The following is a 72,089-nucleotide window of genomic DNA, read 5'->3' as shown; positions in this document are numbered from 1 at the left end:
GCATTTTTTTGACCCAGAACTTTATTAGGATCCTGGTTCCTGCGGTGGAAATACACCGAGGACCAGCCCAAAGTCCCTAGTTCCTGGGTAAAGTTCCAGCGGTGGAAACGCGGCTTATGTGACCATGTGCAAGTTTCTCAGGTCACTTTTAGGACATTGGTGTGTTCAGGTGAAACTCTGTTATCCTAAAGCAAGTGTGGAGGCATACATACAGAATATAGATCCGCTTGTGTTGTTGTGACCCTGATGCCCCCCTAGAGATTTACTTCAAGCTAGGAAGCTGTGAGGCTCCTGGGATAAGGTGCTCTCCTATTTCCTTTGAAATGACAGAGGGTGGAAACACACCCTGTATGTTCAACAGTCTTGCAGGGAATTTGGTGATAGAGCTTTTTTCCAGCACAAGGATTAGTCTTTTGATGAGCGTTCTGTCGCAGCGTTCTGATTGCCCTTCACATGCTGTTCCTGTCTAATCCTGGAGGACTCTACTTACTTACTTACTTACTTATCATTACAAAGAAAATAGCTGTCTGATCTTCAAAACGTTTTGCTGCATTTTTGCCACAAAATTGCATTGGTGTTTACTGGAACTTATATAGAACAGAATGTGCACATTTGAAATATGCAGCACAAACTATTATCAGTTATCAGTTACTTCAAACAGTTCTTAAGAAAATTGAACGTAAATGTCCCTCTAAAGCAAATGCAACAAGTGCTCTTCATTAAGAGGACCAATTAAGAGGGAATACAACCCTGCGTCTCAATGTGCCTACTTATACTACTTCCTTAAAGTATGTACTCTTTTGGTGAAGAAAAAGTACACACTTTTGAGTCTGTAGTAGACGAGTAGGCAAGCTTTGGGACATACTATCACAAAGCGCAATGGATTGTGGGCAATTTTAGGCATTAGAGTGTGCATGGATCCACACTTCAAAAATCAACCTGAAATAGTAGTCCATTCTGGGACTTTTGGCATACTCTTTTCAACACATACTCTCACATACTATTTAGGATGGATAGTATGAACATTGAGATGCAGGGCATGACACTATCTGGGTTGATTTTATGCATGAAATCAGGCTCTTCAATTGACCTATTGGTAAGCCCCTCCCCTTGAACGCAGATGAGCCAATGGCAGTCGAGTGTCAGTTGCACAGGGAGTGGACCTCGGACATCTTTAGGTTTCAGTACTCTGTATACTCTGCAGTATATGAGTGGTGTTGATCCGGGATGTTGTCATTGCGATCTTGACGACTGTAACATAATTATACTCATGACAATACTATAGCCACATTTTTTTTTATTTCATAAAATAATACAGCAAAAACTGTATTAATGTGAAATATTATTAGAATTTAAAATAACTTTTCTATTTGAATATACTTTATGATGCCATTTATTCCTAGGATTAAAAACCTGAATTTTCAGCAGTCACTACTTCAGTCTTAAGTGTCACAGGATCATTCAAAAATTATTATCAGTTTTAAAAACAATTGTGCTCCTTAAAATTTTCTGGAAACTTATTACATTTTTATCAAGATTATTTGTTAAATAAACTGTAAAAAAAAAAAAAAAAAAAATATATAATAAAAAATATATATATATATATATATATATATATATATATATATATATATATATATATATATATATATATATATATATTAGCAATTATTATCATCAATTTTAATAAAAAAAAAAAAAATCATACTGACTCTAGTGTACTTAATATACTGGCCGTTACTCAGACTGAATTTACAAATAAATTGACTAGTTTTTAAAATTACTTATTTTTTTTAGTTATACTTTTTAATTTTACCTTACCTTTTTTGTGGGTGTGTGTGGGTGTCTTTTTCTTCCATATTGTGAATGTGACATTGGCAAAACACATTTTGTAATACAGCAAATGGTGGAGCATCCTGAAGGTGTTGTAAGTTCATGGCTGTAGGTTCAAACAGTAGAAGGCAATCCATTGTGTCCTTGAGCAAGACACTTAACCTCAGGATACTCCAGGGGGATTTGTCCCTGTAATAAGGCTACCACAAGTCACTTTGGATGAAAGTGTCAGCTGAATGACAAATTACTAATTAAGAATAATCCATTTTAACCCTCCCAAAGAGAGGCATAAAGCAGAACAATTACAAATTTTATTAATTTAAATTACAGACATTTTTCTGAGAAGAAAAAAAAAAACATAAAACCTTGGCTAGTTATGGCAGAAGAACCAGCTGTTGGCAACCGTAATTTCTCCTCAACCTCGATCCGTCAAGATAAAAGACTGTCATAACCCATGGCCATGGCCCTCTGAACCTTTCAAGTTGAAAGATTGCAGAGCAATATTCATGAATGGTTGGGCACAAATCTATTGAGGCACTTCATGAAATGAGAGACCTGCTTTCTAGGTCAAGGAGAAACCCAAATTCATTCTCATCAAGGCTGCGCTACTAGAAAGTCATCAGTAGGTTTAAATGGCTGCTTTATAAAAATTTAATTGATCTATTTTTTTGCCATTACCCATTAACATTTCTAAATGTCTTCATGCCACTTGCTTCATGACAAATATTAATTTATCTATTGCGTCAAAACAATAATCTGTCAAAACTGAATAATGCATATAAATCGGTTTCCCTCTGGTGAACTGCATTGCCAAATGATGTGATGATGTTAATTAATTGATCTGTAACCAAAAAAACACACTCAGAGATTCAAATGAATGTTTCTGGTCTATCATTTCAACAGGATTTGACCAACTAGGGACATTACAAATCCTGCTGAAGGATCTTCGAATACAACCAACATCCCGGGCTGTGAAAGAGGTCTAGGACATACATGTCGGTGACTCTAATAAATCAAACTAAATTATTTAAGCCTATTAATCGAACTACATTATTTAAAAGCATTAATTTATCTCCAGTGCTTCAATGGGTTCTGCAAGGCAAGTTAATAGTTTTTATTTATTCATTTATTATTATTATTTTATAACAGGCATTTTAAATGACATTTGAAATATTAATTTATTTTGTTCAAATGTCAAGTTTTTAATCTGTTCTTTTTTATTTAATTAATTGTTTCTTTGATAGTTTGTTGTCTTCTATGTTTCTCACCTTTATATGTGTTTCCTATCATATAGTGTCATCACAGGATTCCATTCTTTACAAAAATGAGTTACACAAATCACTCAGACCTCTCTTCTGTGACTGTGTATAAAATGTGAATTCAGAAACAGAGGTTCATTTCAGAACTTCAGTTTTCATCTAAACTTTAAGTCATATACCAGCAGGGTGTTTCAGATCACCTTCACGCATGTGCAGTTTCTAAAATATAGATTTTTAATTAACTGACTAAATCATCTATTTTTATTTTTTTTTTTTTTTTTTTTTTTTCTTAGATGATCGACTTACCAAAATGACCGTGAACAACATTGGAGTTGTACTACAGGCAAAGATGCAGTAACCATGTTTCAAAGATATTTCATCATGCTCATGGCATTCTCACGTGGCAGCAGATGTTCCTGTGACCTTGGTAATATGTGGCATTGTTTGCACCCCATACAGAATTTCACCTCAAGATGGCACCAAGTAACTGCTGAACTCAGCATAAGAAGTCAAGGACACCTGAATCTGTCGTGTGTTAAAATGCAGGTCTAGTATTTAAATGCATTCCCGGAAAAGATCCAACGAAAATTTATGCAGATCAGTTTGGAGCTTGAAAATAATGTAAATGTAATATGTTCAGCAATCACGGTTTGTCTAGAGTTGGTGTGTTTTCTGACAATGTGCATAAAGGATCAAATTTCAACATTGGCAGTATTGCTACATAGAAGCGGTTTTGGTCTAGTATAGTTAAAATACAGAAAAAGTCTTGATTATTTAATAAATAAATATTATTTCATATAATTTCAGTAAAGAATTTCTATTAAGAATAAACTAATTATTTCTTATTAATGTAATATTTTATTACGTTAACAATAAATGTTTCTACATTTGTAAATAAATCATATAAAATATTGAGATTCAAATATTGGGTAACAGTCTGAGCCTTAAAATGAGCTTACATTTTGGTGAAATAATTACTTAATTTCTTATTTAATTTTTATAAAATATATATTATATATAATTAAAGTCAATAATGTATAGTGCAAAATTATTCTGTAATATAAATTAGTATTAAGTAATATTATTAAAAGTTAATAATGAATATTCATACATTTGTAAATTTACATTTACAATTACAAAATTACATAAAAATAAAGGTTTTCCACTTAAACCTTTCTTAATTACCTGAAATAAGTAAGAACTGCTAAATAATTAAGCATTTTTACTTTGTAATAAACTACAAAAAAGATCTAGTTGAAATACAGAACAAACAGAGCATTTGCCACTAGATGGTGCCATCTAATTAAAGGTGATTTCTCTTGTTCTTATTGGAAAAGGGGAAGATATTGTGATGCATGCGCCATTTACAGTCTGGACTCTACAGTGAACTTTACTACCAATGTTTTTTTTTAATTGTTATGTTTGCACAGTCTAAAAGCGATTTATTTAATCAGAAAGACATTTTCCAGCATGTTTCCTGTCTGTTCGCAAGGCATGACTCCAATTTCTATGTGTCTGTAAGGCTTTCATAACATTCATAAGTGTAGGGTCTAAAATACTTGTTTTATTCACAAGACACCTCTTGAAGATTGTGTAAGCGCTTTTACTTTGCTAAACCGTGTTGTTTAATTTATGAAGCTATCGCCTTAGAGTACAATCTGTCATTCATTCAACCCCGTAGAGGTGTGTCAAAATAAAAACAAACTGGGTAATCTCAAAGCTATTTACCTTCTGCTGTTCGTACCCTTGCGTTTGGGTAAGACACTAATGTAAGCCTTCAGTTTGGCAACTGAAACTGCAATTATCTAAATCAGCCCTCACCACTTCTCTCCTGCTCGTCTTCTCCTTCCTAAACCTCCCAAATTACACATCAACAGCACGGGAAGACCGTGCCATCAGCAATAAGCTGGAAATGACATGACTGGCATCTGCAGCTCCCATAATCATGGGAGATATGATGGATGCATATTACTGCCGCTCAAAAGAGGCGGGCAACCCGCATTCAAGAATGGCAATTACAGTTTCCCCCCAAGAAAATCACCCAGATGGATCCAAAATATGCAACAATTTATGCAACCATTTATGCTTCTCTGCTGAATTTTGTCTGAAACGGCCATTACAATATAGTGGGGCGTTCACCTTCGTTTTAAATGCTTCAGAGTCATTCCACAGCGCCGAATGAGGTCACGGCTGTCACTTAAAATGCTGTTTTGATGCTTATGTGGCTCATTCTTTGCCGATGTTTGTGTAATGAAGCTTGCCATGGCATTATAAGTGGTGTGTGTGAGCAAGACTAGCAGTAACCGAGAGAGGCCAAGGTTTGGGGGTGGGGGTTATGTTGTGCTCTTTCTAAGAGCTTGAAGAAGGCTCTCTCGTGTGTTATTTTAGATACGTGTAGTTTTCTTCCATACGGTAGATCGAGAAGTCCTCGAGTCAAGGTCCACGAGCCCTCGCAAATCTGCCAAAGTGCCAAATATAAAATCATTTTATGAGCTCAGACAGGTAAAGTATCAGGGCTTTTTCTCGTTGGCAAGCGGTTTTATGAAGATGCTGAGTGCTTTATCAGAATGCATTTTCACCCGCTCTCTGTAAGTGCCTTCTTGTGCGGAGTAATTGGCAAGTTCTCTGTAAATTAAATTTGTGGACTTTTATGGAGTAAATTACATTTAAAGACTGGCATTCAATAATGCCCATAATATGATACGGTTATATTGTGCCTCTCCTGCGACGATATGTCTTTAAGAAGATATATCACGTTTACTTTTATTTCGCAAGGCTTTGGGACGTATCACTTATGAGCCGACAACTCTTAGTGGTACCCACAACAAAACTGCTACTAAGTGCCTAGATGAAAAAAATATATATTGCAGTTATATATAAATATATAACCGTGAGACCTTCTGAGTGTCTGCAAATCCATCAAGCTGTTATTCCAAATTGGTTCAGAATCCCATAACACCATGCCATCTCCACAACCTCCAATGCCCCGCGCTGCTTGTTAGGCTGCTATCGTCATAGCCAAACACCTCTAGAGCCCCTACCTGACTATTACCCTCCAAATCTCTGGAGAGCTGGGCTGCTTTTTAAGATGGTTTTAAAAAGCGATGAGTACATCCTGTGGGACGTTTGGACCACATGACTCAAATGATTAATCGTACATCTGGGCGGTGTTCCACTCATCGTGCCCCCTTGAGCTCATGCTGGAGTACCTGTTTACTGCCTGTGGCACGACCCTGTAAAACTTCAGAGTCCTCTTCTTTAATCTTTCCCTCGCTATCGTTAAGCTAGCTTTTTTCCTCTCTGGTGTCTTATGAAGATACCCTGTTTTAACCTTTCTTGGCACATCAAACAAGACTTGCATTATTGATCAATAATCTGCCCTTTGCCTCCCTAGTCATTGTCCATCTATGTGTCTAATAAAAGTGTTGAAATACTTCATTCATATTTCTCCAAATGCATTCGACAGTTGTATTTGTTCTATAGAGCATTTGACAAGTGTTGCATCCAAGTAAAAAAAAAAAAAAACCCTGTAAGATGACCATAAAATATAAAAATATATACTGATACATATATTACTCTCTCTCTCTCTCTCTCTCTCTCTCTCTCTCTCTATAGTATACATATATATACATATACATATGCATACATATATATATATATATACAGTGCTTGCTTCTACTTCATTTTAAATGTGGTATTTTCAATCTAATATACATTTTTCACTGGTCATTTAGCCCAATTTTACCATACTTTAATGGTGCATTTATGTCTTTTTTGATTCTTTACAGCTCCAGTCCCTTAATAGTCACATGTAAAGGAATGACCTTCAAAAAATGATTTGTGAAAGAGTACCTTCTTCAGAATGGAATGCACTGGCTTGTTTTCCATGGAGACTGGAAGGCATACAGGTTAGGAACGTTATGAGGGTGAGTAACTAATTAAAACTAATAAGAAAAAGATTTTGAAATGTGTGATTTCTTTATGTAAGGTATGGAAAGCTCTGAAATTTCGGTGAAAAGTTAGATCATCGAGTAGTCAAATCCATTTTCCATAAGTGTACATTAAAATGTGATGCCTAAATTCACTTGTAGCATTTAAAACGATTTATTTTTATTTATTTATTTAGAATTTTAATATAAAAGTGGTGAATGAAATTATGATGTACATTTTTTGGTGATTACGGTTATAGTAATTCATCAAAAGATGGAGAAGAGCATCATAAGCAGACATATCCAGCAGTGATGTAGTGATGCTGTACCGTCCGAGTAAAGTATGCTGGATCACGGTTGGCCTCTGGCCTGATTTGCAGGTGTTTACTTGAATTCCTTTAGTGAATTGTCTGTGTAAATAAGAAACGCTTTTGTGTGCACAATTCATTCTTAGTGAATTCCCCATGAATAAAGCAGTATTTTTTTCCTTGGTTATTCTACTTTGTTTTCTTAGTATTTTTTTAATGAAATTAAGTAGATATGGTTGCAATCCATTTAGAGATTTTATTTTATTTATTTTTTTTAAAATTATAAAATACAGCAAACTATTCATCTAAAATCTATTCAAATACAAACACACTTTAAAACCACAAACCCCAGTCAGGAACAGGTTAGATTTGCTGATGCTGATGGATTGTCCTAGTAATTTTACATCACTGTGTAACTGCAGATATTTAATTGTCTACGCCTTTAATTAATTACTTTTATTTATTTATTTTTTTATTAATTTACCTTGCCTCTAGGTAAATTATTTTTTTCAAAACTTGCCTTTGTTTCCAGTAATAAGTCATATTTTATGCAAATCAAACTTTTTTATTATATATTGTTTTGGTTTTTATGTTCATTAGAGGGCTAAAGTGAACTGGTTTACTCAAAAATAGAAGTCATGTTGTTGCAAACCTTTATGATCAGCTGGATTCGTGATTGAATCATTACATTTTATTGAACCAACTCAACTGATTTATATAAAAGATTTGACTCAGAAGACTGAGTTGTTCACATATCAGACACTGCTGCTTCTATAATCAACTGATTGAGGAACATGAAATATTTTCAGTGAATATAATGCATTTGGACCAATGTTATGATGTTTTTATGAAGTTTTTATGCCCTTTTGATTCTTGACAGCTCCAGTTCCATTGTAATTGCATGGCAAAAAGATTCATAAAATATTATTGGTTTGTTTTCTACAGAGGAAGGAAGTCCTATGGGTTAGGAAACAATGACAAAATTGTCATTTTAAATTGACTGAACCGTTATAAAAAGCACTGAAAGTTCTGCGAGAAGTTAGGTCTCTCTAACTAAAGTGAAACAGTCACATTCAGCAGAATAATCACATTTAATGCAGCAAAGTCCAAAAAGAAAAGAACAAGATAGCAGAGCTGAGTCTCAAATCCTGAAGCCCCGAGAAGAAAACCAGCTGCGAATGTTAAACGCTGATGCAACTGTTTTAAAAACGCATGCAATATCAAAGAGATACATGACAATCAGTCTCTTTTTAGCCTGGTGGGTCACCGTCACACACCTGCTGTTTCACACGCGTTCATAGACATGACTTTGATAAGAAGGCTGACGCTATTGAATCGGGTAACAGCAGAGGGAAGGTGTTCACTTCACACATTGCTGTCCTTGCTGACTTAACAAGTTACAGTAGAACTCTAAAATGGCCTCCGGTAATAAGAAACCTACATCAAATCTAATCCTCCCATCAGTTTAAAGAGTTTGGAATCCGTGCTGTAATTGACAGATTATTGAAGACGGTTGATGCACTTCATGCAGTTAAAGGGATAGTTCACCTCCCAAAAATTAAATCATTTACTCACCCTCAAGTTGTTCCAAACCTGTATGAATTTCTTTCTTCTGCTGAACACAAAATAACAACAATTAAATATTTTCTTGACTATGCAAGTTCATGATGTCAGTTATAATCATCAAAATTAAAATAAATAAACATTTGAAATATATCAGTCTGTGTGTAATGAATGAATATAATATACAAGTTTCGCTTTTTAAATGGAATTAGTGAAATAAATCAACTTTTTGATGATATTCTAATTATATGTCCAGCACCTGTATATTGGTAGTTTAATTGTGCAAGACTATTCATTCATTCAACCTGGTCTCATGACGAAAACGTACTCTGGGAACTTTTTCACAAGACACGAAATACGTACCAGTAAGTACATATCACTGCAGTTTCCAGTGAACACTAGAGGCTGTAAAACATATATATATATATTTATTTATATAAATTTATTTTCGTACACAGTTATGGTTACAACTCCTTATGTTTCGCTTTTCGGTAGCTTGCTCGGTAGCTCAGCCAGCGCAGAATTGGACACAGAATCCTTGGGTACAAACACAAAATTAACTCATGATGAAAGAGCTAAAAAATGAAAAATGAAAAGCAAGCTAAAACGGCATGATTGCGTTTGCGTTTTTACATAACATTTGCTTTTGTTCACAAAAACAAACAGATACAAAATATCTTTCACAAACCATTATTAAATATTAATTGTAAAACTATACAAAATTTAAAATTATATTAAATCAAAAAATCCTAATTCAGTCAAAAAGGATAGTTCATCCAAAAATTTTAATTCTGTCATCATTTACTCACCCTCAAGTTGTTTCAAACCTGTATGATTTTCTCTCTTCTGCTGAACACAAAATAAGATATTTTGACGAATGTTGGTAACCAAACAGTCTTTGGTTTCCATTGACATCAGTAGTATATAAATATTTATTTCTTTTCTTCATACCATGGAAGTCAATGGAGATCAGCAACAGTGTGGTTACCAAAATTATATATATAAGAAAGTCATACAGGTTTAGAACAACTTGTGGGTGAATAAACAATGTCAAAATGTTAATTTTGAGGTGAACTTCATGTGTTATACTCTATGATGTGTGACTAGTTTACGATGCCACACGAGAAAAACAACAACATACGAGTGCACCAATGTCATCTTTCTGATCGCTTTCTATCATCTGAATGATTGATGTGTGTGAGCATTTTATGCTGCGTTGCCGCAGTAACCACGCTATGTCTCTCTGGACTGGAGGCGTTTCCCACAGTTCATTGCAGTCCATGGGTCATTGGTCTCTCCAAATAGCTCTCCGTATGATGCCCGGTCCCCTACTCTGTCTAAATACTGTGATTAAACTGTTTCCACCACAACAAGAAGTCAAGCCTCGTGTCAGGCTTCACCCCGTTGGTGGTGAATATGCAGAGAAATCAAGAAGTCGTGACTTTGACAGGCATTTTCATTCTTTAGCAACCTAATGGCAGAGTTGTGCCTAGCATTTTTCTCTTTTGATTGAAAAATTAATGACGGCACCACATGTGTTTTAGAGGCTTTTAATGTGACACTGTCTGCTGCTCAATATCATTAAGGCTCATTTGAAACGTTATCGAAGACAAATGATCTCAATTAGATCGAAAATTTACTATGGCAGAACTTTCCCTGTTGTCATTATGTTAAAATAGTCTCCGGTCTTATTCAGGCAGTACACTGTTTGATGATTAGAGCTTCATGAGAAATAGACACGGTCTACGTGAGCGGAGAGTAACATTCTTACATCCATTATAAGCACATTACCTCAGAGCGCTGCGGAAAATGCTCGCACCTCTTTGAAAGATAAGGGCACGAGGAGGAGGAGAGGATCTCGCTTGGTCATTTCAGATTTTAACAACATATTCCTGGTGGCTAGCTGCCCGATAGCTCAGGACCCTCTTAGATCATCAGACGGGGGTAATCTGCAGTGACAGCCCGTCTGGTCTCGCTTCACCTTGACCTCGAGTTTAATTTACAGATATAGTTCTAACAGGTCTCCGCATGCCCTTTTACCGGCGCAAAATGCACAGCCGGGCGCACTAACAAACCCTCCAGGTGCAACAGTCCTTCTGTGACTCATTGGTCATATTCAAATGTCATGCGAGGGTCACGCATGCTGTGTTTTTTAATTCAGATGTATGGCTGCTTCTGCAGTATCAAATTACTTCCTCATTAAAAAGCTCTACGTTTCTCGGCATTAAAATGCTGAAATACTTTGCGGGCAAATTAAATCTGTATTGAAATTAGAATTATAATATCCCATTGTCAGATTACTACGGCATCATATGATTTGATTAAATGGTCTCCATTAGTGTGATTGTATTTTTTTTTTTTTTTAATACCAATAGCCCTTTCACTGGTTAAGAACCACACAGATATACATCCAATTCAGAGATGTACAATGGGGTTAATAGTTAGATAAGGCTCAGTGATTACAATTAATGAGTTAGAGATCTTAAAGAAGGATATTGAGATAGGAGAGCTGGGAAAGTTGTCACACGTTTTACTCTAGTGAATAAGATATATTTATTTATTCATTCATTTATTTATTTTATTTTAAAGTCTCTTTCTCTATATACATAATTGCCTATGAAGAAGGTGCAGTTCATTTAACATGTTAAATAGGCTATTTAATAGCTTTTCAGCAGAGTAAAAAAGGTATTTTGTAATATTTTAATTATTGTTTAATGAAATATTTAATTTAAGTAACCATTGTTTTGGCCAAAAGATGAATAGTGAATGTATCTATCTATCTATCAAATATCTATCTATCTATCTATCTATCTATCTATCTATCTATCTATCTATCTATCTATCTATCTATCTATCTATCTATCTATCTATCTATCTATCTATCTATCTATCTATCTATCTATCTATCTATCTATCTATCTATCGGTTCCTAACCCTTTGTGACTTGTGCAATCTTTATTGTGAACATAATCTTTTTTATTTATTTTATGCAAACAGCAAGAAGCATGATATTTGTATATGATAAGTGCATGTTTAGTAATAAAACAAATGAAAAACAACAAAGAATGATTTAAAGACCTTCCTGTTGGAACTTATCTGTCACAATTAGACAGTATATTTCATTATGTTTATCCTTTAGGCGTTTTTCTGATTGATCTACATGCTGTATGTGGGAGACTATGTGGGAGAAAGATGATATTCTATACAAAAGATAAGTGGCTCCTTCTGTAGAATGGCTATATTTTGCATTCGCCTGTAACTCTCGACATTCAGCTATGACTGCAGGGAGATTATGTTTTTTTTTTTTTTTTTTTTGAGATTACAGAAACAAGAACCCTTTGGAGCTAAAATGGAAGAGCAGCACGGTAGCTTCACAGAGAAAATATCTTCACAAATGGCCGGTCAGGAGCTATTGATCAAATGAAAAGTGGATCTTGTTTAGTGATATCCACACTTTTGATCCATTACTGTAAGTAGAGTGAGGGTAGATTTACATTGTAGGCTCGGATTGAGTTGTGGTGTGAGTGTTGGTGGAAAATTAGTATCTCGTCTCTTGCCTCACAATGAAATCTATATATGTGAGATGGGCTATGTTTCGCTGTAGTAAAAATATGCCTCTACACACTTGCACAATAGAAATCTCACTGGAACCGCACCTCCGTCCATGGATATTTTAAAGGCTCCATCATTTAATCTAAGAATACAACAGCAACCAAAGGAGAAAAATTATGGTTACTGCATTAGCAGAATGTTCTGTATGTATGATATATTATTCACATCATGTATTAAAGTGAAAGGAAACTGAAATGCATAGCTAGCATTCCCCTCTACATACATTTATCGTGATCATGTGATCGTGATTATCTATATAGATTGATTGATTGATTGATTGAATTATTGATTGATTGATTGATTGATTGTGGGGAAGTCATGGCCTAGTGGTTAGAGAGTTTGACTCCTAACCCTAAGGTTGTGGGTTCAAGTTTAGGGCCGGCAATACCACGACTGAGGTGCCCTTGAGCAAGGCACTGAACCCCCAACTGCTCCCCGGTGCCGCAGCATAAATGGCTGCCCACTGCTCCGGGTGTGTGTTCACGGTGTGTGTGTGTTCACTGCTGTGTGTGCGCGCTTTGGATGGGGTTAAATGCAGTGCACGAATTCTGAGTATGGGTCACCATACTTGGCTGTATGTCACGTCACTTATAGATAGATAGATAGATAGATAGATAGATAGATATTAATATATAATTATATAATTATTAATTTAATATTACTATTTAGGATTGGTTTATTTTTTATTTTATTTCCAGTTAGCAATTTTATTGCTTCAACTATTTGAAAATTAGAAATGGCAACAGATTGAAATAAGTTTTTAATATAACATTTTATTTATATTTTAATCAACAAAAATGGTTTAATAGCTGCAGCTGTAGTTAACAATAATAACCCTTGATGTATATACAACCTTTTAAACTGCTATTGGCATTGTTTTTTTGTTGCAGGTTAAGGGAAGTTGCAGGTTTGAACCATGAGCAATAACCATTATCCCCTTGAGAGAAGCATCTGACCTTGAATTGCTCCAGGATTCTGTCCCTGTAATTAGCCTTCTGTAAATCACTTTGAACAAAAGCAACTGCTAACGGCATGCTGTTTATTTACCCAATTACTCTAAATCTGAACATGATACTCCATATTACCTGTTTTAATAATGAAATATCAGATGTAAAGACCTCAATTGGAATGTGCATTTTGGGGATATGAAGATTGCTTGCTGCTTAGCAGACAAATTTCATCCATAGTGATTTAGAGAACAGTAATTTGAGGGCCTGTCTCTGTGGAGTGTTGTAGGGTTAAGTGACTTGCTCAAGGGCACAGTGGCATGTCAGGACTCTGATGTTTCTGGGTCACCCCTACTTGAGGCGGAACACACAAAGCAACATTTGTTTGGCAGCGTTAGTCCCAAGCATTACATCCTTAGATGTATTAATCTAGATTAACCCTTTGATTTCAATACCCCTATTTGTAGCTGATGCAAGATTAACTGTACACTACAGTACTTAACCATTCTTTGATCCGACGCTGGCCTCCAGACATTGTTCTTAATTTAAATAATGGTGTTTTATTGAACAATCCTTTTGTTTAAAGAGCTTCAAACTTGAAAAATGCATTTGCTAACAAACTTTTCTGCCTTTTAAGCAATTTCCCATGTATTTGAAGTGAGGGTTGAAAGTCTAGTTCCACCAGTAGGGGATTGGGGGAGGTGAACCCTCTGAACAATGTTTTAGCATGGAAAGATAAAAGGTTCCACCAAACGTATGACTCGCTGACTTGTGCAGGCACAAGCAAAATGTCTTCATTCCTGCTTCTGCCTCTCTCAGCAGTTTAACATTCTCCTAGTCGTCGCAATTAGTTTCTCATGTGCGACTGTGGAATAGCATATCTTTTGTCTTTTAATGAGTTTTTCTGTTGTATTTTTTATTTTATTTATTTTTTCAGATGTTTTGTTGCGATGTTACCTATGGATCTGAGAGCTGCATATAGAAAAAGATGAGTGCTTTGCATCTTCTTTCACTGTAATCAAAATATTTGCCTGACAGTATGCAGATGGAGTATTTAAATGTTTTGCTTTTCAGACCCAATTTCATTTTTCACTGGGAGTCCTGCCATCAGTTTGTGACCTCAAGCTCAAGCGCACTTGGGTTATGCAGCAGAACAATGATCCCAAACACACCAGCAAGTCCACCTCTGAATGGCTCAAGAAAAAACAAAATGAGGGTTTTGGAGTGGCCAAGTCAAAGTCTGGCCTTAAAACCAACTGAGATGCTGTGGCATGCCCTTAAACAGTCTGTTCATGCTTGTTCAAAACCCTGTTCAAAACCCTCCAATGTGGCTGAACTAAAACAATTCTGCAAAGAAGAGCGATGTAAAAGATTCAGTGCCAGTTATCGCAAACGCTTGATTGCAGTTGTTGCTGCAAAGGGTGACACATCCAGTTATTAGATTTAGGGGACAATTACATTTTCATGTAGTGACAGGCAGGTTTGGACAGCTTTGTTCCCTTAATACATGAAATAATTATTTCAAAACTGCATTTTGTATTTACTTGGGTTATCTTTGTGTAAAATTATTATTATTATTATTTTTTTTTTTTGATGATCTGAATCATTCAAGTATGACAAATATAACAAAAAAAAAATAATAATAATTAAAACAGGAAAGGGGCAAAAACTTTTTCAGACCATTGTGTGTATATATATATATAATTTTTATTTTTGAATGTCTCTTCTGCTCACCAAGGCTGCATTAAAAAAAAGTAAAATATTATTAATATTTATTTAAAATAACTTTTCTATGTGAATAGATTGTAAAATGTAATTTATTTATATGATGAAAAGCTGAACTGTCATCATCATTATTTAAGTCTTCATTGTCACATGATCCTTCAGAAATCATTTTTGTAAGCTGGTTTGTTTCTCAAGACAGTTTTCTGATTATTATCAATGTTAAATAGAGTTGTGATGCTTTATATTTTTGTGTAGAATGTAATAAAACTACCATTCAAATGTTTGGGTCAAGTAAGAAAACAAATTAACACTTTTATTTTTCCCCCAAAAATATGAAGCAGCACAAATGTTTTCATCACTGATAATAATCAGTAATTCTTGAGCAACAAATCAGCATATTAAATGATTTCTGAAGGATCATGTGCCACTGAAGACTGGAGTAACGATGCTGAAAATGTTGCTTTGCCATCACAGGAACGAATTACACTTTGAAATATATTCAAATATAAAAGGTTTTTTTTGTTGTTGTTTGTTGTTGTTTTTTTTAAATAATTCACAAATTGTATATAAAATCGTATAAAAACTGTGTATAATTTTTTTATTGTATATATTGAAAACTGAAATATCACAATTAGTTTACTAACATTAGTTTATTTATTATTTATTTGTATTTATTTTTTGACATTGCCTACACAAATACTATGGATCTGGGAGTTACATATAGAAAAAGATTAGTGATTTGCATCATCTTTCACTGTAATAGAAACATTTCCCTGACAGTGTGCAGATGGAGTGTTTTAATTTTTTGCTTTTCAGAACCGATTTCTGTGTTCACTGGGAGCTGCTGCCTATCATTGGAAGTGAAGGTCACAAATTTTACAGGTCCTCCGAGGGAAGACGGAAAATGGGAAATGCTTTGGCATTAAGAGAAGATTGTAATAGTTACATTGTCAAAAGAACGATTATTATTATTGAGCTATTCAAGGTCAGGATAGAAAAGAGGGCAGCGGCAGTCCTAATAGATGCTTATTTCTCCGTTAACCTTACCCGTGTAATAGCGGTCTAGAGTTAATGAAATAAAATGCCAATTATACTCTACCTCAGCTTGGCCATGACCGCAACCAAAGGCCTTTACACTCGAATGAGAACAGACATGCTGCGGTTCTATCTGTGGACAAACTAATATCAGAAAAACATTATCAGAATTTTTTTTTTTTTTTTTTTTTAAATGATCAACGTAACATGTCTATGTACTGAATGGAAAAAGCCTTGGTTTGAAGAAACACTTCATTTAGAACATAAAGCCACAGACTGCAGCTACATTTTTGATAATTAGTGTGTGTCGTAATCCATCAAACCCTTAATTAAATGCAGCAGGCCATATTGACACTGCAGTATATTTAAAATATGCCTTGTAACTTTAAACTATCATTAGGTGGGTTGGAATGACAGCCCATCTATCGGTTAATTGGTTAATGACTTCAGTTTTCATTTATTATCGAGGGCAGGGAAGACAAACTGTGTTTTTAAGATTAAACCCTGTTGGGTTCAATTAAGGACAGCTGATTCAAGTGAGGAAACTTTTCAGTGTGCAGCCAACATGATCGCGTTAGTATTCATGGGTATTCATTTATAAGTTGTATGCAAACTAGTCACCTGTTGCTGGGAATTCCTGTTCTGACTATTCAAATTTGAGGATTTGTACAGAACTGTATGTCTGTACATATGCAAACCGTGTATATATTAGACCTTTCAGTATGTTGATATTTCAAAGTCTGTAAACCAGCACTGCACTATAATATAACACCTCACAGAACACACCTCATCATTTCATTTCTATAGCATAAAATTAATAATATATGTGTGTGTGTGTATATATATATATATATATATATATATATATATATATATATAGTGACGTGACATACAGCCAAGTGGTGACCCATACTCGTGCTCTGCATTTAACCCATCCAAAGTGCACACACAGCATATATAATATATATATATATATATATATATATATATATATATATATATATATATATATATTAATAATTATATATATATGTATACAGTGTATATATATATATATATATATATATATATATATATATATATATTTAATAGTTATTATTATTATTTTTACTAAATTATATACTAAATTATTCATTTTTTATTTATTAATTTTTGGAAATCTGAATGAAAAGACTTTTTCCCTACATTGTCCATATAAAATATATTTGTTTGAAAATGTATTTTTTGAAAGCCGTACAAAATGTTGAATCCAATGCAGCTTTAAATTGTGAACAAACAATAAAGAGGAAAGATTTTAAAAAGTTTATTATCAAAATAAGTATAAAAATATAAATACTGTATAAAACAATGCGACTGCATTCAAACGACATGAACAGAATGACTGATATTCTACAAGTACACAATTCATTGTACAGCTCTATCTCTATGTTCTGAAATGAATCCACAGTTTGACAGAACCCATATAAACCTTCCACAGGAAAACTGCCTCTTAAACAGAGATATCAAGTAGTTTACATAATGATCATACTTGTAAAACATATTATACACATACTGCACCTATTTTAGACTTGGTCTGCAATAAAAGCTAAGCTTTTTTTATTATTATTTTCGTCTGTTTTTTTTTGTTTTGTTTTTTTTTCTTTTAGCCATAAACATCAATAGTATAGAAAGCTACTATCACTCACCTTGGTTATAAAACACATTGTCCACACCATTGATTACAACAAATCCCTAATCTTAAAAGGCATCTGTACTGATTCTTTTGGGGGGAAGGAAAGAAAGAAAGATAGAGCAAGAGAGAGAGCGAGAGACCAGAAGAAGAAGAGGACAAAGTTAAAGTAGACAGAGAAAAGTGAACGTCTATGTGAAGAGTTTCCAGTAGTTGAGCGCGATGTTCAAGTCTTCGTAGATTCGTCTATATGCGTTACACAGCAGAGAACAGCGGGAGACTTCAGTATGTATGTGTTAATTTAGTGCTCTGAGATATATTTAAGTGTGCTGTGTTGCATATCCGCTTTAAGTCTCTCTCTGGGACTCCTGCCCTATATACATATCCGCCAGTTTTTTGAACTGTGGACCCCAGTGACTCAGATATTCAAACTCTTGGTCCCCCTCGGTGGCGGCCGATTCCAGAGAGCTGAGGGACTCCGCCAAAGAGCCGTTGCCTTCGTAGGCGTAGGTAGCCAAGGAGTCATAAGGTGGCGCTGTGGGATCCGAGTCGTTTTCATGCAGCCGTCCGTTGATAAAGTCCCTCACGTCTGTGTTGTCTTTGATGGGGGACGTGCGGCGGAAGGGGAACAGCATTTCAGGCATTATGTCCCGGCGGAGTTTGTTGGTGTCGATGACCTCAGGGTTCCGCAGGGTTCCGATGTCGAAGGCCTGCGTGTCCTCCTCTCCGCCGCCCTCATCGTTGTAGCTGACCACGTTGTCCCTGACGTCTTCTTTTGAGATGATCAGGGGCTCCTTTTTCTTTTGACGCCGCAGGGCCGCAAACAATACCACAATCACTATGGAGACAGAGACAGACGAATGAAATGATATCATCAGCATGGTGCAAATCAAGCTGAACAAAGCTCTGTGATAGTCATGCATTCTGAATGTCACTGAGACACCTGACACTCTGGTAACTACAGAACTGAAGCAATGCTTCCTAAAGGCTTTTGCAGGATAATATGTCTTCAATACATTCAAAGTTGTTAAAAGTGGTATGCTATTTCATTCAGAATTTAAAATACCATTTGTTTTAGTGCCGTGATATATTTTTAAATTACAGATAATTTCACTACTAGCTAAATGATCACAAGGTTTTCAGGGACATTCTCTATTTTATAGAGTTTTTTGTTTGGAAAAAAATCTTGACTATGCTGTAAATAAAATTGGTTTTGAAAAAATTTCCACTCAGAACGTAGTAAGTTGCACAAGTAATTATAATGAAACGCCGAGTGAAATATTGAATTGCACGTGACATTTTGAAGTAGTTCTGAACCTTGAAAATGTTTTCTTTGTTTCTGTTTTTGGTTAAACTTTATTTTATGGTGTCCTTGTTATAGTGTAATATTGGAGTAATATTTTGAACTGCATGCACTTACTATATGGTTAGGATTAGGGTTTGTCTTAGGGTTAATTGCATGTAATTATGCATAACTGAGTGTTATTATAATAGTAAGTACATGTAATGTGTAACAAGGACACCTAAAAATAAATGTAAAAAAAATATACACATTTATACACACACACACACACACACACACACACACACACACACACATATATATATATATATACATATATATACAGTACAGGTCAAAAGTTTGGAAACATTACTATTTTTAATGTTTTTTGAAAGAAGTCTCTTCTGCTCATCAAGCCTGCATTTATTTGATCAAAAAATACAGAAAAAACAGTAATATTGTGAAATATTATTACAACTTAAAATAATAGTTTTTCTATTTGAATATACTTTAAAAAAAAATAATTTATTCCTGTGATGCAAAGCTGAATTTTCAGCATCATTACTCCAGCCTTCAGTGTCACATGTAACATCCAGTCTATCACATGATCATTTAGAAATCATTCTAATATTCTGATTTATTATGAGTGTTGGAAACAGAACATGTGAAACTTTTTTAGGGATGAATAAAAGGGTAAAAAAGAACTGCATTTATTAAAAAAAAAAAAAAAATAATTCTAATAATATATATTCTAATAATATATTTTCTTTACTATCACTTTTTATCAATTTAACACATCCTTGCTGAATAAAAGTATTGATTTTATTTAAAAAAAGAAAGAAAAAAAAATTACTGACCCCAAATTACTGACCAGTTGTGCATATTGTTATTACTAAATATTTATATTTTAAAAACATACAGAACTGTTTCCATCTTTTTTTACTTTTTATTCAAAGTATCCTAAAAAAGTATCACATGTTCTGAAAAAATATTAAGCAGCAGAACTGTTTCCAACTTTGATAATGAATCATCATAATAGAATGATTTCTAAAGGATCATGTGATAATGATCCTAAAAATTCAGCTTTGCATCACAGAAATAAATGATAATTTAAAGTATAATAAATTAAAAAACAATTATTTTAAATTGTAATATTATATCACAATATTACATTTTTTTCTGTATTTTTGAACAAATAAATGCAGGCTTGATGAGCAGAAGAAACTTCTTTCAAAAACATTAAAAATAGTAATGTTTCCAAACTTTTGGTCTGTACTGTATATATATATATATATATATATATATAGGATGTGTGATCAATATTGTTGCTCCAACATATAATTCTTATAAATGATAACTTTATAATTTTGTCTTTTAAGAGTGTGGTAGCATACACATGGACTAAATCGACTTTTCAGAAAGATGTCAGAAACTGATCAGATTTGCTTAGACCAGATTTTCTAAGTATTTTTTATACAATTCTTTTTTTAAAAGCCTCATAAGAGTCATTCATTTACAATTCAGACTAAACTGGTCACACTGTGTTTGTGAGTTGGTTCATTCAGGTGATTCACATACATGAAATTATATATATATAAAAAATAGAATAATAATCATTGATATGTGTGTCCTATTTTATGTCCTAAGTTTACAGCAATATATTGATTCAGATGCCTTCATTAATAAGTTTTTGAGATATTATTTGATCTATGCAATTGTATTTCATTATTATATGTAATTCTACATTTGCATTGTATAGTTATGTTATATAATAGCTATAATTTAAAGTTACTAAAGTTACTTGTAGTTAGTTGCTTGTACACAGTTATTAAATATAAATAGATATTTGAAGAATGATATTATATGATATTATATTTGAAGAAAAGGTATTTGAAGAATGTTGGTAGCCGAACAGTTGACGGTAGCCATTGACTTCCATTGGATTTGTTTTTCTTTCTTTTTTCTTTTCATACTGGATGCCGTCAACTGTTTGGTCAACAACATTCTTCAAAATATCATCTTTTGTGTTCAACAGAAGAAAGAATCTAGTAGGCCTTTGGGTTTGGAACAAATGGAGAGTATGACAGAATTTTCATTTTTGGGTGAACTATAACTATTCAGTGTATTAACTGCCATTTCAATGTAATCATTTGTGAAATTTCTGATTGCAAATTGTTTCTACATCATTTTTTTTCAGAGTAGTGTAGCTTGTTGAAATAGCTTTGAGCTTAGCTAGCTACAGTTTCAATGTAGTTTTCCCATCATTCAACTGAGACTGCATGTTCACAACTCTAAACAAAACACAAAGCACGTCATTGCTTTTGCTGTACCGTTGTAAAAAGATACAGAGTACAATTGCTATGGCAACAAGCACACCAGAGAGTGAGACTTATGATTAGGTTTAGTTAATTCAATCAGGGACAGACCAGACAACCAATGGCTAGGACAATAAAATTGTCACAGTCACCGAAAACAGAAGCACTGAGTCAGCTAAAAAAAGCAGTTTTGCGGCTGCTCAGAGAAACAGATAGAGAAAGCGTGCATAATCTCAATCACTGCGGCGAGAAGAAAGGACTGCCGGAGAATCACAGGCTGTTCTTGGATGGCTAAAGCAGAGCACTCGGATAAGAACCCAGTGAGCAGCACACAGCACTACAGAGAGCTTAGCTGAGATACAGAGGAGTGTGTTTCAAAAGGTGTCATGCGCTTAAGGTACTCATGAATACAGAAGAAAGACACACACTGTAATGCAGATAAAGACTTATACTGCCTGGAGCAGTCACCTTGCAGTTTTAAAATTGTGTAAGAAATAAAAAAAAGGGTTTGCGTTCTTCTCATGTGAATTACAAATTTGCAAGGTTTCAAAGGGCACAGATGTAAGGCACCGCAGTAAGGCTTGACACAAGGTTTTTTTTTTTTCTTATTCTAACAGTACCTTTTTTTGAGTAAGAGCATAGAGATAATACTTCTAATAATAATTAGTATTATATATATATATATATATATATATATATATATATATATATATATATATATATATATATATATATATATATAAAGTACTGTTAAAATGCAAGGACATAAAAATGAAAAAAAGATGTGTCAAGCCTTCCTACAGTGTTTTATGTCTATTATTATTCTACACTCTTAAAAATAAAGGTGCTTCACGTTGCCATAGAAGAACCTTTTTGTCTAATGATTCCATAAAGAAGCTTTGACTGAATAGTTTTTTGTGGAACCAAAAATGTTTCTTTCATGGCATTGCTGTGAAGAACTTTTTAAGCACCTTTATTTTTAGGAGTGTATTCTATTTTTAATCTATTATTTTTAATTGACTGAGTTATGATTTGGTCATGGTAATGATGATTTAAAAATGATTATTATTATTAATCTGATTGATTGATTAAATTGAACTGAACTGAACTGAATGGTTAAATATAAAATTGCTTTTAGTATGCTTTTCTTAAGAATTTTAATTATTAGGGCTATAAAAAATAAAATAAAAAAATAAAGGAACATAAAGGAAAATATTTTGAAGAATGTTGGTAACCAAACTGTTTTGGTTACCATTGACTTCCATTGTATGAGCTAACTAACTAAATAAATACTGTTTATGTGTGATAAATTATATTTGATGGTTTTCGCATTTAGCACAATAATGACTTTAATTTTTTTTTTCGGGTGTGATTTCTCAGCCAAATTTGAGGTCTGATTAATTTGTGACTAATTAGATTAATTCCCTCATTGTGTAATTAATTAGATTAAAAAAGCCCCATAATTCATGAAGTTATAAAATATTAATTATGAATTATGTTTTGCAGAATAAGTTGTATCATTCGATCTGAATTTATAGTCTATTGCTATAATGACATTCCTATATTTTAAATTATATGTCTATGTAATTTATAGAATGCAGTATTCATAGATGTATAAATTGCAGAACAATTTATTTATTTATTTTTTGGTCATTTTTCAATTTTCATCAACTAGACCGTCAAAACGGTTAATTTGCTTAGAATTTTAGATTTAGTGTATTTAATTGCACCTTTTTAAAAGAAACAAAATATGATATTTTATTAATTTTGCAAAACAATAAAAAATATCAGATGCCGCTGTTTAAGATGCAGGCCTTTGCGCTGAAATGCATCATGTCAAGTACTGCCACTGTTTGGTGAAATCACCACATAATGTTCATACAGTATGTTGAGCTAGACGAGATGAGAAGAGGGAATTATGGTCCTAAACAGGGAACAGGTGCTGTAGTTTGCAGCTTGTTTTTCCTGTTCAGTGGCTGCTCTCTCCTCCCAGCAGGTAATCGGAGAGCTCGCCCCTGCCTCCCACTCAGGTGTTAATTATGAAGAAGGAGCGGTGGGGGGCAACATGCTGTGTTCTGCCCAGCCTGGGGGCCTGTGGTGTGTGCAGGGCTCATTCTGTGATCTGGAAGGGAAATGCTGGTGGAAGAGTGTGGGCTGGATGCGGATATTTCTCGCTCTGGCCACGTAAAGCAGCTACTTTCTCTATTAGTGTATATTCTGGGCTTTGCATTAGCCAGCTCATCAGAAAAAGGTGCAACAGGAAAGGATGTAAAATGAGGGGCAAATGGAGAGTAGGAGCCTGAGGAAAAAAACAAAAACAAATATGCAATAGTTTGTTCAGGAAAAAAAAATCTGCCCTCTGTAGCCTGCCCACTCAGCACCAGTAGACGGGTTTAGGGGAAGATACTGAAAATGGAGAAGGATAAAGGGGAAAATATCCATATTAAGTTTGCCCAGAGAGGATTGGTGGTGGACTAGATGGTGCCTGCACAGGGGAACAGCAGAATATGAGATGGCAGGAGTGGTTGAACACACGGCGCACAATTGTCTGTGCTGTGTAATGGGTAGAAACATATACATATGGACATATAATTTTGGGGTGGAATTTAAAGGGGCCATGTAGAGTACTTACAGAATTTAACTTCTTAAATTCTTAATGTTTGCTTATAATGTAAGGTGTTTGTGTGTGTGTGTGTGTGTGTGTGTGTGTGTGTGTGTGTGTGTGTGTGTGTGTGTGTGTGTGTGTGTAGCTCATATTCCCAAGCTTTTGAATGGTAGTGTATCACAGTTTCTGAAAATATTATTTATATTAATAGGTATTTACTGCATCTTTTTATCAAATAAATTCAGTCACTGTGAACAAGACATCTTACCAAAAAAAAAAAAAAAAAAAAACTTTAAAAAAATCTTATTTATTCTAAATATTTAACCACACTAATTTGAGTGAGAACAGTGCTTTGTTTACTTTATGACTTATGACTGAACTCTATGTACTCATGAATATAAAATATGTGTTGGCATTTAAACATGATAAAGTTTAAAATGATTCTTCTTTTTAGTGCTGTAAGTAGTGTCGTGTAAAAGAAGCAGTAAAGTAAACTGCTTTTCCCAAAAGTTTAGCTACTTGTGAGTTTTGAGAAGCTTGTAGCTTGACATTTTAAAACAGCTTCACCAACACCAACTTTGATACAGTACATCGAAAAAAAAAAAAAAAAAAAAAAAAAAAAATCAGGATGCTGTTGGTGAATTTAAATGAGTTTAAGAACTGAGGCGCCATGACTTAAAAGTAATAAATTATGAAGCATTTTTGATGTCTTCATGAACTTTGACAATTTTTAACATCTCTTGCTACTTTGGTTTGTACGTTACGATATCATCAGTAAAGAAAATCACTGGGTGAAAAGTTAGGCTAGACACTGAATATGTAATGCATGCGAGAGGACAGCTGCAAACAGGTTCTATGTTGAATTTGTTAGGACTCTGAGTTTAACTTTGGCCAAGTTAAATTGGTGGTGCACAACACAGCTGATGCATGAAGAAGTTTTGATGCTGGAGTAAAAGTCTTTACTTGAAACATAGCTATTTTATTTCAAAATAGATGTTACAGTATGTCTTTAATATGTATAAACAAATGGAGCCCGCTTTGGCCAGCATAAATAATAGACAGCAAAGTTCCTGAAAATATTTCGTTTTACCGATTCGTACAGAGGCAGAAAATAGAAAATGCAGAATGATGACGGATTTCCTCAGGTGAGATTGGAGACTTTAGAGATGCACTCACCAGCAGTTTGAACAATTACTTATTGATGGATGCTTTGACTTAAGCACAACATATTTTCATTTTTTTCTGCAGAAACAACACAGACACATGCTGTTCAGAACCAGCTGCGCTTTCATACTGCATTACTTTGCACAAGTGGCTTTGTAGGACGTCAAGAAGGAGCATGCGACCTACTTAAGCCGAAAAAGAACACAAAGGCCTTTTTGTCAATTGCATACATTTAATAATGAAAGCTGTTTTTCCACACCGCTGCACTTTCTGAGGAAAGCAAAGAACGAGAGAGAGCACCTACAGTAATGTCTTAATGGGGTGCCCTACTTTTTGATTGTTTGGAGGAAATATTTGGAGAAATTCAGAGTAAAAATGAATAAATAACAAAATAAACATCGCAAGAAGGATGCCGCACGGCCCACACTGTGCTGCATCATCAGAATAGCAGGACAAGAGGTCAGGATGCATTACGCTCTGCTCGCCAGACACATCGCTGAGATGTTACAAGCACTTATTTTTTATTATCTCTCTCTGTCTGTCTATCTATCTCTCTATTTTAGTCTGTCTGTCTGTCTCGTTTTCTATCTGTGTTATCTGTCTGTCTCTTTATCTGTCTATTTGTCTGTCTATGTCTTTGTCTTTCTGTCTGTCTGTTTGTAATGTCTGTCTGTCTCTTTGTTTGTTTGTATTTTCTGTCTGTCTGTATTGTCTCTGTCTGTGTTGTCTGTCTGTCTATTTATCTATCTACCTATCTATGTACCTACCAACCTACCTACAAATTAGTTTTAAATGATCTACTGACAGTACATCAACATTTTTGAAAGGTGTAAGACACAGACAACGACTGTGATAAACCGGCCAGGTTTGCGGATCCACTAGAACGTAGAACATAATGTGTGGCCACTTCTGAAGTCCACAGCCAATCAAACCACTGTGCTAAAGTAAAGTCTTCTCCTCATCAGAAGGTGATTAATGTATCTTCTGAGTAAACACACCCTGTTCTGAGCCTGCAACGACTTCTGACCTGAAGAGGTAAGATGCAACAAGACAAACAGCTAGAAACCCAACAACCTTTCTCCTGTCTCTGTTTGAGCCTTGTTATTGCACTGCAGAGCCACAGTGTTTGTACTTTTTTTCAGAGTTCAGTCTGTAATGCAGTTACATCAGTGCATATAGATGATATATGAAATGCTTCTTAGAAAGTGCACTATATATGGTTAGAGGACTTATATTACGCATTAGAGTAAACAAAAATTATGCAAGTTAAGAGGGATACTATGTTCAGGGTAGCCTAAATTAGATCCGGATTAACCATATGGACAATTGGGCATCTGCCCAGGGGCATCATGTTCAGAGTGGCACCATGCAGGGCCGTATAAATGTTTTTAAATAGTTAAACATGTCCCAATGCTGTATATTTACAGGAGTTCAATACTTACTCAGTAATATTAAAATGCAGAGTAAGATTGCCACCAGGGCTCCGGTGCTGAGTCCAGCTGAGAGCAGCAGGGCTTCGGTACTGCATGTCTGCACATTCCCACGGCTGTCACATGCACAAACGCGGACCGTCAGCGTACTGGTGCTGCTCTGGATGGGGTAATCGTTGTCTGAGATGACGACAGGTAGCAGGTATGAGCTCATTTCTCTTCTGTTGAAGCTGCCCCGGCGGGTCAGGATCCTCGCTGTGTTGTCTGCAAGACAATTATATCAAGATCAAAAGAGATACTGAGACTAGTGTGTAATAGACTGTTGTTTTCAAAGCTTAAGTATTGAACTGCGTTTTAGCTAGCAATGTAATTGTTGCGTCTTTGGCATCGTGCATAATATGTTTTGAATTAATTAAAACACAGTAACTGTATGCAGTTTGCTTGCATGACAGATGTGCATCAGTAGTGTACTATAACTTGTGCTGAAACTGTTTTTAAGTACAAAGATACCAACAATGAAGAGCTGTAGCCGATTGCAAGGTTAAGTGTGTTATGTGTGCCTCTAGTGGCACCAAATGGAACTGTAAAAGAAATAGTGACTGTTTTCAAACAGGTTCCTCAAATAATTCACCCTATCTGCTTTGACATCTTTGAGGAAAATTAATAGGTAAGTATTTTTTTTTCTTTTTAATTGTAACTTCTGTCTCACAAATGTGACTTTATTTCTCCTAACTGTGGCTTTGTGGTTTGCATATTCCACTTCATATATAACCATTTTATATGCAAATAATTGCAACTTTTTCCCCCAGCTGTGTGACTAAATTTCTGTTTAAAAGTTTGGGGTCAGTACGGTATATATATATTTTCAATTATTTATTTATTTTTATTTTATTTTTTTGAAAGTACAGTGAAAACATTTCATAATAATGTGAAACATTATTACAGTATAAAATATATGCTTCTATTTTAATATTTTTTTTAAAAAAAAGAAATGAATTCATTCCTGTGATGCAATGCTGAATTTTTAGCATCAATTACCCCTGTCTTTAGTCACATGATTCTTCAGAAATATCATTCTAATTTGTTTTTTTTTTTTTACATTCTAAATGTCTTTGCTGTCACTTTTAATCAAATGAATGTGTCCTTGCTGAATAAAATTATTTATTTCTTATTATAGAGTATTTTTGTTTAAACTTTAATATATATTTGGAATTGCAACCTTTTGTCTCAGCATTTATATTTTACATTGTATTTCTTATTTTAAACTTATCTTTCTATTTTCAATCTGATGCAGAAATGGTTTTCCATTGAATTACCTTCATTGTCGAAGACAGTGAAGTTTGGATTGATGGTGCTTAGGCTGAAAACAAACTTGTGCCCGACAAGAGGTTCATCAGTGTCCACAGCACTTATGGTCTGGATGAGCTGGAAACATAATAAGCTAAGATGATTCACAGTTTTCAATTCATTCTAATTCAACATACTGTAGAACTGTGTAATAAAAAAAAAAAAAACATCCTAGTCAGAAATGTAGCTCTAAAGCTCCACAGAACAGCAGAAAAACAAAGCAAGCAGGAGCGTTTAATAAAATATTTGTGTGAAACAATGAATAAACATGAAACTGCGGCATACCTGACCAGCTTTGACATTCTCACAGACAAAGGTCTCGTAGTACATGGCGAACTCAGGCGCATTGTCATTCACGTCGCGCACTTTGATAAACACCGGCACTCTGGTTTGCAGGGCAGTACCTAGATGCCAATGATGAATGCGTTTCAGCAATTGTGGAAGATATTCGGTTTGCATTCAAGAGGTCTAATTTTGTTTCTCTCTATTTGTCTTTCAGCCTTTTACCCCAGGCATATATTCTTCTACCGAGAATGCAGAAAGCATGAATTAAACCACAACTCAAGGTGACAGTTTGATTTTTGTCATCAGTCATTTATTGTATTGCTGTGGTTTAAGCCATTTCTGAAAATATCTTGAGGCTCTAGAAGTTTTAGTCCATCTTATAGCACATTATTTTAACAGGTTTGAAATAAACAAAAAACTGAAAATGAATTTGCTACCATATCTAGTTCATGGTTTGAAATTGAAATATTGAATTAAAAGGCAAGAGCTTTCTGGATTGTTATAAGTAAACCTTGCGGCATTATCCCATTTCATATCAGCAAAGGCTCACAATGCAAACTTACTGAGTTCGGTTGCCAGAACAGAGATGTTGTGCCATTTGGAAGTTTCTCTGTCCAGACCCTGCAGTGTGCTGATGGTCCCATTGTTGGAATCGATGTTAAACAGTCTCTCCAGGTCTGTGTGGCGATCAATGGTGTATCTGAAACAATAATGAATGCAATAAAATCGAGACAATATAACTCTCATTAACATCAACCAAACGTACTCAACGTCCTAAATCTTTTAAAACACTGCAAAAACAACCCAAAAAGGGTACATCACACACCCATAATCAAACCTGAAATGACATCTCTATTAGACCTGAAATAAATTAAGCCAGACTGGTTTAATTTTCCTTCAAACTGTTGGGTGTATTTGATTTGACATCTCTATTAGAGAACAAATTTGCCCTCGTCAAACGCATTGATGTTAGTTACACGCAGAGGACAACAAACTATACATTTTACCTCTGCGTTTTAAGACTGCGGCTACAAACTACCCTGCTGAAAAGACCAGATATTGAATTCTCATGCCGGTCCGGACTGGTTTACAGCATCTATAAAAAAAAGTATTCACCCTCTTGGAAGTTTTTATGTTCTGCTGTTTTACAGCACTGAACAACAGAGGATTTCATTTGCTATTTTGACAGCGTTTAACAGAAAAATCTTCTTTTGTGTCATTATTGAAATATTTCTACTAATTGGTTAAACTTATTAAACATAAAATCATTATTTGATGCAATACTTAGCAATTCATGAATTTGAGTCAATTGACCACACCTCAAAAGAAGTCGAACTGGAATTAGAATTGGGAATGACAGGAAGTGAAGTTTACTGAAATGCAATTAAAACAAATTGAATGATACTCTTACTGTAAGTACTTACAAGAAAATACTATTTGAGTCTTTCTTTATTTAAAATTTCTTGTTTAATTCATTGGGTTACTTGTGATTATTTGTGACATTTTGGAGTGAAAATTGTTTCAAATGAAATTCTTTTTTCTAGATAAAAATGAATTTTTTATACCTGCTGAATTCAAATCAATAACTGATTTGGAATTTAAAATGCTTTTTCAAGTCAAATCTGAATGACACACATCCCCGTAAGTATTCATGCTTTTCAAGTCAAGGTTTTAGCAAAAAACCTTCAGCTTTGCACATCATTGTAGTTTTTCCCCATTCTCCTTTTCAAAACTGCTTCACCTTTGACAGGTTGTATGGACATTATGATTCCACCCATAAATGCTTGTTTGGAGATCTGAACTCGGGCCACTCCAGGACACAAGTTGTGTTTTTTTTTTTTTTAGCCATATTTGACTTTATGCTTCTGGCCATTGTCTTGCTGGAAAACAAATCTCCTCCTGCAGGTGTCTTGCAGACCCCGTCAGGTTTTCCTCCAGGGCTTCTGTGTATTTTGCAGCCTTCATTTTACCCTCACAAGCCTTCCAGGGCCTGCTGCAGAGAAGCATATATGCCCCTCAGCGTGATGCTGCCACCACCATGATTCACAGTGGGGATGATTTGTTTCTGCTGATGCTCAGTGTAGTTTTGGCCAGACGTGGTGTTTATTTTAATGGCCAGAAAGCTTAATTTTAGATACATCAGATCATAGAACCTTCTTCCAGCTGGCTTCAAAGTCTCCCACATGCCTTCTGTAGCCGAGATGTCATATGACAGTTTTTTTAGCAGTTGGTTTCTCTTTTCCGCTCTGACTGGTGAAGGACATGGGTAACAGATGTCAAATGTCTTTCCAATCTACTGACGCTTGTAACCTTTTTTGAGTTTCCTTCTTGCACAATGTCACATCCTCCTCTAGGTGGATTTACAGCTATGCCAGGCTCTTTCCGTTTCTTAATTATTAATTTTAACTGTACTCCAGGGGACATTCAATGACTTGAAAATCTTCTTGTAATCATCACCTGCCTTGTGCATTTCAATTACTTTCTGCTGGGAGTGTTTTTATGGTGTAAGTTCTGCCACAATGACTCACCAGAAGATGGACCTTCCAGAAGGAAGTGTATTCAGACCACAATCAATTCAAAACCCTTGACTACACACAAATGGTTTTTATCGAACTATTTATGTAATGAAAAAAAGTTAGCTACGCAGATAAATGTCATATTAAGTATTTATGAAATTAGTAATGTTGGGTTTTATATTTTATATTCTGAACTATTTTTAGATCATTTTATTTATTTATTTATTTAAAAATAATTCAATTACTATTAATTCCACTGATTTTTTTCAAATCTGATTTTTCACTGTCACTCCAAACACCATTACATATGTCAGTCATTATTTGTGTCATTATTAAGTATATCTGTAATTATATGTAATTTGACTCTCTAACACTTGCACTCTCTATACTATTTATATTCTAACTACTTGTTTTCTTTTTTTTCTTATTATAAAAAATTACCCTCTAACACTAGCATCCCCTATTCTTTTTCTAGTCTATCTACTTGCTTTCTTTTTATTATATATATATATATATATATATATATATATATTATATATATATATATATAATTTTAATTTGTAATTTATGTAATTTTTTATAATAAGAAAAAAAAATAAAACAAGTAGTTAGAATAAAAATAGAATAGATACATATATAGTTTTTTTTTTTTTCTCAGCAGAATAGTGGTACCTTAGTGCCAGTAAGTGCTATTTTTTTAGGTAATCAATTATGCGTTATGCATCGAATAGCCAGCTGTGACGAACACCTTCCTAGCCGAAGCAACTAGCAACTATCAATTATCCTTAACCGCATATTGCGTGTTGTGAATTTTGAAGTGGCTCGTTTGAAAGAGCCTGAATGCTAATCACTCTGTTGATCCCCTGCCTTTTGTTTTCATGAAATAAGAAAAGGAAATCTTTCCTATTAAACCCATTTATCAACGTCAACTTACATATTCTGCTGACATTTAAATATGCAACTGAGTGTGACGTGCATGAGTAAGCCAGAAGGACAAGCTTTTGAGACAATCATGCACAGTGCGCACATGGACAGGAGACGAGAGACAAGACACACTCTTTCACACCAACTTTGTGACTTATAAAAGTCTGAATTCAGAAAGGAAAGGAGGGGGGAGATAAAACAGAGCCTGTATTCATCTTGCCAAACTTCCGGAGGGAAATCACCAACTGAGGCCCCATGAATAATTTGCTTTTCCCCCGTCTTCACACACATACACACGCGCACGCTTGGGAACATGTTGATGGATTGGATTTAACCGAGCACAAAACATCTGATCAACAACCAAAATGTGGAAGGCAAAGACGTGCTCTGCTTGATTTTCATACACCGTAATGAACTTTATGTTCTGATGCTTTGGGAGACACTTTCAAGGTGTCATTTTGCTGTTTTCCCCCGCTGTACCTTTTATTTGTGTCTAAGGTGAAAGCAACCGCTTGTTTGTTCACTGCATATTCAAAAGCATTTAATTACTGAGTCCCTCTGTTCAAATCTCTACTGGACCATTAAATTGCCTGTTACAATGGCTAAGATTACTTGTTGACAGAAGCCTCCTTATTAGCTAAATAAGCCTTTGGATGGTAATGAAACTAATATAATGAGTGCAACAGAAAGCATCGCAAAGTTAGTTTGAGCATCAAAACATTAAAGCAGAATCAAGTTTCCATTTCCATCATTATGCCAAAAAAGCATCTTTCAGACACTCAAAATGTCCTTGCTAATTATTAATTATTATGAATACTGTTTTTTTTTTAGTTTAATATTTCAAATTGTGTAATTATTTCAAATAAGCCTAATTAATATTCTAAAATATATCTGATCAATGTTTATTTATGTAATATTTATATTCTGTTCTTATAAGTACTATTCTAAATAGTATAAATAAACAATAATTCAATGTAAAAAAAAAAATATATTATTAATATATTATATAAGTCTAATTCATATTTTATACACACACATGCATACTGAATATGTGAATAATCACTACACGTCACACAAAATGCAGCAGCACGATCGTCCTATCGTCCTTGTTCTAATGCTAATAGGCCTTAGTCAGGTTAGATGTCAAGTCACCTTTATTTATATAGTGCTTTAAAGGTCCTAGATCACATAATTTTCACAACTCACGTTGGCAGTTCATCAGCCGAACAGCTGGTATGTTGTTAAACAACAGTACAATCCATTGAACGCACCGCACTTCTATCCCTCACAACCTCATTTTCATTCCTGTTAAAAATGAAATATGGTGATACTCTGACTAAGGTATATCATATGCCTATTAGACAAAGTCCCTTTCAAGAAAAGTCTGTTCACTCTGTGGCCAAATGGAAGTTATTTCTGAGATACAAGAACAAGTCCTATCTATTTGAATGGGGAAATCTTGAAATCTCAAAACTCATATTTAAAAAAAACAACAAAAAACATTTAAAATCTGAAATCTGATCGCATAAATGTTGTTCGATATGCTCAAATAGCATTAAATAAGTTTATATTTTCAGCCAGACCAGCCAATGTCCAGTACATGTGAAGTCCTAAGCATGCATCCAAATCACGTACTATCTGAGTACTACATTTGAATTCGAATTTACTAAACGACTATTAAAAAGTACATTCTATATAGTATGAGTAAGGGTAGTATCATGAAATTTGAATGTACTACATCCACCATGTTGTTACTATCACATGACCTACCAGAGTCAGTTGCGTCGCTTCACTTTTTTTTAATAAATCCTCTCCCGTAGGATAGTAAAGTGTCCATCGAATGCACACTTGAGAATCCTGGTGGAACTAGTAGGTTTTCCATGTACTTTTCGCCAACCGTTTTGCATATACTATGAATTTGGACATACTAGTCTTTTGGCATACTGTTTTTCGCATATGATATAGTAGGGAAGTATTCGATTTCAGATGCTGCGTTTTTCTATGGTATCCATAGTGACTTTACCAATTGACCACTGACTCTTTTATTTAGAAGGCGGGACTTATTCCGAGATTGCTAATGTGTCGTCATCATGACGTATTCCCAGTGGTGAACGCAAAGCATTTTGGGAAACCGCGGCACAACGCGCCAGACTTCTATGCATGGAGGGAAGAACGCTGTTATAAACTGGAATAGTCGTTCTCACGATAGAAGTGGCGTAAAGCTTAAGAACGGAATATCCTTTTATCGTTTACCAGCGTGGAAAAATAATAGTACAAGCCATGTTTCAGAGGTGACAAAAAGTTGACGAATGGCATGGATAAAGTTAGCAGCAGTAAGGAGCCCAAGATTACCTTCGATAACACTCCACACGATGGTGTGTTCAAAACATTTTCACAAAGGTAAGTTACAATTACTCTCTGTAAATGTTATGTTGTGGGCAAATAACCAGTTTTGTTTGACTCAACCAGAACATTAGATTTGACGTTAGGCCAATGTTAACTGTTAAGTAGCATGAAATGGCTAAAAGATGAGCTTAAGTTACCAACGTACTAAGGCGTAACGTTAATCAGTTTTAAATGTTGTACATCTAGGCTACATAGCAATTTATTTGGTGACTGTGTTTGCAGGCAAACCTGCCTATGAAATGTTGGAGTGTGATCCTGACTGGACCCCTTCTCTGTACCTCGGCCATACTGAGGTCAAAGCTACGAACACAGACCGGTTCAAGCCCTTTTGGAGAATTATATACCATGCTCACATCTAATATGTAAATGTTTATTGTTTCCAAAAGATTGTGTAATGTCTCTTCTCACATGTAATGATTTTTAGCCAAGTCTGTAAATAAAATACACAAAGACTGAATGAAATTCTGCCTGCTTTATCTGTATTAAGGAATAATTGTGCAAAATCAGTGTTCTTTGGTTGCAAACACAATTACATAACTTAAATAGTAGTAACAATCCAACTTAATTTCAGTTTCTTTACATATTTAACATGTAAAAACATTTAAATGAATACATTTACATTATAAAAAGTCCATATAAAACTTCGTGTGTGTATGCACTAACACTTAGTATCATGTAGTTGTAAATATATGGGTGCTGGAAGTTGGGCAACAGTTTGACGTCCCTTGACCAGTCGCTCTGCTCTTAAGGATCCAGTCCTTTGATTCCCTTTTTTTTTCTCGTCATATTTCGTCTTTGCATTAGGATTTAGTTTTTAGGCGGTATGGTCCGACAATGTTTTCTTTAGTCCGCTGCATTTTTGTACAATTATATTCTGTTTTTCACGCTAATTTTTCATTATTTTCATGCCAGAACACTAGCCTGCTATGCCAGCCCAGGTAAACTGGCCAAACATACCCATAATTCTTTGCGTTCTGATGACGTTGCCGCCCAGTTGGTCACATGTCTTAGCGATCTCTAATAGAAGAGTGTTGAATTTTCTCCTATTCTTAGTAATGTTAGCACCCCAGCTTGGTATTTCTATAGGCTTGATATTGGATGATTAGAAAATTGAGGTTATGAAGTTTAACGATTCCTAACGGCAAAGTAGAATTAATTGTTTATGCTTGTGAAGTTTAATATGTTTAAAAGGTACTTACTTTACCAGGTGGTTGATTGTATCAGGGTCTCGAGCAGACACCGTGCCAACTGAGCTACCAGCAGGGGTGTCTTCGTCCACCTCAAAAATGTACAGGGCCCGACTAAAGACCGGAGGCTCGTCCACATCCGTGATCGTGATCCGGACAATCGCCGTGTCGCTGAAAGGCCCCAGTTGCTCAAAACGTCGATCTATATGCGTGTTGGTCACCTGCACCCGTAGTGAGTACAACCTCTTACTCTCGTAATCTAGTTGCTGAACGGGAGAAAGGTTACAAGAGCAAAGATAAGATGGTTAGTCCGGTCTTCACGACCTTTCTGAATAAAGAAAGGCTTACTTTTCTGATATGTTTCAGCTCAGGTCTTTTTGGTCACAGATTAACGACATGCTCTAGCAATGTCGCCCTAAAGTTTTCTAAATCGAAAGCTCGTTTTTGCATAAGAGTGCTTATCGCTCTCCCTTTTCTTCCGAGTTGAATGTCTTTTTCATAAAGGCAGGGCATCGTGCTTTAATGCAGCCTTTTAATTATGAAACGATTAAAGACTCAAGGTACGATCTTTTACCTTTCGCCCATTCAGGCCTTCTTCCGTAGCTATCTTTCATTCTAGTTTAAGCAATAAGATTTGCATAATTGCCTGAGCCTCGTCAAAGCCTGACCTGACAGAGAGAGGAAATAAGCTATAGGCAGATTTCAGCAGGCAAATAGATCCCTGTGCCACACAAAAGGGAAAAAGGGACTTTTGGGGCTGTGAATAGAATTAAGCACCTTTGTAAAGTTGATAGGACACGAAGGCTTCGATTTAGGGGATTACTTTTTAAGCACTTGGCTTCGTATGGGTGCGTGTGTGCATACGAAAGAATGAGAGAATGAGAATGAGGGAAAGAGTGGCGGATGGTGCGGATTTTATTTCCAACCGCCGACTTACAGTGTGATATTTTAAACATTGGATATAGGGCCTGTTTACCTTCTTCACCGTTATCACCCCTTCCTGGCTGGTGCTGTCCGTGATGATGTTGAACATGTCTTGCCCATCACCGTCCAGGATGGAGTACCACATCTCGGCGTTCTCTCCCACATCCGCGTCATATGCTTTGATCCGGCCCACCGGTGATCCGATTCCGGCCGACTCTGGAGTGGAGAGATGGTAGGTACCTGGAGAAGGAGAGCAAAATAAATCAATTGAGTAAACAGGCAGGTGTTTGTACGAACTCTTTGTTCTCGAGCGAGCCGCTTCGGCGTGCATTTGTCTATTTGTTTATCCTTCTCTCGGGGAAAAGCGAAGCTGCCTCTCAGTGGTTATTCTTTAATAGAATTTCAGCTCCGATGAGCCATTGGAGAAGGTTCTTTTAAACCCAGTTTGTGATGTGACTCTTGTATTGGATTTGAGACTGTGGCAAAGAGAGTAGGATTATCACCCCAAATGAAGCTCCCGCTGTGCTCTCTTTCTCTCTCTCCATCTCTCTGTCTTCTAGTTTCTATCCTTCTTTCTCTATCCACCCTTCTCTCTCACTCTATTAAAGCCTCTTTCTGTGGAGATTTTGTTCTGGGTTCGCATTGTGACTCATCCTGGTCAGTAGGAGAAATGGGCCCCAAGCATTTAGATGATAAATCAGCTGAACTGTGACAAACGCGTGTTGTGGTTCTTATAAAAAATCGCTTGCGAAACTTGCCGAACAGTTGATTTCATATGGTCATTATCTGCAAATCCAAGCACAATTCTGCTCATAATTACTCTGATAATCTAGCCTGCATCAATTTTTAATCGTTGAATGGCAGTCAAACGCTTGTACATTCGATATGCTCTTTCTGGCTTGTTCTAGGTCTTTTGTTCTAGACATTTCAATAGCATTTTTCTCTTCCCCACCAGAGTATTTGAAAAAAAGTTGCCAGCCACCACCAGCATTTTTAAAGATTTTCACTAAAATGTCAAGGCCCCCAGAATATTTTGCTGTATAAATATCTGAACATGCAATACATCAAAATAAAGAACAGACCGTCTACTTTTAAACAACAACAACAAAAATATGTTTTATTCTAGCTTCGAGCATTCTTTTTGATTTGATTTATCAACACTTGAATGTAGGTACAGTAGGTTTCATAAAAAAAAAAAAAAGTTACATTTTGAGCAAAAAGCTGAGAAAATCAAATTTTATCAAATACTATTATCTGGATCATATTCAGTATGAAGATCAAAGCAAAGATGCAGTAGATTGCTTTTATCAGCACTCCTAAAGCTCGCACAGTCCTTTACCACTTCTTGGATTGACATTTCACTGCAACATTAGGGAGTTTTCATTTATGTGCGATTAGTGTTGTTTATCGCATTATTTTTTATATCCATATGCTTATATGAGAACGCTCGTTTCGGTGGCTTCCTCGTCTGTGCTTTTGATCGAGTGATTCTAGACTCATTCAGAAGATGGAAAATTCTGTGTTTGACGGGAAAAGAGTAAATTAAGTTCCATAGAAATTAGTCATAATTTAGTTTTACTTGACCTAAAACTGTCTGTTTTTGCTAGTATACCTGTTAAGGCCTCCATTTGTGAACTATCGCTTGTGGATTGAGAAGAAAGCTTTGAATTTTGTGTGTTACATAATGGCTGCTTGTACATCAAACCCTTTGAGTTAAAGATTTACAGCAAGGGAAATTATTCCTGTAGCTCAAATTGTAGATCATGCTGTTAACAATGCCAAGGTCAAGGTTTTGATTCCCTGAGAACACACACATTCATTTAATATAGCATGAATGCTTTACCAATTGCTTTGGATAAAGTTTTCTGTCAAAAATTTATCTCCCAGAATGCATCACCTGTGTTGATTCTGTGTTCCTTTCTAATTCAAAATCCAATACTGATGTCAAGATGTCTCTTTCAGGTCAACAAATGCATGTGAGAGGAGAACGTGTGCTGTCTTACTGTGGGGGAATCGAGGAGGACTGTTGTTGACATCCAGGAAAGTGATGTTGACTGTAGTGGTCCCGGAGAGACCGCCCATCTGTCCAGCCATGTCCTTAGCCTGAATCACCACCTGATAGTGCTCCCGGTTCTCTCGAATCATGTTCGGAAGCGCCGTCCTTATGACGCCTGACAGGATGGACAGACACAGGTTTTGTTAGGTGCTATCTAATGAGCTTCTCTGACTTCATTATTTATATCTTAATGTCACGCTAAAAAAAGAAGGTTGGACGAGGAAAAAAAAAAAAAACCCACAACCAAGGAAATGAATTCCCTGCCTTGGGGTATTTTAAAGAGTGAGTTTTAATTGAGTAGGATGCCAGTCTTCAAATGATGTTGTGATAAGGTTATTAGTACATGAGAGCAAAATTGATGTGCTTTTCGTTTAAGCACCATACACTTAAATCATACTAAAGTCACTAAAATAAATAAATTAAAATACGTTCTTACATTGGAATAGATATAAATGATCCAAACTAAAAAAGACAGACTTATAAATTGTGTTTATGTGTGTGTCTTCATTTCTTTATGCAAAACAGAATTTCTTATCCTCTGGTTTTAGGGTGAAATATGATAAAGACATCTATTCTCGACAGGCTTTTTGCGATTCACCCACACATGTATGAAAGCATGTTAGCAAATCCTGTATCACCATACTATTGTATCCCATCTTTTAATCATTTCAATCATGCTTGTTCTCTCATCTTTTCCAGCTTACCCGTTTCAGGTTCAACTGAGAAATATGGCTGGCCCTGCAGTATGCTGTAAACCAGCTTGGCGCTGTTTCCATATGCTTCATCATCTGCATCAGTGGCTGTAACTCTTATTACGAATGCACCGAGTGAGAGAAAGCAAAAGAGAATTATAGAGAGAGGTATTTCAGCCCTAACATGACTGTAAATCATGATCCCCACATTCAGTATTAAAACCTCAACCATGATCAAAGCAGTGCATCCTAAATGTGCACCATGAACGACAAATTCCTAGTTGTAAAAGATGCTATTAGCCTATATGATGAGACCCCTCCCTCCCAGCGTGAGCAGTGATCAAGGCGAATGCATGATCACTCGTGCTTTCATCTTCTTTATCTCGGTGTGTTTCTTATCTAAATCCTAGTCTCATAATTACTCCAGCTGCACGGTGAGATGGACATATCTTTAATTGTAGTTTTTCTTTTGCCTGCTCTCTCTGGGTCATCCCATTCATTTTCCGCTCTGATGGAATCTGATGTATGTTGCTGGGAAACGTCAGACTAATAATCTGCTCAAAGAAACATTATAATTAGACCAATTAATCTAGAACTAACATGATTTTGGGGGGTTCGTTTTCAGCCTGACATAGCTTTGGACATCTGTAGGAGGAAAAAAAAAAAATAGCCTCTAATATGAAAAGCTCTTTGAAATTTGGCTATGGAGTAAAGTAAAGCAACTCATTTGGCTGATTATATTTGGCTCTACAGTAATGTTCTACTACAGGCTAAGCAGTATATGTTATTCACAACATTTTAAATATTTTTGCTGGTGATTCACAAGATGGCATAAGTAATTTTGCAATCCTTCCGTAACTAGAGGTGGAAAGTAACTAATTACAAATACTTTTGTTACAGTACTTGAGTACATTTTTACATTTTTTTTCTACTTTCTTGAGTGTAATTAAATTGTGGTATTTTTTTTTTCTTTGATTAGAATAAAACTAAAGTATTCAACTTCACTACATTTATTTTTCACCAAAAGTACAAAGTACAAAAAAAAAAAAAAAAAAATCGAGCCGATCAAACAACTTCAAGAAACTCCTGGAGTGGAGCCCTACACTTCAGCCAGTAACAGTCAGGTCTGACTCGGGTGCAAAAACAATCAAAACTTCCAGTTCAGCTGCGGGGGCGGGCCGTTCAAACCGCGCTATGCTTTGTCAATCACCTGCATTGTCATTTTGATTTATTCATATACAAAACGAGAAGATATGGACATTACGGAGTGCTAAACATTCATGCAGTGCATGTTTCATTCATACTCAAAGCCGGAGGGGCGCTCTGGCGCAGAAAGTCCAAAATGCCCCAGTAGAATAAAAACTTATGACGTCCAGGAAATCCCTGATATGGACAATCCCACTATTCCCGTAGCTTAAAAATGTAATTTCAGGTCATTTCAAGGAACTAAATATAATATACGAATTTTCCAGTGCTAATTGACATAACATTTAATGCAGCATATAAACTATTCTGCCTAATGTGTTTGTATAAACCAATCCTAAAATTGTCATTAGTAAAATGCAGAAAAAAAATAGTATGGAATACAAATTATTGGTTATCATCCAGCAGTGTATTTGATTTCTTATCTAAGTAAAATACATGAGAAAAAATAAAGCCTGTCAATTAGACAAAAGGTTTTTTTTTTTTTTTTCGTTTTTTTTTTTTTTTTTTACATTTCTGTCCTCGATTTCTGTTTTCTCTCTTGCGCACACATCCTTATTTAAGTGTTCTTTAGCCTGTTGATTTTTATTCAGCTAACAAGGAAATATTTTGCAATAAGAGTTAGAATAAATATGAATGATATCAAAGATTTTTCATTTATTTAATTATTTATTTATTTATTTATTATTTACCTTATTGGAATCAAAATTAGGAATTGACTAGAGAATGGGAATCATAAAAATTCAAACAATGCCCAACCTTACCCATACACCACGTTATTTTTTTACTGGCACATTTCAGTTCACATTGTTTTAAACCCTTTCTTTTCTTTTAAAGCCTCACTTACCATTCTTTGCTTTTGCCCTTCTTAAAAAAAAAACAAAAAAACACATACTCATACATAAATGTACTTTTCACAATTAGTTATAAAACATTTGCTCCTGGCAACAGGGATAGGTAGTATGTTTGCTTAACATAGCATCAAACTTGACCATTTATCAAGTCAAGTCAAGTCAAGTCAATTTATCAGACTAATATCATGTTTTGCTCCAAAATCACTATATAACATCAGTCATGTTCGAAAACAGTTAGCTCTGTGGTTTGTCCATGTTGCTTCTTATTACAGTGAGACTGATATAAAAATCTTTACTGTGATAAAAGCTATCAATTATTGTTGTATTGCAATTGGGTGTTTATTGTCTTCCATGTTTCATCAGTCAAAGCATCTCTATATTCTGCATGTTATTCAGCTGTAGTGATATCTGATGCATTTGTTCATATAAGGATTTCCTGTGACATTACAGTACTTTGTAACGCAGTAACTTGAGTAGTTTTTCAGCAAACTTCTTTTTTACTCTTACTTGAGTCATATTATTTTTCAGTACTTTTACTTGTACTCAAGGAAATTATTCCTTAAGTAGCAATACTTTACTTAATTACAAATTTCTTGTAGTCTTGTAGTGTTTCTGAAAGTCTTGTAGTGTTATTTTCAAGTGTGTAGTACACCATTACCCACAAGAAAAGTCCTGATCTTGGCCTGTTCTCAGATAATAACTTCGATACAACAACTTTTCCCCTGGCCACATGAAGGGCAAAATCACTCCTCATTCGTAAGTTGCCAACAACCGTTGCTTTCCATTACACTCACGGCTTTCCCTGTGAGTAGTTTTCCTCAGAGGTTTCTTTCCGTTATACTCATTTGTGTACTACTGACATCTTACAATAGACTTTAGAGGTGACTTCGGCGGCTTCTCAGTCTCACCTCTGAGGGTGGACGGGTAATGCACATGTTGTTTCTGCCATGGATAAGCGGCGTCCTTGACATCAACAAGACCTCTCGCCGAGCGGCGTTCGCACTCCAACAGCTGCTCAAAGAATACTAATGAATGCAGAAACCATCTGTCGCCCTCCCGTTCCATTCCGATAACACGGATGGAGAACACAGAAGTGTCAGTCTCATGGATGGCCAATATCTGATTAACGGCAGGCAACGTTCGCAACACATTGGCGGTTTTGTTCGGCTTAAACAGAGTGCCACCATGACCTCACGGTTTGGCAAGCAGAGCCGTTCCTGAATTCGTACACGGTCGTGAGAAAGAAGAGCTCAAGCGAAGTGTCAAACGAGCACGGTGTCCATTTATGTTACGGAGTACCGGGGATGATGTAACTTTGAACCCCAGCGGAGAAATACGTATATAAGGAAGAACGAGCTTGCAACAGCCAGAGAAGATGAAAGGGCAAAAGAAAGGCTAAGCTTGGGTTTCAAGTGCAAAAGCCTGAGGGAAAAAAGACTGTGGTGCATCAAACTTGACCATTTATCAAGTCAAGTCAAGTCAAGTCAATTTATCAGACTAATATCATGTTTTGCTCCAAAATCACTATATAACATCAGTCATGTTCGAAACAGTTAGCTTCTGTGGTTCCATGTTGCTTCTTATTACAGTGAGACTGATATAAAAATCTTTACTGTGATAAAAGCTATCAATTATTGTTGTATTGCAATTGGGTGTTTATTGTCTTCCATGTTTCATAAGTCAAAGCATCTCTAATAAATACATCCTATTAAACTACAGTAATATCTAATGCAATTGTCAACATAAACACTTCCCCATAAATCACACAACGTTGTAATGCAGTAACTTGAGTAGTTTTTCAGCAAACTTCTTTTTTACTCTTACTTGAGTCATATTATTTTTCAGTACTTTTACTTGTACTCAAGGAAATTATTCCTTAAGTAGCAATACTTTTACTTAAGTACAATTTCTTGTAGTCTTGTACTGTTTCTGAAAGTCTTTTAGTGTTTTCAAGTGTGTAGTACACCATTACCCACAACAAAAGTCTGATCTTGGCCTGGTCTCAGATAATAACTAGATACAACAACTTTTTCCCTGCCACATGAAGGGCAAAATCACTCCTCATTCGTAGTTGCCAACAACGGTGCTTTCCATTACACTCACGGCTTCCTGTGAGTAGTTTCCTCAGAGGTTTCTCCGTTCTCATTTGTGTACTACTGACATCTTACAATAGACTTTAGAGGTGACTTCGCGGCTTCTCAGTCTCACCTCTGAAGGTGGACTGAATGCACATGTTGTTTCTGCCATGGATCAGCGGCGTCCTTGGCATCAACAAGACCTCCGCCGAGCGGCGTTCGCACTCCAAACAGCTCAAAGAATACTAATGAATGCAGAAACATCTGTCGCCCTCCGGTTCCATTCCGATAACACGGAGGGAAACAGAGTGTCAGTCTTCATGGATGGCCAGATCTGATTAACGGCAGGCACGTTCGCAACACATGGCCAGTTTGTTCGGCTTAAACGAGAGTGCCACCATGACCTCACAGAGCCGTTCCTGAATTCGTACACGGTCGTGAGAAAGGAAGAGCTCAAGCGAAGTGTCAAACGAGCACAGTGTCCCATTTATGTTACGGAGTACCGGGGATGATGTAACTTTGAACCCCACGGAGAAATACGGATATGAAAGGAAGAACAAGCTTGACAGAAAGAGAAATGGAAAAGAAAGGCTAAGCTTGGGTTTCAAGTGCAAAAGCCTGAGGGAAAAAGACTGTGGTCCATTTACAAGGCTGCTTTTACCAGATTGTGTTGAATAAATAACTCTGGCCACAGTTGAACTGTTGGAACGTGACGTGCTTTTACAACTGTGAGGGAAATAAATATCGGTAGTGACAGCGAGTCTGCCATGTATCATGTTAAGAATCTGAATTAAACAACATTGCTTGTAAAACACAGGTGCTTTGAGACTGTAGACGGCGGAGGCATAAAGGAGATCAGGTGCTGGAATGTAAGAATCCAACTGAGAGTCCCTGAAGCTTGAGTGAAGTGGTCTTGCATTCGTCTGAAATGATGACTGGTAGTGTTTCACGCCTCGGGGATCCATCTTTTAACAAACACGGTTGCATTAAGATCTATTCTCCAATGAGACATCCAGAACTTAACAGAAATTTGAATACCTTTAGGCTTCAATAGCACATTTCTTTCTGATGTCGCATTGAAAATGTCATGATAAGGACGTGACGATTGTGCTGATTGGCCGATGACACCTCAAGAATGAATAAAGTCTCAAACCCTTCACTAGTGACTGAGCTGGGACTTGAAATTCAAAAGAAACAGAAAAATATAAAACAATATCACACTTCAAAAAACAAAAAAGAACAGTGGAATAATCAACCATAATATAAAAAAAAATGAAAAATGTGTGATTTCTGACAGCATGTTGCTTACTAACTTTTTTTCCCCCATTGCATAGACAACACAGCTACTTCTGTTTTGGCCTAGCTGGTTTAGTTGTGGTATCTACCAGCAGGGGTTAACTAAGCTGTCCTAACCAACTAGGAAAGATCAGTTTGAATCAAGATTGTTTTTTAGTCCTGTTTTTTCCTTTTTTTCCCTTTTTTTTTCTTTTTCTTCTGTAGTGCGAGAGTGAGGTGAAAGTATAAATCTTTGTTTTCTAGACAAGGATAAATGTGATAACTAACACGATAATTAATGTCTAATTATATTACATTTCTCCTTTCAACAGAAATTATGAAAAAAAGCATCTACAACATAAGCCAACAGAAATATGACCTCTCCAAGAAAGACAGTATCATGCCAAGTGGTAAGCTGAAGCACTGGTTGGTTATTTATTTATTCATTCGTTAATTCGTTCATTCATTTATTCTGCCTACTTCATGAAAAATATGCTTCAAAATAAGAAAAAAAAAATGTTAATAATCCATTATTACTATATTATAACACTCAGTCACAGGCCGTCTCAATAACAAAGTATTATTATTATTAATTCATTATTGCTATTGTGTCCCTCTCAGTCACAGGCCGGTGGATGTGATGGGCCATTTCTATGATGAAGATTGTGCTCTAGGGGGCAATACATCTCAAACTCTAATTATTATTAAGGTATCAAAATGGCAAAAGTAAAAACGCGAAAAAGATTTAATTTCTGTTTGGTAACCTCTGACATATTGTCAAGCGTTCTCAAACAGTGCTTTATGAATTGACAAACACAAATAGGTACACCAGGACCACTTCAAGCATAATTTCCTAATTTCCTAGTGATTAATCTTTGATTCATTTCCCAGGTCACAATGATTAAGATCCACAATGATTATCTTATCATAGCACAAAATCTTTAATCAAAACCGGCTGCCTTGTTTTTGTCAGAACTGCAAATGAGTTTTGATTCATTTGAGATAAACCTGCGGGTTAATTTGTTACTTCGTGAAGAGTAATTGATTTCAGCTTGCTGCATCCCGTTCATTTACTTTGATTCTCTCTGCCGCTCTTAATGGGTTTAAAATCACTGATAATTGAATGAATTCAGACGGGATATTGTAAGATCTTTATCCTCCCTGCAAATCACGTGAAGTTGAATGTTTGTCATAGTTTTAATCAGCGTTGATTAAGTGGCTGTAAGAAAGTGTTTTCCGTTTAGCGAAAAAAAATAAATACTTAAATAAAGTCTTTCTCTTTATTGGCCAATGTCACTTTGCTCAACATGGTGGAGACAGTTTTCACTGCTTGGTAAACACGCATCTGTTTTTTCACTCAACATGTAATCATTTTGAATTATCCTTCTGAAATATTTTGTTTTTAAGACTGTTTTATATATTAAGAAAAAAAAAAAAGTCCATAGCTACTTTATTTTGCTTTGGATGTTTTAATGGAGGCACTTTGACGTAAATGAGATTCGTGAGTATGTGATTGGCATTAATGAAAATAACTTGCACCAGGATGTAAAATCTACAAAATAGTTTTCATTTGATGTATTCATGAGCTTTTGTATGTAAAATGTGGAGAACGGAAGTAAATAATCACATTTTAGATACTGTCAAAATGTTGATATTGTACATTCTGGTTACCTGTAAAAAAATAAATAAATAAATAAAAAAAATAACAATAATTATATGAAAATAATAATTAATCCAAAAAATTAAAATATGCTGAAAATGTATTTACACTCAGGCTTTTCATCTGTAGATGAGTTTGCTCCTTCATCAGAACAGATTTGGAAAATTTAGCATCGCATCACTTGCTCACCAATAGATCCTCTGCAGTGAATGGGTGCCGTCAGAATGAGAGTTCAAACAGCTGATAATACCATCACAATGATCCACATGACTTCAGTCCATCAATTAACGTATTTGAAAAGCTGCTTCTTTGTAATAAATCCATCAAGACGTTTTTAACTTCAGACTGTTGCTTCAGGCTAAAATACAAGTCCTCTATCTACTCTCTATCTATTGATTTCCAGTGGAAAAAGTCAACTCATCCGAATCAGGGGAGAAATATGCACAGATCAAGCACCATTTACTAGTCAAAACAATCTTAAATACATATGTTGTGGATTTTGATTTAAGAGACAACAGGAGATTTTCACTGGAGGAAGTGTTATTATAGATTTTGGATCTATTATTTTGGCTTGAAGCAAACGTTTGAAGTTGAGGGATTTGTTTCTAATAAACATGAAGCTTTTCATTCCAAAAGACATTAACGATTAACAATACTTGTCAATTGTTGTGATGTTTTTGTGGTCAGCTGTTTGGACTCTCATTCTGACGGCACCCATTCACTGCAGAGGATCCATTGGTGAGCAAGTGATGTAATGCTAAATTTCTCCAACTCTGTTCAAATGAAGAAAAACTCATCTACATCTGGGATGGCCTGAAGGTTAGTACATTTTCAGAAAAATTTCATTTCCTTCCACCCAGTATAAGCAGTAGCATTATATAACCCATAACAATAAATGTTCTTCTTTTGTGAACATCTTGTGCCAGCAGCTTATACTCACCAACATTCGACATCTCTGATACACCGGCCATGTAGGTGTCCTTGGCAAACTTTGGCTCGTTGTCATTGATGTCATGGATTTTGATGATGAATTCCGAGGCCTTCTCCAGATCCTGTCCGGAGGTTTTGTTGACGGCTTTGGCGCTCAGTGTGTACAACGCTTTCTCTTCCCTGTCAAGCCTCCTGGTGGCGTGGATATCACCCGAGTTCTCATCAATCTCAAAAACAGTTCCGGCCCCATCTCCGGTGAGGACGTACTTCACACTTCCATCTTCCTTGTCCATGTCTGAGTGAAGCTGAAAAGAGCAAAGAGTTATTTTGGAATTAACAGTTCCCGAATGAACTGTTTTCTTAGCGTGCGACTGGCAAATTGTTCGCAAATATACTCAGTCTGTCAAGGCAAAATGTTCAGGCGGTGGCCCTAAACCTTGTGCAAATGGAAACAGAAATTAAACCATTCGCTAAACACAGTTTAAGCCCTTGCTGGCCGAAGTCAGAATGTGTTTCTTGAGCAATGTTTTTAAATGAGTCATGAATATGTGAATATGAATGTGAATTTGCTCAAAGGCCCCGGCGCTCGGTTTAATTTTCTTTGTGGGTGCAGCTTGAAATTTCAACTTAAGCATTTCATTCACATCAGTATCAGTAATAGTTTCACAATTCTCCTTTTCCTTTTCAACAGCAAACACAGAGCGCCGAATGGCGATCTCGGCATTATCTGCAGGAGCGCAGAACTTACTGTGTAGAAAGCTCTGTGTTTGCCGTGGTTGACGGCATATTGCAGATATCTCAGAAAACTGTCAATAGACTCCTGTACCTTCAAACTGTGGAGGAAAGATATGACTGGTTTTGTGCCGAACAGTCACAATTACACAAAACGCTCCTTCAGAGCAGAACTTTCATTTTACACCTGTCTCTTAGCAACAAGAGGAAGCCTGACAGCCCTCTCCATTTGATTGCAGTTCCTCTAACACTCAATACAATCATACCAGAACAAAATATCCAATCAGCATAGGTGCCATAAAACGTTTCATATTTAATAAATAAACAATCAACACCCAAAATAATCTGCAAAAACAGCCTTTGTTTTCCTAAGCAGCAAATAAGAACCAAAAAACATCTTTCGTTCTGAGAGCGGCACGCTAAGCATTGCACCCTCCAATTTCATAATCTGTCCACTTATGGCTAAATGTACACTATAATTGGAAACGATTTTAAAGGCTTTTCTAACCACTGTTATCAGGATGTAGATAATTTGACACGTAACAATTAAAACCTCAGTTTGGAGGTTGCGTCATTGTAAAGCATCGTTCCTCTCTGTCCTGAAACTGAATTAGGTATCTATTACACACACAATTGCATTAACAGCACACTAGCTTGCTGCCCATCTTTACTTTAGTAGTTTTATGTCCTGCCATAGGCAATTGTAGGAGGCAAACCTGTGTGAATGCAATTTAGTTTCATGTTTACCGCAAAGCAGGGTTATTGTAGTTAACTAAAACATGAAACCATGCATTTTTATTTCTTGAAATAAAGTAAACATTAACTGAAATAAGCTAAAATATATGGAAGCCCATTTCCACCACTGAAGAAAAGCATAAAAATTTTTTATTTTGTTTTATGTTTACCGAAAAGCAGGATTATTATAGTTCACTAAAACTGAAACCACGGAAAGTAAACGTTATCTCACAATTCTCCCTTTTTTTCTTGTTTACATCTCGCAATTCTGAATTTTCTTCTCAGAATTGTGAGATATAAACTCATATTTTTATAAACACAATTGCGAGTTATAAAGTCAGAATGGCAAGATGTGAAGTCAGAATGGCAGGATTGAATGAATTCTATGAATTGAAACTCACAATTGTGAGGGGGGAATTCAGAATTGTGAGATAAAGAGTCCCATTTTCATTTTTTTTATATTTTAATTAGTGGCAAAAGTGGGCTTCCATAATAATAATAATAATAATAATAATAAAATCAAGTAATTTTCATTTAGTTTAACTTTGTTATACTAAAGTAACTGAAACTGAAAGTAGAAACATTTACAATAAAACAATAACTATTAATTCTGACGTAAATGCACAACAAAAATACTAAAACTTTAATTAAAATGAAAATGTAAAATTAAATTTAAAATATTAATAAAAATAATTTAAATCTCAAAACTACTAAAACAACAATGCTGCAAGTTGTAGGAAGGCATATATTAGTTATTTCATGCTTAATCCCATACCAGTTGTTAAACAAAATGTTAAAGTTCATTATGTTAAGCCTAGTGAAGTCACAAAATAAAGTGCAACCAAATGCACCTCTCTAAGAGATATACGTACTCACCCTCATGGGTGCAAACCCTTATGCTGCTATTTCTTCCGTGAACAACTAGGAGAATCATATTGGTCGTTCTTTTCCATCCATTTAGTCCCCATGGGGACCAAAGCTTCAAAAAGATGCAAGAGTACTATTAAGACACCCTAAAAATACCACACAACTCGTGCACTCTATTCTAAGCCTTTTGAAGTCACAGATACGCTTTGTTGGAAGAACAAACTGCATTTTGCTTTGCGAACTGGATGAACTGATTCATCAAGAAAGTCTGACTCAATAGGATTCATTCATGAATCAAACATCTGTTCTTCTCTCATGAGCACACCAAGGAGAACAATGATGCATGTCAAGATTTTCAGTGAGTAAATATCTCAATTTTATTCTGTTCCTCGTACAAATTAGTGTGTGAACCAAACTGACTACCTAAGAAAGAATGTCATACAGGTTTGGAATGGCATGAAGGTGAGTAAATAATGACCTCTTAGACTTTATTATGGGTTGAGATCCCCTCATATTAAAATACAGGAATCATATTTGTGTTTTGCATGGGGAAAAAAAAAGTCGCTTTTTGTCAACTAAAAGCTTTTTCATTATAGTGTTGTGTTTGGAGTTTTCTGGCCTCCCCAGTGGCTGTCTGATTGGTTCTCAATTCCCATCAGCAAGATGATGAGTCAATTATACATATTTTTGTTTATACCTTATTTTATGTTTGATCATAACACAAACACGAAACAGAGAGGGTCATGTATGTCATCATTTTTTGGTCCTCATATCTGCTTAGTGTTTTGAAAGCCTAGGGAGTCCAATCATTTATTTATTTTTTTTTTTTGAATAATTATTTGTTCACCAAGGCTGCATTAAAAAAATGCAAGAAAAAGAGTAATATTGTGAAATATTATTGCAATTTAAAATAACTTTGAATATATTTTAAAATGTAATTTATTCCCGTGATGGAAAGATTAATTTTCTGCAGACATTATTTCATTCTTCAGTGTCACATGATCCTAATATGCTGATATGGTATTAAAATTCTTTTTAAATCTTAAAAATTTCTTAATTATATTAAAAGAGAGTTCACAAACAACATTTATTTGAATTAGGAATCTTTCGAAAGCTTATAAATGTCTTAACTATATTTTTTGACCAATTTATTGCTTCCTTGCTGAAAAGAAGTAACCAACAATAAAAAAATTTAAAAAAATCAAAACAAACAAATGCTATTCTTAACAAGTATTCTATATCATAGTTCATTACAGTAACATTTGCAATGGTCAAAACACACAAAAGCAAAATAGTCCACCTTTTTACCACATGGAGAAAAGTGTCATTTCATTTGATATATTGATTTACTAGACTAGAAATGTCACTTTTTTTTTTTTTTTTTTCAGACATCTTATGCAAGTGTATCTGCACCGTTTACAGAGAGATTTCTCCTACAGTACTGTATGTCAGAACTGGCTGTGTAGAGGTGACATACGTAACACAAGTTTGATTAGTTTTGTGAACCTCTGTCTCAGAGTTGGTTCACACTCTATTGATCGTTCGGGTCTCCAGGGATTGTGCTGTCACTGCTGCCACAGAGAGAGAAGAGAAACACACACCGCTCGCTCACAAAAAAAGCCATTCGATACCAGAATGACGTCAGCCATTATGGACCGTATCAGTTATCCTTATTTACAGCATAACCGCACAGTTTAAATTACAATAATTGTTGATGACACTTCAAATCTCACTGCGTGAAAAAAAAAGAAAACAAAAACTAAATATCTTGGAGATGCAGCTTTGAAATATGTATAAAACAACTGTTTTGGCAAGATGTGACAGCATCAGTGTGTAGATCCAGATGGTAGATACTGTACAACACATTTTCACACTCTGTTCTAGTGCTATTAAAAGCTGGTTTGTGGGTTTTTATGGTATTTTACTGAAATCTAATAAATCTTGAAGAGCCTATACTTGACATCTGACAAATGTACTGCATTAGCAGATGCACAATGTATATAATTGGATTACATCAGGGGGTTTTATTCTCCAGTGGTTAGAAGTGACATACTGTATCACAGCATTAGAAAGTTGAAAGAAAGTTATGTCAATGTTGTTCAATCATAGTCGAACAGTGTGGCAAATTGAATACAAATTCCCATTTTACTCAGAATTTTAAAAGCACAAAAATATGCAGCTGAGGGTTTGTGTGGAAAACTAGAAACAATCAAATATTAAGTACCTTTTATATATAAAGAACGGACTGAAATGCTGCAATGGAAATTAATTTTGCAGTCCAGTCAGCGGCTGTTATGACATGGTGATGGCTAATCTCATGAATATTAATTAGGCCGTGCTGACGTTGCTTGGTAACCTTTCTAGACTGCCCAGTCATGCAAGTAATTAATATTCATGAGGCAAACCTTCACCATAGTATGCCTCATAAGTCATATCCTGTGTTGAATTCTGGCATTTGAGATTCAATCTCAGACCATACTTTTAAAATAATTTTATTTCAAATGGATGTGATTCTTTTGAACTTTCTATTTATCAGTCCTGGAAAAACGATAACATGGTTTCCACAAAAATATGAATCCTCATGATATGATAAATTTTTCTTGAGCAGCAAATCAGCATATTAGAACAATTTCTGAAGGGTCATGTGACACTGGAGACTGGGGTAATGATGCTGAAAATTCAGCTTTGACCACAGGAATAAATTACATTTTAAAATAAATTCAAATAGAAAACAGTTATTCAAAATTGTAATAACATTTCACAATAATACTGTTTATGCTGTATTTTTGATCAAATAAACACAGCCTTGGTTAGAATAAGAAACTTTAAAAAGTAAAATTAAAATGCTTTCTGACTCCAACCTATTGAATGGTTATGTAGGTGCACATATAGTAATACAATACATTATACCATATGTATTGATTTGGAAACCGCATATAAAGCTGAGTATTTGATCTTCTCAAAAATATGTCAAAACTATACTATTGATCATTTAACATCTAGTTATTAGCAATACGATGTTAAACAATTAAGATCGACAATAGCTTAATTCAAGGTCACATTTGAACCCAGTTTGACATTTTTATTTATGAACTTTCTTTAGCCTGCAGTCTTAAGAGGAGCCATGGGTTTTCACAGCAATGCCAAAGAAGCACAATTTTTGGCTCCCCTAGAACCTTACTGTGGTGATGTCATAGGAATAACCTTTATCCACTACAACCTTTTGTGCAATGGAAAGGTTTAATGTATGAAGCTTTATTTTTAAGAATGAATCCAAAAGAAAATGTTGCTTTGTTATGTTAGATGAGTGCAGATGTAGTACCGTATGTTTTGTAATTTCCCCATCTTGTAAAGACTGTGTGCAGTGTACACTGTCATTCATTTGTGACGAGCAGACACTGCAGACTCTGTCGCTGCAGGGGGTTTGTGGGTCAGTGGATATATGCACACATCAGACGTCTCTAGTTCTTTTCTCTTTTTTTCATTCTTAGTGCAGTGGCATAAAAAGCACCTTTACTTGTTTGAAAATTAGGTGTTAAAACTATAGGGAATTATAGTAGACAGCAGGGGTGCACTTTGGTTGAGGTGGCTGTAAGTCCAGCATTCTGAAAGACATCAGTCTGTAAATACAGTTGCAGGATGGATGGATGGATTGATGGATGGATGGAGTTAATGGGTTTGAAACTGCTTATATATACATTACCACTCAGAAGTTTTTCATTAACATTTTAAATTTTTTTGAAAAAAATCTTGTATGCTCACCAAGGGTGCATTTAGTTGATTAAAAATACAGTAAAATAGTAATATTGTGAAATTTTAAATAACTATTTTCTATATTACAATGTAATTTATTCCTGTGATGCAAAGCTGATTTTTCAGCATCATTGCTCCAGTGTCCAGTGTCACATGATCCTTCAGGAATCTTTCATATATGATGATTTGATGCTCAAGAAACATTTCTTACCATCATTTAATTTATTTATTTAATAGAAAGTTTAAAAGAACAACATTAAGTATGGGATATAAGTTATTAAGTATGAGTTATTCAAGCATAGTGTGGTCTGCGATGTAACTCCTTATGGCTATTTCCCAGTTTCTGCCTATATTCAGCTCATTAAACCAATGAGTGATTAGGTAGATTTCATACCACATTATGGATCAGTCTTACACACACACCAGTTTACATATGTACAGAGCTACTGGAATATTCCCGCATGACCATGTTTGCTGTTTATTACACACAATTTTTAGTATTTTAGCCAACTAATTCATTCTCATTCATGTTTTTACAATAGCAGACAAGAGGGTGAAGGATAAAATTGTAGACCAGTAACCTTTTTAAATATGCGACTGTTACGATGTTTTATTTGTATATTGATTTATGCTTATTACTTGAACTGTTTATAGACTTAAAGTTACTCCATTATGTGCCTGTCTCCTCTCACTCCTAATTTGATTGCTACATTGGTACAGTGAGACATATATGACCGAGTTTGGAATAATATATAAAAATAATAAATCAATGTTACATATAATGTTCATAATTGAGTAATAAAAACATTGGTACAGTGAGACATATATGACCAAGTTTGGAATATTATTGAAATATTCTTGTGCGTGTAAAGTGGTCACTTATTTATTCCACTGGGGTTTTGTGAACATGATGCATTTATATAGTTATAGTTTATATTATTACTTTGCATACCAGAGGCCACAATGCAGTTTTAAAGGTTTAAAAATATAACATTTGATGCTTTATGAAACTGACTCTGTCTCTCAAGTGACCTGGACTTGATCTGGGAAACATCTATGAAGCCTGTGTTTTTAATCAACCTTCTGCTACATGATGTTTACAGTCACCGACAAGAACGCCAGAAAAGTCCAAATAAATAAATCCAGAATTTGTCAGCCGCAGCGAGCGAAAAGGGGGAACGTCTCTGCTTTCAGCTCCAAGCCAGTAATCTATGCAAACATTAGCATGAGAGTCATTAGCATGTGGTTAATGAAATGTTTGTGCGCTGTATCTCACGGGTCCACATTCTCCTGAGTGACAGAGCGAGTGAGGGACACAGCATGCAGGAAAGCCAAAGCAGATATAAATAACTTGAGATAAGATCTAATTATTTTCAACATATTTACAGCCAGCGACTCCAGACCCAAGTGTGATGGAGATTGAACCAATTTTTAGGAAGAAATGACATCTCAAGATGCATTTCTTTCTTTCTTTCTTTTCTTTTTTTTTTCCTGATGGAAATGTCAAATATAAAAATGTTTGTTTTGTTATTTATTTATTTAGTTTTTTATGTAGAAGCTATCATAAGTATCATATGAGTAACATAAATCAATAATGCTGCACTCTTAAAAATAAAGGTTTTTATGGGGATTTCTGGTGTATGGTTAGAAACTATAACATTCAAGGAACCTTCTCAAAGCACACACGATTCTTCACACTCTTAGAAATAAAGCTTCCAAAAGGGGAGTCTCACAGCAATGCCATAGATGAACCATTTTTTTCTGGGGGGGGGTTTTTCCTCAAAGAACCTCTCAGTGATCCATTCTTAAAAGAACCATTTTTTCCCTTTACTTTTAAGAACTTTTTAATAATCCAATCATCTAAAACGTTTTTCCACTATAAAGAACCTTTTGGGCAATGGAAATGTTCCATGGATGTTAAAGTTTCTTCAGAAAACTATAGAAGCCAATAAAGAACCTTAATTTTCATTAAAGAAAGAAATTATTCTTTTAAGAAGAACCCAAAAATGGTTCTTCTATGGCATTGCTGTGAGACTCCCCTTTTGGAAAATGTATATTTAAAAATCTATGCCCACAGTATTTAAAATATAGTTTAGGCATAAGTGATGAGTTACGGTTCCCCAGAACTCACGAGTTTAGTAGGTGCTATTGAATTTCTAATCATTCTTCATAAGTGTTGATTGTGAACTACAAAGTTTCAGAAATTACTAATCAGAATATAGCAACATGAACGCATTCTCTTAATGCTCAAGTATTTGGCACGGTTTAGGGAAGAGTTAACATTTAAACCAGACAGAAAAGCATGACAGATGACATCAGCCACAGTCTGAAATCTGCCCTTGTTCAACCTTGATGTTTTTAACTGAACATCTGAAGGCCTTTAAGTCGTATGTTAATGTACGCTACACTTATCATGCATTATATTGGTGAAGCATGGTTTAATTCTCTCTTTCATTCCAGAACAAAGCTACAGAGGACCTCCAAAGAGTATTTTCTGGAAAACAGGACTTTCATGTTAGTTGTAACTAAAGGAAGCCGATATGAAGATGTAGATTCCATTTTCATCTCCGCTATGTATAAAATCCCTTGACAGCACCATAATTAGTCTCTCTATGTCCTTTATTGTGAAGAAATCCTTCAGCGCTGCCATGGCCCACACAGACGTGAGTTTGAAATCCATAAAAAGACATCTGAGACAAAGACATGCAATGAAAGCAGACAACCGCATAAAGCCAATACAAACTCCAGCTTCTCTGGGCTAATTGGTATTTGTCAGACGAGCATCTACACACGATTAAAGGGTATACATAAAACATTGCATTAATCTCTGAGGTAAACACACGCTAAAACAACAACAATGGGCTTCATTAGGTCATTAATTTGAGGTGGACCGTGGTCGAGCCTGAAATTCCCTGGAGGAATGAAAGCGATGTGTGAAAGATGTTTTTGGCCCTGCTTTAGTGAAGGCGTAATGTGTCTCATAACAACCTGTCTTGTTCTATAAAGTGCTGCGGCTCTTTAGCCGTTGCATATTATTTCAGCAGTCAGAGACCAGGAACTGTTTGCTAAAAATACTGCACAGAGAATGGAGAGCCGGAATAAACATTGACATCGTTCGAAGCAGTAATTTAGTTTCAGTGCTTTTTAAGTCATTAACACAAAATGCTTTGTTCTAAATATAAAGCATTTGAAAACTGAAAATACTAAAGGTGCCACTTCTTGGAAAGTGCAAACAAATCAGGCGGACCTGTAAAATGTTAAATGGACCTGTGAGGGCTCAGGGTTTAGATCAACAAAACCTTTTACATGTCAAAAAAAAAAAAAAAAAAATCTATTTCAGTATTTTTATCTTGTTTTACAGTTTTTTTTTTTTTAATCAAGATAGATTTACTTAAAAAGCAAAACTACTTAAGATTAATAAATTGTCCAAAATAATTGAGTTTATTATGGAAGCCTGTTTCCACTATGGGAAGAAAAAGATAATTAATTAAACAATTCAATTTTATTTTTATTTTTTGTAATTCTGACTTTTTTGTTCTAAAAAATTGCAAGATATAGTCTTAGAAATTATGAGACATAAACTTAAGATTCTGAGGAAATAGTCAGATTTGTAAATTAATAACTTGCAATTGTGAGATATAAACTCACAATTGCATAAAAAAAAGAAATTAACAATTACCTTTTTCTTTTTTTTATTATGTGGCTGAAAAAAAAAACAGAATTGGGAGATATAAACCTGGAATTGCGAAAAAGTCAGAATTCCTAGTTTATGTTGTATGTTTCAGTTCTGACTTCACAATTGTAAGATATAAACAAAATTGGTAGGTATAAACTTGCAATTCTGGGGGGAAAGTACAAATTTTGAGATAAAAATCAACAGTACCCTTTCTTAACATTATTTTCTTATTATTAATTTGCTTTTATATATTTATTTATTTTAATTCTGTGTCATAAACAGGTTTCCATAGTTTATGCTTAAAACAAGAGAAGAGGAAAACAAATCCATGAATGGAGCAAGAAAAATAAACTTAATTCATAAAGAAAATAATATTATTTTCCCTACACCAATGGCAATTATTTGGCATTTTTTTTAAGCAAAACCCTCACTTAATTTTGTTTATTTTTTCAGAAAGCAACTCAAATAGGCCTACATGAATGTATCTTGATTTAAGAATATTTAGATATTTGTGCTGAAAAACAAGACAAAAACAGTCAAAAATTTTGGAGTGCAGAGTTCAATTAACATGGTGTTTCACCTGAACATTTGCTCCATTGGTTGTTTATGCCGTTTCAGACAAAAATCATCGCATATCGCAAATGCACGGCACATGTATGACTGCTTTAGCTACAGGCACCTTAGTAACTCGCCTAATTGATTGTAAACCCCATTTATTTATTTATTTTCCAACAGGTCTATATCACAATACACCAGATGTTTCGTTTCTACAGTGTAGCCAATGTTTTCCATTTGGCTGCTCACTGGAAGACTCGGGGTGTCCTAATTACTGCCAGCTTCAAAAAAAAACAACAACAAAAAAAGAGAAAGCCAAAGCACCTCTGGGCCTCTGGGGATGAATTAAAAGACATTTCAGAATAAGGCGTCTGTCGGCCATGTGGTGGCCTTTCGCAGTGACTCATGAAAAATATAAGCAATTTGATTCGGCCTCATAGATCCTGATTCAACCCTAACCACAATCCCTCTGTTCATTTCAAATGCACTACAAGGAGCGTGCCGCATGGCAGTGAATACTGATCGCTTGCTCATTTGCTCTGGGAGCACTTTTTGGCACAAAACCACGCTCTCTGTGGCACCGGCAATCCTGAACAGATACCCTTTGTTTATTGGCAGGAATAAGTCTCCGGCGTGAGGTTGCCTAAATAATCTCTGCCAGTCAAAAATCCAAGCGTGTCCCCAAAGAGGCAACGTGGAGAAATACACGAAGCGTGCCAGTATTCCAAGCAAAAGTGTGCCTTTTCCATTAATTTTTGAAGGATGTTCTTGATTATAATGAGCTGACAGTTGAATATGAAGTAAAGGCAGTGCAGATTTATCCCGGCCTTGCTTTCATTTGCCTTTGCTAATTCGCGTAGCACAAAATTAGCCTTTGACTCGGAGCAGCTTTAGGAATTAAATCCCTTGCACACACACAGAGGGATTGTCAGCCGAGCATGGGAGAAATCATTGACAATTCTTGTCAGGTCGGCGGTGAACACTTGCTTAGTACTGCAGAGAGGAGATTGTGAAAATGAGAGCCCAGGCCCAGAACGGATACAGAATAATTATGTATTTTCCCCCCACCCTTTCTTTCTTTGTGTGTATCTTGAGCTCACTCAGAGTAGGACAGAGTCGCATTGGAGTTGACTAATTCGACACAAACGCAGCGGCGCAATCTTCCTCTCGCTGGCTTGCCTCACCTCTGTTGCCCCTTTTGTGGTTCCGCTGTTCGATGTTAATCATAAGGCCACGCGGTTTGCGCTGTAGTTTTTACCCTTTTTTTTCTGTCACTTGCAAAGGTTTACAACAGATTTCATCGCATGCAGACTCTCTGAGGAGTTGAAAAGCACATGAACCCAAACTCAGCAAAGCTCTCTCTCTCTTCTAATCTCCTCTGCTGGCTGTGGACTCCGCTGGTTCATTTGAGTGGATAAGAACACGCGCTGCAACTAGTTAGATAGCTGGAGGTTCCTGTGAGGCCTGACTTTGCTGTGACAGAGAGTGAAAGAAGAGAGGGAAAAAAATTCTGCAAGATCTTTATCAGGTTTTATCCAACTCGTTCAGCATGTTTCTTTGCAGTTTTTTGTATGTTGTGTTTGGGTTTTATTAGACGGCCATGTGGTTTGGGTTTTTATTTTCTTCCTCTTTTTGTGGTTAATAAGTATTCACAGTATTTAATTTGAGGTGTAATATACATTAGAACCATTGCCTGATATATAATGAGAATAAGTTTGCCCATTAGTGCATCATAATGCAATTAATTTGACTATTAATGCTGCTATTAAGGTTTCAATACTATTGATACCTATACCAGTATTATTATTATTATTATTATTATTATTATTATTATTATTGTTGTTGTTGTATATTTATATAATAATATTCTATAAATATAAATAATAATAAAATTGTTATTATTATTATTATTATCATTATCATAATTATTATTATTATTACAGTTTAATTACAAATAAATAAATTATATTTATAATGTATTAATCATAATACACAAGTATTTATTGAATATATATATATATATATATATATATATATATATATATATATATATATATATATATATATATATATATATATATATATATATATATATATATAAAACAGAACTCAAAAAGTATCCCAGTGACATACTACTTCCAGAAAGACCATAAAGTGTGCATCCAGTGGACTATGCCATGAGGCCACAGGATAAGATTTGTAAATGGAAGTGTAGTACGTCCATATTACATTACTACTACACACATTCAAACAATATAAAACACAATATTTATTGTTACAAAGTACGTACTTATTCAAGAAGTATCTACTCAGAGAAGTATCTACAGCTATCTACTTTTTTTGGGATACCACCTCAGTGATTAGCTTTTCTGTTAGTGGCCCATACATAGCTTATTAAAAAGTGTCATTTTTAACTCGCAAATCATTCTATTCAGAAAAGACCTTCTGACTAAATGTAGCGATGCCCCTGATATACTTATGTTATCTCAGTTAACATTTAATATTAAGAATTGGCATTCTACATCACGTAATTAGTTGACACTTGCAGTAGTGCTACAACTGTCAGATTAGCATGAGTTTTCCCTCTATCGCTTCATGATGTGGTTCTCCACGCTCAGATGAGTTTATAATCCTGACGAGTCCTAATGAACCTGTGCTAAATATTTAAACATTCAAATGTGAGCCAACACTCTGATTTTTCGTTATCAATGCTTGCAAAATTGATCAAGATCAAGACTTTTTTTTATTTACTTTTTTATTAAAGCACAGTATTTACATGAAGAGGATCAAAAGGGTTAAGTAGACACAAGAAGAGAGCAAACCGGGAAAACAGGACAGTATGAACGGGTTTATTTGCACAATGCATTATGGGGCTTGGAGAAGGTTAATAGGATTTTGTTCACATCAGTAGCGCTGATGGCACGCAATGTGAGCCGCTGCCCCCACATCAAACTCAAAACACAAAAGCGGCGAAATGCATGGCGGGCTTCAGAACTTCTGAGCGTCTTGCTGCACAACAGGGCTGTGGCGCATGAGCGGTCATAATGACCAGTGGATGTCCAGCCAGATGTATCTGGATTTGGAGTGTTCTCTTTTTTTAAATATTATGGTCTGTGCTGTTAAAATTTAAAAGAATTCACAGTAGTTTTAAGCTTGAGTCATCACGAAATTACATTTCAAAAACTGCCTCTTTAATCCTGTTTGTTTTGCATTTCTGCCTTATGCAGCTTCATATTAATTCAAAGCAGAAGCTGTTTTCCCATATCATACACAAACTGAATTATAAATTATAGTGTATTTGCTCTGTAGAACATGAGTGCTTATATTGAATTTCTCACTTTCATATTCATCCCAGTTGCAGTGATGACGATGTGACTGTGAATTATTCATATAGTGTGTTTGTGTGTGTGTACATTGGGGAAAATATTTATTTGATCCCCTGCTGATTTTCTAAGTTTGCCCACTTATAAAGAAATGAAGGGTCTGCCATTTTTATGGTAGGTTTATTTTAACATATAGAGACAGAATACCAACCCAAAAATTCAGAGAAAAAAACAAACAAACAAAAAAAAAACACGTTATATAAAGGTTAGAAATCGATTTGCATTTCAGTGAGTTAAATAAGTATTTGATCCCCAAGCAAAACATGGCTTAGTACTTGGTCCAGAAACCCTTGTTGGCAAGCACAGAGGTAAGACGTTTTCTGTGGTTGGTCACCAGGTTTGCACACATCACAGGAGGGATTTTGATCCACTCCTCTTTACAGATCCTCTCCAAATCCTTAAGGTTCCTTGGCTGTTGTTTGACAACTCAAAATTTCAGCTCCCTGCACAGATTTTCTATAGGATTGAGGTCTGGAGACTGGCCGGGCCACTCCATTGCCTTAATGTGCTTCTTCTTGAGCCACTCCTTTGTTGCCTTGTTGGTATGTTTTGGGTCATTGTCATGCTGGAAGACCCATCCATGACCCATCTTCAGTGTTCTGGCTGAGGGAAGGAGGTTGTCGTCCAAGATTTTACAGTACATGGCTACGTTCATTTGCCCCTAAATGCGGTGAAGTCGTCCTGTACCCTTAGCAGAAAAGCATCCCCAAAGCATAATGGTTCCACCTCTGTGCTTGACTTTAGGGATGGTGTTCTTGGGGTCGTAGTCAGCATTTCTCTCCTTTCAGTCCATTGCGGCGTAGTATGTTACCACTATATTAGAATGATTTCTGAAGGATCATGTGATACTGTAGACTGGAGTAATGGCTGATGGAAATTCAGCTTTGCATCACAGAAATAAATTAGATTTTAATGTATATTAAAAAAGAAAAAAAACAATCCTGTATTTTTGATCAAATGAATGCAGCTTTGACGACCATAAGAAACTCCTTAAAAAATCATTCTGATCCTAAAATTTTGAGCGGTAGTGTATATTTTCCTCATTGCAAGATATTACTATATACTAAATAACTATAGATTAAAAAAAAAAAAAAAAAAACATACTTTTTATTTGTATATTGTTGTGCAGCTACTTTTAAAAAGTGGCTTGACTGTTGAACTAATTGAAACTGTAGCTTGTTAGTCGCACGATATAGATATGTCATGCAAATGGCTATAGACTTCACAATAGAAAAAGATCCATGAAGTAAGCGAAGAGAGTGCTGTTGTTTTATAGGAAATATTCTTCCCATTTTATGAATTATTTCTGGCTCCACACTGGAAAATAAATCCTCTTTTAGGGCTTGTCTTTGTCAGGAGACAGTGGAGGCCTTGCTCGGATAGACATAAATATGGTATCCCACAAGGCTCCGTAAAGGTTGCTGAATTATCTTTATGAGGAGAACCATCAATGGCTGTGATGGCTTCTCGCTGGGGCTCTAAGTACATGTCTACTGGGCTACACAAGTTCTCACGCGTCACCCACACACACACTAGTAAGAAATGTGGGGGAAATGGATGGAATGGATGATCAAGTCACTCCACAGTGGTCTCCCTGAACCAGCATGTGGGTTTTTCGTTCTCCCTCGCCCTCCTACAGTATTTATGGGAGCCCTGTGTCTTTCTGGCACTTTAATTGGGAACGAGAGTGGACGGTAGATGAGAAGCGGGCCAAAAGCATGTGATTGCTGTCATGCCAGAGAAATGCAGCAGCCAGAAAAAGAGGGAGAGATAGAAGGAGAGAGAGCTAGAGAAAAGAGAGAAGCATCAAAGCTCTGGGAAGGAGGCCAGGACACTGCTGAGTCTGACACTTCCTCAACCGACGGACTCTTCGCAGTCAGCGCTGTTTTGTTGCCTTGTCACGTAAAAAGCAACGCTATGAGGGCGGAATCTCATTCTCATTTTGATTGATTTATTGTCTTCTCCTCACCCACTCTTGCTTGCTCGCCTTTCTGTTGCACATGTTTCTTTTCTTGCATTATTCCCCACAAAAACAACACTGCACCATAAGAGGAAGACATGTTGATCTGTCTGTACTACCAATCCTCTCTCCACCCCGAACTTATCACATGTTTACTTGTAGAAGATGAATGCGATGATGAAAGCAGACGTCTTTGACGTAAAATTGGCCGACCCCCTCCTCCTATGCACCGCAGGTATAACTGCTGCAGTCTCTGCCGTCTGACGCCAGTGGCTTGACAAGTGCTCCGCTCTGATCTGAAGCCATGAGAGTTGCATTTCGGCTTTTTTATTTTTTATTTTAACTGAATCGCGTTGCACTGGTAGGCCCACCTTTCAACAGATGTCACTTAGAGGTTTGACTCTCGACTGATTTGTGTTCTGATTTGATCCAAGTTAAAAAAAAAAAAAAAAAAAAGATCAAGTGTATGTTGAAAGCTGGGACATATGCTGTTTATTGTATCAGGTCACGGTTATAATGTAAGCCTTTGAATTAAACCCACAAAAGCATATCGGTTTTGGAACGTCAGGATGTGGTCATTAATATAAAGAGGGTTATTATGGCACTTTGTATCCCACACATCGATTCATTCTAATAGCCTACATTCGCATTGATTTTGTTCTAATACATCATTAGCTATCATGCTGAAAGCATTATCCGTTAGGTAGGAGTTCATTTGATGTTCGTAATTCATGTTCGTAACTGACCCTTGTGCTTGTTTGTGTTGTGTGTTAATGGTCAGACTGACTGAAATTGCTCATATTATACTGCACAGTAGCTCACTGGTAGAGCGTGATGCTAGCCATCACATGGTTGTGGGTTCGATTCCCATTTATGCAGCTGGCAAATGTTCAAATCCACTGCATTAAATGTATAGATTTTATCAGCTCCTGCATTCCCTGGGAATCAAACCCAGGATCCACTAGAAGGAATATGCACAAATCTTGAAATGCACTTTTTATATGCACATTTATGTTGTGCGAAAAGTGTAAAATAGCCTTTAGAAAAAGTGTTGGTACCATGATATATATATGATGGAAAAGCATGCTATTTTGATCATATTCATATGTATGCCATTTTACCATAATTGTTAGGTGTTTGAAATAATACCAAGGCATTATCAACATCCAAACCCAAACCTAAATTCAATGGCATTTTCACATAATGCATAAGGGGTAAAAAATAAAATAATCTCCACTTACACATGATTCACTCTGAAAATATGTCCACTTCTTCACAGTTATTCTGAAACACACACACACACACACACACACACACACACACACACACACACACACACACACACACACACACACACACACACACACAGCAACAGCCCTTACCTTTCCAACATACTGCTTTCCAGTCCCCGTCCACTCCTCTAAGAGAAAGAAACTATTCCACATCCATCCTCGTTTAGTGCGTTGTAGAATCTGTCCATCCCGATCCGACGTGCTAATTCCAGGCACCGGCCGGATCAGTGCATCACTCCAGCCCAGCAAGCAGAACAACAGGAGGAAAGTAAGTTGATTGATTATCATTGTATCCGATCACTCCTGGAGAGTCCTTGATAAGGAATCAATTAAGAAACAGAGCTCTGTGTTGAAGATACTGCTGAATGGTGGGAGCGACGAAATGGGGCATCTTATCCTTAATTCTCCTAAATTCTGTCTTCTTGAGGCCTGTGACAGATGGAAAAAGATCATTAAGAAACCATTTCAACGCAATATCAGTACAAAGCTAAGTATTTGCTAAATTACCTCTGGGTCAAGTGCCACAGTCTACAAAGGCACTCTGTAAATTTATGTTAGCTGACTAAAATCGTGTTGGCTAACTAAAAAACGAATCGTTAATATTGATTGATCACAAAGGATTAAGTGACTCAAATTTTAGCACACAGCAGTCTCTCAGTGGTCTCTAATTGATGAACTTCATGAGCCCGAACGTCTCTAAACATTTACTTTCCTCACTTTGCACAGATTTGCGGTTACCTCAAAAATGCGGCAATAGCCAAAAAATCGATAGCAAACGCAAAATGCTGAGGACTTCCACTTCTATAAAACAAACTAGTGTAAAAGAAGCAAAGGCAGCGGCTCACTGAAGCGGTCTCTCCTCCAGGACTAGTTCTGATAGGTAATTTGGAGGATGTATGCATAATTTATTGGCTTTTGGAAGTTAATCCTAATAAATCTTTCTTCCCTCATTTGACGAAAGCCCATTTTCCAGGAGTCTGCAGGAAAAGGCCAAGGAGCCAGGTTAGCCTGACAGGCATTCATTACGGCAAACGTCTCCAGGGGTCTCGTGAGCAAACGAGGAGCAGATTCATAATGTTGTGGCGTTTATGTTTAACAATCTGAATCAAAGAAAAGAAAAGAAGGGGAGGCTTGGGAAGGGGGTGAGGGGGGACAAAGAAATAAAACACATGGTGTCAGCAAGGCCATCTCGGCGAACAAAGTGAATCCTTTCATTGTCTAAGAGCAAATTAGTGCTCTGGTTCTATTTGATGTGACTGAAGTTATGCATGTAAATGAACACTGTCTTGTGAATACGAATCAAATAATTTACTTAATGAGATATGGATGAAGTTAGGAATTATTCACTAGGCAGCGTTTGAAAGTGTGCAGACTACTGTAATTTGTGGAATCACTGGCTTCGCTAATGCGAGTAATGAATTTTGTCAGACCCAGCAGAGGAGGCCTTTTGTGGCCCAATCTTCCATTCAGACATGTTTCAATGCAGCCCAGGGTTAGCTGGTAGGGCACAACTTTGACATTCAGATATTCCTTATGAATTAATCAGGATTTTTATTTTCACGAGACCAAGCTGAGTCTTTCACATCCGGTATGTGTCGCCCACATTTGATTTTACAGTGAGGGTCCTACTGATCGTTCAGGGGCATGTAATCAGCAGCTGGCATCGAAAAACCTGCTCAAGTCTCTGGCGTGACCTTGACGGACAGATCCAGATAAATCTCCATCTGTCAGTGTCATGGTCCACGACCGACTTGATTGATTTAACGGTTTCTATGACACGTTTTCCATCCGTGGTCTTAGCTCAAGGGCAAGCACGGACAAAAGAGTAATAAAAATGAGTTCTGATTCATGCATGTTTATTGCACGCTCTTTCAAAGTCTGATGAAGCAGGCGCTGCCCTCCCAGAGTTTGCTCTTTCATAGCACTGATGGATTTAATGGAGTTCTCAGTGATGTGTCATTTAACTATCAGTTTTATCTTAGATGTTTCTCCTAGAATTGCTTAGGAGAAATTAAAACAGCCACAAACTGCTCACACTAAGTAAGTGTATAGAGCTATAAAATGAATGTGGATAGCAGCACAGATAATGTAGCCTATTGCAGACTTAACCTTTTTCTCAGAAGAAAATAAAATCGGAGAAGCATGAGATGGTTATCATTTTATATGTTTATTATTTATATATTTATTTGATGTATTGCATGTATTTTTCTGGAGTCTGCTAAAATGAACCAACCAATCAATGCTGTTTAAAGTTGCTCTTTTTTAGCTCAGGAGATTTAACAGAATTCTTAGTTTCATTCAAGTATCATTTATTTGTCTTGTATAGTTCTCGTAGGACCCCGCAGAAGAAATAAATATCCACTACTGTTCAAATACAGTACAATATAAGAGTACAGGGAGGAAAAATGTATGTGGAATGCAGCACAGATCATTTAGACTATTGTGGAATTTTCTCATAAAAAAAAATAAATAAATAAAAAATAAAAATAATTCTGAGAAGAGACATGTACAGTTTGTATGTATTTCCAAAGGTCTGCTAAAATTAATTGTGGCTCAAATCCACAATTCAGTCCTCCAATCAAGTTTCTCACTGTTATGTTTCAGATGATTCTCCTTAAATCCCTTAGAAGAAATTAATAGCCACTAAATAGACAATTATTGAATTCACAAGGTTAGCTATACAATAAAATGTAGATAGCATACAGTAGCTATCATACTGTAGCTTTTCAAAAACATAACTTTTGGAAGAATGTGATGTGATTATGTATTTATTTATTTATTTATTCAGCAAATTTTGGTATATTGGCAAATCTGAACACAGTTTGTGAGATATTTTTGAGATCTCTTCTAAACATTTGTGGTTGAAATAGTTTATGTATGCTGTCTACAAATTGATGTTCCACTGGTGTTCAAATGTTGCTGTTTTAACGGCGTTCTCAAGAGAGTTATGTCTCAGTACACTTTTTTTTTTTTTTTTTTTTTTTTTTTTTTTAGCCACAAATAAGACAAATAAGACAAATAAGTGTTAACATGCAGTAAGAGAATAAAGCTTCAGATGTGGACAGCATAGCTCAGATACTTTGATTTTGGAAGAATTTGATGAAACTTTTTAATGCAGACTTTGGTATGATGGCAAATCTAAGAAAAAAATAAAATGTTGTTGAGATTACAACATGAGATTACCAAAAAATAATAATAATCTGAGAATCAAGAGATTTAAAATCTTATCCATGCATACTGTATATTTATTGCATATGCTGAAGTCACAAACAATTTGTGGTTCCCATTGTTCATAAGCATTGTTTAAGAATTGGCGTTCTTCTCCTCAGGGTGCTTTTGTTTTCATTAGGCATGGCGCGTTGAGTTTTCAAATCACACTCTGTACAAGATTTTTGCAAGTTTACACAACATAATAAAGGAGAGAGAGGCGCTGCATATATCCAGCTCAGTCGGGAAGATGTTAACACTACAGCAGTAAGAGGACGTAGCTTGTGAAAAGGCCTAGACAGGAGATTGTGTGTTTTTATGATGACACACTGGGTGCCAGAAACCCATATATATATATTTAAATCCTGTTATCGTGCACTCTTAGCCTTTCCTCTGCAATGTCAGGAACGTTCTGGCAAGAAAAAAGTGAAATTGTGTGCACCAATTTATGCGTGGCGATCTTCATGATTGCATTTTCTAATTATCATTCAAGACTGTCCTTGAGGTTTAATAGCATTCTGGATATTAATCTTTGCTACAGCATGCCTATTAAGCATTAGGCCAGCGAATCTTTTTTATTATTATATTGCCTGTTACCATACAACAAAGACAAGCTATCTTGCCAGATGTTTAGGACTGTCACTTAATTATCTCACTTTGATTAGTGCATTAAAATCTTGTTTATGTGCGGCAGTAAGGGAGGATCCGTGATACTATAGGGGGAGGAAAGGAGGAAGCACGAGGGAGTGGAGCGAGGAGGAAGAATCTTCTCACTTGTCCTATTAAGAGCATCTAATTAGTGTGTATATGTGAATTTGGGCATATGTAGACATGCTAGTGGAGGCATAATGAGGTAATGCTATATAATTATAAATTAATTAGCAGAGAGGATGGCGAGTTGTCCTTCCGGAAAACTCCACGCGGATGACCCCCATTGATCGTTGTGAGACACTGAAAACATTTTGTGAGCAGTATTTTGCAAACGGGTGACAAAGTTCAAGTTTTGTAATTTGCAGACTTGATTGACAGTGATATATAGCCCAAGTCTGCAGGATCAGACCACTAGCGCGAGCACAGACCCGCCAAAGTCTTTCTATGTAATTGCCGTGGTCCTGTCTGCAAGGTAGTGCTATATTTCTCCCGAGGTTTATAAAAGCAGTCTGGGCCAGTGTTGTCTTTGGGGAATACATCTGCCAGAGTTCAACACAGCTTCGTTCACTCATGCTACAGTATCTGCCTCCAAACACCCCCCTCTTTCTCTCCTCAGTATATTCCCCCTAAGACCATATCAGACACGGATCATTTAGGGAAACTGGGTTATTTCAGTCCACACCTGACTGTGTTCTGATGGATGACTGGAGCCATATGTGGGATACGGAGGCTTGTGTCTGTGCATTTGTTGTGCTTATTATTGTTTTCAGCACTTCTCGTTTTCGTGACCTTGACATCTCAAGCGTTAAAGGATGGAGACTTCATTCGGGTTATAAGTTTGATGGCAGAACTTCACTTCTGGAAACAGGATGGACAAATCGCTTAATAATATATATAGACTTCATATGCGTTGAAAGATTGAAATATTGCCCAAGGCCTGTCTGATTTCTGACAATCAAAGAAGCCTCACGGTCTGTCCGGATTACTCGCAGGGCATCAAACTCTCTGACACAGTCAGATGAAGATGGACATATTTGTTTTTTGTAACATTTACTATTGCAGAGCCCTTCCTTCACATTAAATGTAAGGCTGGGGCTTGTAGAATCAGGATTGTGTGGTTTTAAATGTTTGTTTGTGAAGGTAAAGTCATGAGGGTTTAAAAAGATTGAAGATCAAGCATGGTTAAGACTGGGCTTCATTGCTGCTTAGCACTGAATTTTGAGCCACTTGGTGGAGCTAACTCTCTCTCATATAATACTAAAGTTCTATATCTGTGTCTCGCACTGTTTCGCTGTGTATATCATGTGTCTTAAATCTAAAATCATTTGGGAAGGAATCAAGCTTTAATTCTGACTATGATATTTTTAAGAATGAATATATATATATATATATATATATATATATATATATATATATATATATATATATATATATATATATATATATATATATATATATATATATATATATATACTTAAAAATATCATAGTCAGAATTAAAGCTTGATTCAATCCCAAATTAAAGTTTTATTGCTCCTGGGCCACATCCATGCAAAGTATATAGCTATACAGTTTTCATGAATATTCCATCATTACTTTTGAAATTTGACCTTGGAATCTCGCAAATCTGAGCAAAGTTTGAGACATTGTTAAGATTTCTTCCAGAGGAGACCATTGTGATGTTTTTTCTCAATTGGGAAAAATCTGAAAAGCAGGAGACAATAGGAAAGGTCTCCTTTTGCATTCAGTTTAAGAAAATATTGAGATTTCATGTGATTTATTCTTTCATATAGATTATGTTTCCAGAAGAATAATCCATATAAAACAGATAAAAAGAGTTACATAAGCCTTTAAATGTCTCTCTAGACATTCTGTGTGCCGTCAGTGAAAGATCTTCTATTCACAGGCTTTTGTGTGTGTTTCCAAGTGAATCGTTTTGCATCGAAAGAGATGCTATTAGTGTGGCTAATTTAGAAAGCAGAAATGCAACGAGCACTTTAGAGGTTAATTTGTGTTGGACAATAATGACCACTCACTAATGACTTCCAATACAGAGATCCAGTTGATCGGCTGTATTTAGAAGCAGCCTATCCTAGTGTGTATGTGTGTGTGTGTGTGTGTGTGTGTGTGTGTGTGTGTGTGTGTGTGTGTGAAAGAAACAGTGAGAGTGAGTGAGTGATTAGGCTTGAGCAGCGGGGTAGACTCTTGCTGTGTCCAAAGCAATACATATTTATGAAATATTCCTGCATGTCTCTCTCTCTCTCTTGCACACACACACACACACACACACACACACACACACACACACACACACACACACACACACACACACACACACACGTACATCATTTATCTTCAAACTAAGGCATCCATTAAAATAGCTGCCAAATGACACACAGGTCAAGGCAATAATCTGCTTATCAGAATCAAGCTAAAGCATTTGTATAATTGCGGGATTCATATCAGAGCATTTGTCAAATAAAATTACCGCAGAGCAGCTCTTCCAGCCCGTATGAAGTTTGTAGATACCTAGTTTGCCGTCTAAATGCTTATTGTATATGCACATAGAACAATCTTATATGATTGTAGCAAAAATGATTTCATCATAACTAACGATAATTCTCCATTTGATCTTAAAAAACACTTTACATCCATATTGGCAAAATATATATAAATAAATAAAAAAGAAACAACGCACCTCTAAATCTGACTTCTCAAGACTTCGATCAGTTTCTAGCCAGGAATTCCCTCTTAATTCCCCACAATATAACCTCACTTTACTGACACCTCAATACATCCCGCACAGTAAGTCCTTGAGCATTAATATGCTGGTGAAACATTCAGAAAAGCATCCAAACCCTCTCTTTACGTCCTAGACGCATTTTCTGAAACCACCTGCAAAAGAAACTAATCAGCCATCTACTCACACTCTCTTTTTGCTTTTGCCACGTCTTTCTCAGTTGCTTTAAATCCGTCTTAGCCACTCCTTAATCAAATAGTTCCTCCAGTGTAAAATGATCTCCACGGCAACCACTCTGCAGGGCACATCTGTCTTAATGATAAGCTTTAGATTCAGCGAGCGAGAGAGAAAATTACGTACATGACTGCTCTCTTTCCGGACTCACCTCATCCGTCTGAGCAAGAGTGGGGGACCGAGAGAGCACAAGAGCAACAGAGCTGGAGAGGGAGGGAGGGACGGACAAGAGAGAGACACAGAGAGAGAGAGAGAGAGAGAGAGAGAGAGAGTTTTACCTTCGTTGTCTATACTCCCATTGTTTTCTGCTGTGTTTTGAGCACACTTCTATATCTCCTTAGCATAAGCTCCTCGCTTGTCACCTTCCCTCTCAGTTTTCTCTGTAAGACTGAACATTATCCTGAAGCTAACTGTGCGAGAGAGAGAAAGAGATGTCTGATTGCTTTCTCTCTTTTATTCTAGTCCCTTTGTCTTAAATGCTTTTTGATTTGACTTGTCTTTTTACCTGCATTACGTCTCCTTTTTTTTGGTCTGTGTATTATTTTCCTTTCACATGCATTTCTCCTTCTCTCTTTCTCTTTTTGAGTGTCAGGGAGATTGTGGCAGCGGGATTGAGCCCATGATTGGCTGTCACTCAGTCGTCGCCGATGAAAGACAGCGGAAAAAAAGAAGGGTAGAGAGAGAAGAAGAGGCTTTACTCCCCTGGAGCTGTGGTTTTGACGTGGCTTGCCACAGATTGTAAGGGGTAGTGGGGGTTAGAGAGATAAACTGCCAATGTCCGAGAGAGGTGGAAAGTGAGAAAGCGAGAGGGAAGAGGTCAAGGAGATGAGGGCCATGAGCGTTAGAACCACAGGCAATAGATGGCGGTAGCGATCCACAGCTAATGGACGTCGCGTGATAGATGGACTCATCGATGCTAACTGTCCAAAGTGATCTGAGCTTGATCTAATCAGGGTTCAATGACAGTGGAATGAAGGAGAAAGAGCCCATAATAAGTAAATCAACACCAGGAGAGAGGCAAAAGTGAGGTAGGAGTTGGGGGCGGGGTGGACCATGTCCAGGCACTCAGCGGAAACGTCATTACAAGCTCTCTCCTGCGACTCATATCAGTCCATCACCTCACATAAACTGAACCGATGGAGAAGAGCTGGACTTTTTAATGCTGCAAAGACCAACTGAAGAAATCAGATATATTACCAGAGCATCAGACAATCTATCTATCTACACATTAAATTGATAAACAATGACAAATTATTACAAATTGCTGTTCTTGTGAACTTTCTATTCAACTATAA

At 35.9% G+C, this 72,089-nt stretch overlaps 1 protein-coding gene across 1 annotated transcript; it reads right to left on the bottom strand.

The window, feature by feature from the left end:
• Positions 1-17,543: 17,543 nt before the first annotated feature.
• On the bottom strand, positions 17,544-70,971 carry LOC109075898 (cadherin-10-like). Its single transcript, XM_042735941.1, has 12 exons — positions 70,748-70,971; positions 64,054-64,392; positions 47,022-47,315; positions 39,026-39,146; positions 38,269-38,436; positions 36,318-36,505; positions 35,354-35,607; positions 28,872-29,008; positions 28,309-28,427; positions 27,993-28,101; positions 26,689-26,940; positions 17,544-18,718 (listed from the first exon to the last, which is right to left on the bottom strand). Exons 2-12 carry the CDS (start codon positions 64,249-64,251, stop codon positions 18,228-18,230), a joined length of 2,331 nt encoding a protein of 776 aa, XP_042591875.1. The 5' UTR covers positions 64,252-64,392; positions 70,748-70,971; the 3' UTR covers positions 17,544-18,227.
• Between the last annotated feature and the right edge of the window lie 1,118 nt (positions 70,972-72,089).

This window comes from Cyprinus carpio, chromosome B12, assembly GCF_018340385.1.
Source record: "Cyprinus carpio isolate SPL01 chromosome B12, ASM1834038v1, whole genome shotgun sequence".
Taxonomy (NCBI): domain Eukaryota; kingdom Metazoa; phylum Chordata; class Actinopteri; order Cypriniformes; family Cyprinidae; genus Cyprinus; species Cyprinus carpio.
This window is presented reverse-complemented; position numbering and strand designations above follow the sequence as displayed.

Excerpts from the sequence above, each read along its gene's own strand:
- LOC109075898 (XM_042735941.1), bottom strand. The coding sequence starts at position 64,251 with ATGATAATCAATCAACTTACTTTCCTCCTGTTGTTCTGCTTGCTGGGC. Across the intron at positions 38,437-39,025 it reads CTCAGTTGAACCTGAAACGG|GCGTCATAAGGACGGCGCTT; the intron begins GTAAGCTGGAAA and ends CCATCCTGTCAG. Across the intron at positions 28,428-28,871 it reads TGTTCTGGCAACCGAACTCA|GTACTGCCCTGCAAACCAGA; the intron begins GTAAGTTTGCAT and ends ATTGGCATCTAG.